The 60739-nt window shown below is 32.0% G+C and overlaps 5 protein-coding genes and 1 long non-coding RNA gene across 11 annotated transcripts; 5 read left to right on the forward strand and 1 right to left on the reverse strand.

The window, feature by feature from the left end:
* Positions 1-322: 322 nt before the first annotated feature.
* Positions 323-1847, forward strand: LOC140048074 (uncharacterized). Its single transcript, XR_011845049.1, has 3 exons — positions 323-680; positions 1451-1558; positions 1783-1847. It is a non-coding gene; the product is annotated as an uncharacterized lncRNA (long non-coding RNA).
* A 3247-nt stretch (positions 1848-5094) lies between these two features.
* Positions 5095-14333, forward strand: LOC140047663 (uncharacterized). Its single transcript, XM_072092701.1, has 10 exons — positions 5095-5214; positions 6648-6752; positions 8642-8726; positions 11106-11198; positions 11563-11722; positions 12016-12101; positions 12437-12501; positions 12782-12902; positions 13374-13531; positions 13942-14333. The coding sequence occupies exons 1-10, from the start codon at positions 5095-5097 to the stop codon at positions 14155-14157; spliced, it is 1209 nt and encodes a 402-aa protein (XP_071948802.1). The 3' UTR covers positions 14158-14333.
* A 3767-nt stretch (positions 14334-18100) lies between these two features.
* Positions 18101-21268, reverse strand: LOC140047664 (uncharacterized). Its single transcript, XM_072092702.1, has one exon. The coding sequence runs from the start codon at positions 21266-21268 to the stop codon at positions 18101-18103; it is 3168 nt and encodes a 1055-aa protein (XP_071948803.1).
* A 1338-nt stretch (positions 21269-22606) lies between these two features.
* On the forward strand, positions 22607-25740 carry LOC140047665 (uncharacterized). The gene is made up of 6 exons (XM_072092703.1): positions 22607-22627; positions 23594-23773; positions 23998-24249; positions 24788-24982; positions 25258-25452; positions 25687-25740. The coding sequence occupies exons 1-6, from the start codon at positions 22607-22609 to the stop codon at positions 25738-25740; spliced, it is 897 nt and encodes a 298-aa protein (XP_071948804.1).
* An 85-nt stretch (positions 25741-25825) lies between these two features.
* Positions 25826-39824, forward strand: LOC140047666 (uncharacterized). The gene is made up of 6 exons (XM_072092704.1): positions 25826-25981; positions 26077-26148; positions 26840-27056; positions 27854-28030; positions 35120-35182; positions 36763-39824. Exons 1-6 carry the CDS (start codon positions 25826-25828, stop codon positions 37263-37265), a joined length of 1188 nt encoding a protein of 395 aa, XP_071948805.1. The 3' UTR covers positions 37266-39824.
* A 5163-nt stretch (positions 39825-44987) lies between these two features.
* LOC140048075 (uncharacterized) lies at positions 44988-59855 on the forward strand. Of its 6 annotated transcripts, none has more exons than XM_072093076.1 (12): positions 44988-45022; positions 50150-50294; positions 50888-50945; positions 52572-52665; positions 53432-53542; positions 53712-53816; positions 53964-54071; positions 54276-54383; positions 55193-55300; positions 55853-55960; positions 57076-57160; positions 59219-59854. In XM_072093076.1, exons 3-11 carry the CDS (start codon positions 50938-50940, stop codon positions 57157-57159), a joined length of 834 nt encoding a protein of 277 aa, XP_071949177.1. In that variant the 5' UTR covers positions 44988-45022; positions 50150-50294; positions 50888-50937; the 3' UTR covers position 57160; positions 59219-59854. The 6 variants fall into 6 exon arrangements, with proteins under 6 accessions (XP_071949177.1, XP_071949183.1, XP_071949182.1 ...); XM_072093080.1 differs by having other exon boundaries at positions 44999-45022; positions 50150-50252; XM_072093079.1 differs by having other exon boundaries at positions 45004-45018.
* The last annotated feature ends 884 nt before the right edge of the window (positions 59856-60739 follow it).

The following is a 60739-nucleotide window of genomic DNA, read 5'->3' on the forward strand; positions in this document are numbered from 1 at the left end:
AAACAGACACACAACCCGAAACAGAAGACATAAGAGGGTCGATATCCATCCCATATATTCAAGGCCTGTCAGAGAAAATCAAGAGAACATTAAAAAAATATAACATACGAACATACTTTAAACCATCTAACAAAATTAAAAACTTAATCGTCCGACCGAAAGATAAAGCATGCAAAGAGGATTCCTGTGGTGTTGTCTACAAAGTGGGGTGCACCAACTGTGAGATGGTGTACATTGGGGAAACGGGTAGGGCACTCAAAACCAGAATTAAAGAGCACAAGAAAGATGTTGAGGAAAACACACAGAACATGCAGACGCGTGCATCACGGAAAGTTTCGTCCTCCATTTTACATAAATCAGCAATCACGGACCATACGACCACACACAACCACATACCTAACTGGGATAAGATAGAGGTACTACACAAAGAACAAGTTTGGCTTAAACGTAAAATTAAAGAAAGCATCAGCATAAGAAAGCAAAATAAAAATACAAAGATGAATAGAGACGAAGACGCGCACCAACTATCTCACATTTACGATCAGCTTCTGACGACGACTGGTCCCCTAGACTACACAACAAAATCATCTAGTGGCTGGAAAGGAGACCAGTCGGCGCCATAACGCATCATAGCAACTGAAGAAGTCAAGCTGACAGCTAGACGAAACTGTCTTGCTAACGTAAGTTTTATTGGTTTACTATCAAAGAACTACTTATATTGCTTCCAAACTAGTCCTGTCCCTTTTATTGTTGAACTTTTGAACAAACTGTAACTTTTTTTTTTTTTTTTGCCTGTTTTTTTTAAACTAACTGCAGTCTAACTTATTCGTTTTTATATATTTATGTTTTGTTGATAGTGACTATTGTTTTAATATTTTTTATAGTGTAATACATATGCAATTCAGCCTTGTGCTGCCATGTATGTAATTTGTATGTGAATTTTGAATAAATATACCGATATATATAAATAACAAATAATTATTAATTAATAACCTGCTCCCTCCCTTACCTTTCAAACAAATGCTTTTGTAATAGTAATAGGCTAACAATCTCTAGATCTGATCCATGGTAAGATATTCTATTTTGTTCTCATTTATCAATCATGTCAATTAGGATTATTGACCACATTATTTAGCAGTAATTCTTGCTATGGTTTGGGTTGACAAAAAAAAACCCAATTTCACATAATGTCTGTTGTCAGTATTATACACCAGTAACATTGCAAAAGAAGGTAATGTACAGGGATTTGCTAGTGTAATAGGCTAACATTCTATAGATATGCTGTGGTAAACCATTCTATTTTGTTCTACTCATTTATTAATAATGATAATTATGATTATTTATCACAATATTTAGCAGCAATTGTTGTTGTTTGTATTGACCAAAAACAAACAATTTCAAATAATGTCTGTTGTCAGTATTTATAAACTTCATTATGATTCCTTTCCAGGATGGTGACACTCCATTACATTCATATCTGAGGACAGGATATACATCTACCTTAGCAATAGTGACATGTTTCATTCAGCATGGGGCACCAGTGGCATTGCAAAATAAGGTAAATGTACAGGGATTTGCTAGTGTAATAGGCTAACATTCTCTAGATATGCTGTAGTAATAAACCATTCTATTTTGTTCTACTCATTTATTAATAATGATAATTATGATTATTTACCACAATATTTAGCAGCAATTGTTGTTGTTTGTATTGACAAAAAACAAACAATTTCACATAATGTCTGTTTTCAGTATAATATAAACTTCATTATGATTCCTTTCCAGGATGGTAACACTCCATTACATTCATATCTGGGGAGAGGATATAGATCTACCTTAGAAATAGTGACGTGTCTCATTCAGCATGGGGCACCAGTAGCATTGCAAAATAAGGTAAATGTACAGGGATTTGCTAGTGTAATAGGCTAACATTCTATAGATATGATGTGGTAAACCATTCTATTTTGTTCTACTCATTTATTAATAATGATAATTATGATTATTTATCACAATATTTAGCAGCAATTGTTGTTGTTTGTATTGACAAAAAACAAACAATTTCACGTAATGTCTGTTGTCAGTATTTATAAACTTCATTATGATTCCTTTCCAGGATGGTAACACTCCATTACATTCATATCTGGGGAGCGGATATAGATCTACCTTAGAAATAGTGACTTGTCTCATTCAGCATGGGACACCATTAGCATTGCAAAATAAGGTAAATGTACAGGGATTTGCTAGTGTAATAGGCTAACATTGTATAGATCTGCTGAAGTAAACCATTCAATGAGAGAAAAAAGTAAGCCCATTAACAAAAATCAAATTTTATTAAAAGAAATCAAATTAAAATAATAACTAAACAGTTATATATGATTTATGATAACTAAATCAAATAACATTTATCTTTTTTCTTAATGAACAAAAACAATCTACTTGTAATTTGTTATATTCAGGTGAATCAGTATAATTTTGTTTAAATACTTTTTACCATAAAATAAATATATATTGCTCAATATGTAGCTGTAAAGATAATAACAATTGAAAATGGTCTAATTAATTATAAATATGAAATAAAATGTATGTTGACAAATAATAAAATAGCAAACAAAAATGTTTGTGTTATTGTTAACAAAATTAATAGAATCTGATTGTAATAAAAAAGAATTAGTTAGTGTTAATAACCTGCTCCCTCCCTTACCTTACAAAAAAATACTTCTGTCAGTATATCCAGCTAATTACAGTTTGAATATGGCCTTAAAGAGATCCTTTTCCAGCATTTTTTTTTGCAAACATTTTGCCACAAATGGAAGAGAAATGTAAATAATGTTTAGTTTATAGTGGTTTCCAAAATCTAAAAATGTTTGAGCAATGCAATTGGAAAAAGAAATTTAACATGAAATTATTCTTTTCAAACAGTGCCGTATCTTATCTTATGGCTTTTTGGAAAAAATGATTCTATAAAGTTGCCAGTTAAAATGTGATATACTAGTAAGTGCCCACAGATGGTTCTCGAATACATGAACTTTGGTAAATAACTGAATATTGTCTAAGTCGCACTGTACACAAAGCAAATGAATACAGATATGTTGGAATTTATGTAGTCAAATATAATTGTCATCCTGAGAATTACCTTAATTTTGTTTATTACATGGTATTGTTCACCAAATTCCTGTCTTGGTACATTTTATTATGGGATGGTATCAGACTTCATGATATGATTTTCATTAAGGCAAATGGTTTAAACTAAATTTGTTATCGTTAATATCTAACTTAGCTTAATTATGATATTGGTTTCATTGTGTGTTAAAAATCAGTACTGAAAGTATTTACCAACTTTTTCAGATTTTAATGATTACTTACATTAAGTAATAGGCTAACAATCACTAGATCTGGTCCATGGTAATATATTATATTTTGTTTTCATTTATCAATAATGATAATTAGGATTTTATCACATTATTTAGCAGTAATTGTTGTTGTTTGTATTTACAAAAAAAAAACCCAATTTCACATAATGTCTGTTGTCAGTATTTATAAACATCATGATTATGATTCCTTTCCAGGATGGTAACACTCTATTACATTTCTATCTGGGGAATGAATATACACCTACCTTAGAAATACTGACGTGTCTCATTCAGCATGGGACACCAGTAGCATTGCAAAATAAGGTAATGTACAGGGATTTGCTAGTGTAATAAGCTAACATTATATAGATCTGCTGAAGTAAACCACTTAATGAGAGAAAAAAGTAAGCACATTAACAAAAATCAAATTTGATTAAAACAAACCAAATAAAAAAATAACTAAATAGTTTATGATTTATGATAACTGATTTAAAGTGTACAGCTACCTATCATATAACATAAATCTTTAATTTTCTTAATGAACAAAAAAATCTATTTTTTAAATATATTCAGTTATTAATTAACAATTATTGACAACGGTCTAATTAATTGTAAATATAAATAATATGCGACAACTACTAAACAACTAAAAATGTTTATGTTAAAAAAATTAATAGAATCTGATTTTAATAAAAAATTAATTAATAATGTGCTCCTTCCCTTATCTTACAAAAAAAAATGCTTCTGTCAGTCTATCCAGCTAATTATGAAAATGGCCTTAAAGAAATCCTTTTCCAACCTAGGATCTTTTTGTGCAAACATTTTGCCACAAAAGGAAGAGAAATGTAAACAATGTTTTGTTAGTTTTCAAAATCTAAATTGTTTGAGTAATGCAATTTAAAAAAGAAAGGTAATATGAAATTATTCTTTTCAAACTGAATGCTTTTAAGAAAAGTTCCGTCTCTTATCTTATGATTTCTCGCTAAAATATAATATACTAGTAAGTGCTCACAGATGCTTCTTGAATACAAGAACTTTGGTAAATAACTGAAAATTGCACTGTACACATAGCAATACAGATATGATGGAATTTATGTAGTCAAATATAATTGTCATCCTAAGAATTACCTTAATTTTGTTTATTGCATGGTATTGTTCACCAAATTCCTGTCTTAGTACATTTGATGATGGGATGGTACTGTATCAGGCTTCATGATATGATATGATTTTCATTGAGGCAAATGGTTTAAACTAAATTTGTTATCGTTAATATCTAACTTAACTTAATTATGATATTGGTTTCATTGGGTGTTAAAAATCAGTACTGAAAGTATGTACCAACTTTCTCTACCATTGAGTATAAATTCTAGAAGTTGCACTTAATTTACTGAAATTTCCCATTACCTAAATTTATATATAAATTCATTTAACTGCTTATTGGTCTCATATTGTTAACATCTAAACATTTGTTTGTACAATTTTATGAAATATGTATTTTATTAATGTTCAAATTTTATGATTGATATTGTACAGTAAGTAGATTTTAATGATTACTTACATTAAGTAATAGGCTAACAATCACTAGATCTGATCCATGGTAATATATTATATTTTGTTTTCATTTATCAATAATGATAATTAGGATTTTATCACATTATTTAGCAGTAATTGTTGTTTGTACAATATTAACAAAAAAAAAACAATTTCACATAATGTCTGTTGTCAGTATTTATAAACATTCATGATTATGATTCCTTTCCAGTATGGTGACACTCCATTACATTTATATCTGAGGAGTACTGCACCTACCTTAGAAATAGTGACGTGTCTTATTCAGCATGGGGCACCAGTAGCATTGCAAAATAAGGTAATGTACAGGGATTTGCTAGTGTAATAAGCTAACATTCTATAGATCTGCTGAAGTAAACCATTTAATGAGAGAAAAAAGTAAGCACATTAACAAAAATCAAATTTGATTAAAACAAACCAAATAAAAAAATAACTAAATAGTTATATATGATTTATTATAACTGATTTAAAGTGTACAGTTACCTATCATAAACATAAATCTTTAATTTTCTTAATGAACAAAAAAATCTATTTTTTTTATATATTCAGTTATTAATTAACAATTATTGACAATGGTCTAATTAATTGTAAATATGAAATAAAATGCGACAACTACTAAACAACTAAAAATGTTTATGTTAAAAAAATTAATAGAATCTGATTTTAATAAAAAACGATTATTAATTAATAATGTGCTCTTTCCCTTATCTTACAAAAAAAATGCTTCTGTCAGTCTATCCAGCTAATTATGAAAATGGCCTTAAAGAAATCCTTTTCCAACCTAGGATCTTTTTGTGCAAACATTTTGCCACAAAAGGAAGAGAAATGTAAACAATGTTTTGTTAGTTTTCAAAATCTAAATTGTTTGAGTAATGCAATTTGAAAAAGAAAGGTAATATGAAATTATTCTTTTCAAACTGAATGCTTTTAAGAAAAGTTCCGTCTCTTATCTTATGACTTTTTTGGAAAAATGATTTCTCGCTAAAATATAATATACTAGTAAGTGCTCACAGATGCTTCTTGAATACAAGAACTTTGGTAAATAACTGAAAATTGCACTGTACACATAGCACTACAGATATGATGGAATTTATGTAGTCAAATATAATTGTCATCCTGAGAATTACCTTAATTTTGTTTATTGCATGGTATTGTTCACCAAATTCCTGTCTTGGTACATTTGATGATGGGATGGTATCAGGCTTCATGATATGATATGATTTTCATCGGGGCAAATGGTTTAAACTAAATTTGTTATCGTTAATATCTAACTTAACTTAATTATGATATTGGTTTCATTGGGTGTTAAAAATCAGTACTGAAAGTATTTACCAACTTTCTCTACCATTGAGTATAAATTCTAGAAGTTGCACTTAATTTACTGAAATTTCCCATTACCTAAATTTATATGTAAATTCATTATACTGCTTATTGGCCTCATATTTTTAACATCTAAACATTTGTTTGTACAATTTTATGAAATATGTATTTTATTAATGTTTACATTTTGTGATTGATATTGTACAGTAAGTAGATTTTAATGATTACTTACATTAAGTAATAGGCTAACAATTACTAGATCTGATCCATGGTAATATATTATATTTGTTTTCATTTATCAATAGTTAACAATTAGGATTATTTACCACATTATTTACAGCAGCAAAAAACAAACAATTCACATAATGTCTGTTGTCAGTATTTATAAACTTCATTATGATTCCTTTTCAGTCTGGTGACACTCCATTACATTCATATCTGAGGAGTGGATACGCTACCTTATCAATAGTGACGTGTCTCATTCAGCATGGGGCACCAGTAGAATTGCAAAATAAGGTAAATGTACAGGGATTTGCTAGTGTAATAGGCTAACATTCTTTAGATCTGCTGAAGTAAACAATTCAATGAGAGAAAAAAGTAAGCACCTTAACAAAAATCAAATTTGATGTAAACAAACCAAATAAAAAAATAACTAAATAGTTTATATGATTTATGATAACAAACAAATTTAAAGTATACAGTTACCTATCACATAACATACATCTTTAATTTTCTTAATGAACAAAAAAATCTACTTTTTTTATATGTTCAGGTGAATCAGTATAATTTTGTTTACATATTTTTGACCGTAAAACAAATATAAATTGCTCCTATGTAGCTGTAAAGATAGCAACGATTGACAATGGTCTAATTAATTGTAAATATGAAATAAAATGGAACAACTACATTGACTAATAATAAAACAACAAATAAAAAAATGTATGTTAAAAAAATTAATAGAATCTAATTTTAATAAAAAATAATTATTAATGAATAACCTGCTCCTTCCCTTACCTTACAAAAAAAATGCTTCTGTACATCTACCCAGCTAATTATGAACATGGCCTTTAAGAGATCCTTTTTTCATAATATGAAATTATTCTTTTCAAACAGTCCCGTATCTTTTGTGGAAAAATGATTCTATAAGGTTGCTAGTTAAAATTGAATATACTAGTATTAAGTGCCCACAAATGGTTCTCGAATATATAAACTTTGAGAAATAACTAAAAATTGTCCAAGTCACACTGTACACAAAGCAAATGAATACAGATATGATGGAATGTATGTATTCAAATATAATTGTCATCCTGAGAATTACCTTAATTTTGTTTATTACATGGTATTGTTCACCAAATTCCTGTCTTGGTACATTTGATGATGGGATGGTATCAGGCTTCATGATATGATATGATTTTCATCGGGGCAAATGGTTTAAATTAAATTTGTTATCGTTAATATCTAACTTAACTTAATTATGATATTGGTTTCATTGGGTGTTAAAAATCAGTATCGAAAGTATGTACCAACTTTCTCTACCATTGAGTATAAATTCTAGAAGTTGCACTTAATTTACTGAAATTTCCCTTTACCTAAATTTATATGTAAATTCATTTAACTGCTTATTGGCCTCATACATTACGCTTAACATCTAAACATTTGTTTGTACAATTTTATAAAATATGTATTAAATTTTTAATGTTCAAATTTTGTGATTGATATTGTACAGTAAGTAGATTTTAATGACACTATACTACATTTGATCCATGGTAAGATATTATATTTTGTTTTCATTTATCAATAGTCGACATTTATGATTATTTACCACATTATTTAGCAGTAATTTTTTCTATGGTTTGGGTTGACAAAAAAAACCCAATTTCACATAATGTTTGTTGTCAGTATTATACACCAGCAACATTGCAAAGAAGGTAATGTACAGGGATTATACAGGGATATTTCATTTGTTTCTGGATAGTATCCAAATATTATTTGCTTTGAAAGTTTATAGTAAAACTATTTGTTGTTTTATATTATGGCTCAAACATTTTAACACATCTACCTACTGTTCCAAAGTAAACTTTTATTTAATTTATCTCTCTCTCTCTCAATGTTGAAGGCGGTAGACTATAAACGGCAGCGCTTAAGTTTCGGTTTGGATACAGGAGTTATAGGTGGCGCACTGTACAAGTTGATAGTAATTTCTATTCACGTCCTAATTTACAACCAATGTTAAAAAATAGTAAATCTACGTGTTATCACATGATGCTCTTTCATCCAATCTCTAGATGGTAAATGTTTGAGCCATGACATAATACTGTATGTATGTGATGCGTAATTAAAGTGTGTTATATTGTATATCAATAATTTCTCAAAACTACTAATAACTAAACCCATTTTTTTAATAGGATGGAAATACACTTGTCTCTCTTTTAGAAAGTAACAGGCGGATAGAGAGGGAAAGAAAAACTGAAATTTTAAACTTCTTAGAAGGTAAGTGAAGTTTTAATTATTGAAATTTTAGGATCAACTAGTTTCATTGCAAACGATAAAAATTTGACTTCTTGTTCCAAGTGAAGAAGAATGTCCAGATAAAGAAAATTAACATTTATGATATATCATTCACAGGTTTATTATAGATTAAATAATTCAGTGGGATAGTAGTATACATGGAAGTTGTGATATGTTGCAAGATGTAAATTATTTTGCTATTAATACGATAAAAATAACACAAAAACGCAAACTTTAAAATTCCTTTGAAATAAAAATATTAAATAAATCATTTTTCAAATCAAATCAATCTCTTTATTCAATACATCAAAACAGTACACATAACAAAAATAAAGAGATTTTAATGATGATGATGATGATTTTAAGATGAAAGGGACCTTCAATAAACCTCAAGGGGCTTTTGATAGGAGGCTTTACTTTAAACTAGTTACAATAATCGGACGGGGGATATGCATTGTTAAGGAATATTTGAACTTTATTAATTGCACATAAATGTAAAATGTAGATTTTTTTTTTTTAATGTAATCTATTTTATATATAATGCTATGTACAATTGGTATTCGCATTCAAGGCAAACAATTTACGATAGGAGGAGATAAATATTGAATATAAAAATCTAATTTTCTTGTTAAATCCCAGTTTTTGTTTCCACAATGGATGAATTTCCTTCACACATTTTAAATAATAATTCGTCTTCTTCGAGGAGCTGAATCACCGGATTTTCAGCGCGCCGTGCGTACCAGGTTACTACCGTAAATGATGGCGCTTAATTAAAAGTTCTTAGTAGATATAGCTCTATATCTATTAGCCTTAAAAGTTATCCCCTTAATAGATATAGCTCTATTACCTATTAAGCACCTACTAATAAGTAGATTTTAGGTAGAATTTAGATAGTTCCTAATAGGTTTTACCTCATTAGCATAATTCAAAACCCCCACTAATAGTGTTAGATAGATTTTTCACTATTTTCAATCTGTGAGTAACACAGTTGTATGCATCTATCTATTGTCTACTATAATAGCAATACTAAGGGCTACCAGCAACCTATTAATAGACATAAACAAACGTATAATAGCCAGTAACTGTTAATAAGCTATCTATTTTATACAATAGATAGCTACGGACTACCAGATAGCTATTAGAAATCTATGAGTATCATATCTATCTATCTACTGTCTACTTATTATAGCTATACAAGACTACCAATGACCTATCAATAGACTATAAAGAAACTGATAATAGCCAGTTAAATATTAATCAACTATCTATTTTATAGCTGGGAAGTAGTCGTTCCATCATTGATTCATTGAGTTAAAATCCTTAGTAGGCGAGATAAAAAGGTCTACTAAAAAACTACTAAAAATAGAGCTATTTCTACTTAAGTCTACTTAAATCTACAAATTTTTTTACTATGGGTAAAACCAATAGACAAATTCAAACTCCTCCTTCCCACATTCGCATTCGAGGCAAACAATTTACGATAGGAGGAGATAAATATTGAATATAAAAATAAAACATTTTCTTGTTAATCCCATTTTTTGTTTCCACAATGAATGAATTTTCTTCACACATTTTTAAGCAGCTAAAGAATACTATTTTTCTGTATGTAAAATTAAGCATCATACATGTGTTATTCTAAACACCAAGTCCCACAAAGCATAACCAAGCTCTACCAAGTGTATAAAGAACAGTGCCCTTATTATAGGCCTTTAAAAATGCAATTCCAGGTCTATATTGGCAAAATTCAGCCCAAACCATGGTGGGCTCAAGTTCAAGTTATCTTTATTGTGTTTTCACACAGGTATAAAAACAAAATTGGTTACTGGTCACAGAATATAAATAAAAACATTTAAAAAGTTCAAGGCATATTAAAAACTTACGATAGGTGGTCAATAATTCCTACTGCCAAATTCTGAATCATACCAGTTATTCATTTTAGGATTACTTTATTTTCACTTTACACAGTGAAACCATCCTAATCAACCGTATGGTGCTAGAAATGATTTAGATTCAGGATCTCTGTCAAAAAATGTTGCATAACGCCTATATGTTTGGATGAGTTTGAGTTCCACACATTTTTTAGGACATAATTAATAACTGTAGTTGTTAACTGTATACATTTTAGTTTAAAAAAATACATTATTATTATAGTATATCCAGAATGAATGAGATTTACCATTTTCATGTACAGTCGATTGCTTGTACACAGTCACCCACAAGCTTTTATATAACCTTATACCATTGAAAAAGTTTAAAGATACCATATGACAATTCAAGAGTTTTGCCAAGCTGTGACTTTTAATATAGTGTTTTTTATGAAAATATGTAATATGTAATATTTTTGTTTTGGTATTTTTTTAGATTTACCAAGTACTGTTGATGAGCAATTTCAAACACAATTTCAGAAACCGACAAATGACAAACAGATAACAAAACTTCGTAAGCCAGAGAGTGGTGAGTTTAATAAGAATCACAAGAGCTGCTGTATGTTGTATGATTGTATCTATATATAATTTAACACAATTGTGATTAAAATGGGATTTCAGTAAGGAGAGAATTAGACGCTAATGTTATTTAAAAAAAGCATTATTTCTGTGCGGTACTGTAAAAAGGCGAAAAAGTGTGCAACTAATAACAAATGGAGAGATTTTATTTATCATAAATAAAACAGTTGATTGTTTTCATCCAAAATACTGTAATAACGGAATGGAGCTAGTTTGCAGATTTATGTGGCATGCTTGATTGATGATTTTTTTTTTTTAACTTTATTTACTCCAGATGTTTTAAAAATCTATTAAAATCTTGATTCAATTTTCAGATATTCCATCTGATATTGCTGCTCGTGAATTAGAGTATCAGGAAGCTTACAAGGAAGCTTTGAAAGGAGGATCTGTCGCAGTCAATCTTGGAATGCTTAAGGTGATTGGACAGGAAGGAGTGGGTAAAACATGCCTCATAAATGCCTGTCTTGGAAAGATGTAAGTAGTTGGACAGTAAAATTGAAATTACAAAATACATGTAGGTACTGCCTAATTATATCAATAATAGATAATAGAATTAAATTTTAACATTGTTTTGTAATTTTAAATGAAAGATCATTTTAATTGTTGACTAAATAACTGATTTAAAATGTGTATTTTATAAATAAAGACTATTGAAATAGTAACTACTGGTATCTATAATTAAAAAGAGAAAATTGAATTTTACAGCACTAAAAATGAATGACATTCATTGTTGGTTTCAAATTATTATATTATTATATGTATCTCAGATTTGAGGAAGAACATAAAGTTACAGATGGCATAGCAGTGATAAGGACTGTAAGCACAACATGGACAGAGGCTAAAGCTGATAGTGGTAAACATGAATACAAATTAGCATATTACTCTTCCCATCATCATAGGCTATGTAACAATATTTATCTTTGATCTCATTATCATAGACACAAACAGGCCCACAATGAAACTGAGATGTAGAATGGAATTCAATAAATGCATACAACTGTAGTATGATGTCAACAGTCATATTTTCACATACATACACCAATTGTTACTCTATGATCCCTTAACACACAAGCTATTGTTTGTTGATGTACTGTAATTTTAATTTTACTTTAAATAATCAATCAGTTAAAGTACTGTCACCTATGTATCTGCTGTAATAATATGTGCAAATGTCTTTTTTCTCTACAGGTAATCCTTTAAAACAGTATACAAAATTCGTCACTGACAAACTGAGAGAAAAGAAAACTATAAACGTATGTCAATAATAGTGTAATGAATAAAGTAGCACCTACAGGACTATTACAAACCAGTCACTTAGGCTTTCTTTCTAAATTAATCAATGAGGCATTATGAGCAGCTATTTCATTTTTTTTTTTTGCTTCAATCCTTTAAAAATTTACTCTAACAAATTGGTTTTGTTTTTGAGAGTAAATAATATTAGTTTTCTCTTATATTAAATTGTAAACAAAACTGTATTTAACTTGAATAAACATTTATTTCTTTTTTATATCCATTTTTTGTGTTATTTATCAGATTGACATGAAACCACCTACAGATGATGTCGAGGATGATGATGGTATTGTTGTTGACTACAATAAGGATGACAACAATGATGATTACAAAAATAATGACAACAATGATTACACAAATGATAGTATGTAACTTTCCATTAAATTCTAATTATTATTATTACATATTACATACATATACATTACATTTTGTAGCTAATTTGCAATTTCTGTGATATTAAGTTTGTGCTGTAGTTATATGAAATAATTAGATTATTAATTAGATTTTCCAATTTAAAGTAACTTTTAATTTTCCTATAAAATTATTAAATGTATGTGATCAGAGGTGGAGGTAAGGCAACCTTTAACCTGTGTAACAATTATAGTGACAGTCATACTTTTCTACCTCTACTCTGACAGTGTCAACTAAAACTATAATGATGATAACAATGATGATGACTCAGTGTAACAATGATTATGATAATGAAGACTGCAATGATGATAATGATAATTAAAACAATGATGATAATCAGAACAACTATAACAATATGTTAATGACTTTTACAATGATTGTTTACATGTGTTGAGAGTGACCAAAACACTTGTTTCTACTACAGGTTCTTATACAGCTACTAAAGCTATTCCATTTGATACAGATCAGCAGTTAGATAAAGATGTAATCAAGGAACTTGAGGAAAAAAAGGAGGACCCCTTGGAAGAAACATTTAACATCTGGGATCATGGAGGTCAATTAATATACCATGGTATACATCGCGTAAGTTATAATATATGTATTTGCCTTGAAGTTAATATTATATTGAAATTGTTTAAATACTATACACAGTTAAAAGGAAATGTCTCTGTATATACTAACATAATGGTATGACCAAGGTTTAATTTGTTCATTCAGTAATCGCAAAATTCTTTCCATGGTACTGCTTTATATAAATTGTTATTACAAATTTTGCCTACGTCAACAAAAAAAGTATTTTCAGTAACTGTTTTCAATCACTGATTTTAACAGTGTTATATGAATTTGTACTAGAAAAATGCTTTAATAAAAAGAGTATCAATAGTAAATGTATAAACACAGTTTATAAAAAGACAAATAAAATGATACTTATTTATTAAACCTTAAAGCATATTAATCAAATATTTGAATAAAAACAAATTGTGTTTTTGCAGATGTTCATGACATTACAAGCACTTTATATTGTAGTGTTCGACCTAAGTGTAGACCTCAATGATCCTGCTGTTTATATTGATTCCAATGGAGTAAGTATTTTGCTATATATTTTATGCATTACAAAGAGTTTTATTTCATACCTTCTAGTCCGGTGGCAGGAGAGGGGAATCACCACCCGAAAGGGGACAAATTGCCATCCAACTTTTCTAGACTAGAATTTTCCGTAGATTACGAATATGGAAGGTAATCGATCAGGATAGGAAGCGTTTTCGAGATATAAGGGGTCAAAGTTCAAAATTGACCACAAATTTATTGAAGCACAATTTGGTCTGTTATTACATTTTTATGATTATAAGTGTCTATTCAATCACCTTATGAAAAAAAAATCCTTTGTGATTAAGGGTCAAATGTTAATAATAAATATTGACCAATCATAAAACGTACCTATAAAACCAAATAAAAACTAATATTTAATAAAAATTTGATGTTTTCTCATCCTGTTAATCAATCATACGCAATGTAAAAGAGCGAATACATAATTTCATCAGTTGACATAAGGTCAAAGGTCAACATTTTAATACGCGTATTAGTTAACAAATAAATGCAAAGTTGTCGAAACTATGATATTGATGGTTTTACAAGTAATCAAATTATTTGATTAGTAAAGTTATGTTATTTCATTATAATACTGTATTTAATCAAATCAGACTTCGATCAAGATAGGAAGCGAATTGGAAGAGATAAGGGGTCAAAGTTCAAAATTGACCAATTATAACAATGTATTATATACATATGTATTATAACCAATTTATTAAAGTTCAATTTGGTCTTTTAATACATGTGTATGGTTATAGGTATTGTATGGTGTTATTCAGTCGCCTTATAAAACAAATACTTTGCAATTAAAGGTCAAATGTCAATATTGACCAATCACACAATTTGCATTTAAAACCAAATAAAAACTAACATTTAAGACAAAATGTTATGTTTTATCATTCTGTTAAGACATCTATCAATCATACACAATCAAAAGAGCACATTTATCATTACACAAGTCGACATGGGTCAAAGGTCAACATTTGAACAAATGATCCACTAAATAATGCAAAGTTATTCAAACTATGAGATCGATGTTCATAAATGTAATCACATTATTTGATCAGTGAAGTTATGGTATTTTTATATTTTTTCTAGTGCGCATTATTTTAAATGTATTAATATAATACTGTAAAGTAAATAATAAAATTAATATTATGACGATTAAAATGTTATGATGTTAAAAAAGATGTTGCGCTGACCTTCAATGATTTGCCACTATACAGTTGCATTTATTAGGGCAACAATATTCGTTTTTGGAAAATAAACTACTATTCATCAGAACCAGAGAATACCAATTCGTACAGGATAGGGCATAGGCAGATCCAGGTGGCCAAACTCAATCCACAACTCACTACACAGACAGACCACAATTTTTATATAGTTTGGCCCATACAGGAAAGAGTTTCCTGTATACAAAGGATTCTAAAATAACCTATATGGATTTGCCCGAATGAGCCCTCTGAGGACCCTTTTGGGATCTCTATGTGGTGTGCTTCTACATAAGGCCCTGTATTAGAAATTAGTAAATAGTTCATAGATGAACTATGGAATAAAACTAAATGTGCACCCTCAATCTTTAAATAACATTTATGGATTTGCTCAAATGAACCCAAGGGCTGATCCTTCATGGACCTTTCGGGGTTCTCTATGTGGGGCTACAAGAGACCCTATATTCGAAATAATGTATGTGGGGTGAAAATGTGAGTTCATAGAGATATAATAAATATCCCTGTGCGCCCTCGATCATCCATAAGGAACATTTTATGGATTTGCCCAAATTAACCCAAGGGCCGGTCGTTCTCCATGGATGGACATTAAGCTCCATAATGGAAATATAAGGGGTGACACTGTGAGTTCATATAGACAGGCGCGGCCCATGAATTAAGCTGCCTGTGCACTCTAGATCCTTAAGACAAATTTATGGATTTGCCCAAATTAACCCAATGGCCGGTCCTCCATGGGTTCGGGAATCCTTAATATTGATTTGCTAGGTTTAGACCATTAAGGTTTGGTTTGTGAAGCCATGTATCCCATGCAACGAAACAATACGCAAAATGAGGCTGTATTTACTCTGTATCGTTTATTTTTCTAAACAGGAACAACAAACCCTGTATAAAACAACGTCATAATTATTATGCATCAGCAGTGTAATATAATTCAACAATAAAAACAATCACAAGCAAGCTTACTACAATATGGTCACTTCACTAATTATCAATTAGTATTACTGTATATAACATTTAACGAACTTATACCTGGATCCAATACATCAATTTCATACTACTAATCACGTCAACCTGGTAAGTTATCCAATTAACTTCAACATGGTATGTTATACAACCAACTTCAACATGTATGCTATCTAATAAGACAAAGCTGTATATCAAAGAGAAATTATTAAACAGTGAATTCATGGTCATTACAAATAATGAACGATAACAACTCAACTCGGTTATGCACATGGAGTAATACTGTAAAACATTATGGTTGTATAGAAAATATCTACTCACAGTATTGGCGAGAATCCACACTTTTAAAGAAATACAGTATATAACATGTCTTACTCAGACAACAACTAAAACAACTTCTGCAGAACCAACGCTCACGCAGCCTATTCAATATAATCATTCACCTGATATGCAAATACGCCCGCGAATACCAGTAGTGAACAATAGCAATGCAATGCAATATATTGCGCCACCAATAATGTAGATATAAGAAACTTCGGAAGCTTTCCGATCCATTACAATTTCCCCGCTTGGATGCCCTTTTGACCCAAAAGGAGCGAAACAAATTTATTTTTTAAGAGTGGACATGGGTAAGCGATATCGATTTTTGTGAACACCTTTTGTAAAACGAGATGATCGCCTTGGAATTACTCTCGAATCATCACGCTCAACATCTATTGATTGATCAGAATTCACATCTACAACAATCTTAAAACTTTCAACATCATCATCCGATTCAGACTCACAACTTTCATCTTTATAATGTACATCCACTTCTAGACCATCATACGGCAACCACTCATTCCAATCAAAATGTACCAGTTCTTCCACCACACTCCTAGGATCCGATCGCAATCGTCTGCGGTTAACATAATTCAAAGGACCCCCAACTGCAGAGCGGATACCAAAAACGTCTGCTTCTTTGTTAATAGTCTCAACAATATACGAGTGCTCCTCGAACTTATTGGCCAATTTATGTCTAGTATTAAAATGTCTTCGACGAAGTAAAACCCGATCACCAATTTCTAATATTTCCGTCGGAGAACAAGACTTATAACGATGCTCTTCTTTAGCTGCTGCTGATTTGACTCTACGTGAAACCACTTCATATGCCCTCTTCATGAGATCAGCTTCTTTAGTCAAATAATCCTCAGACCAATCTTGCTCCGCACATCCAATAAAGTGATCTAATGGAATTAATGGTTCACGACCAAACATAAGAAGATACGGTGTTACACCTGTAACGGTATGAGGGGTGGAATTATACATAAACACAATATGCTGCAGCAATTCGGGCCATTTGCGTCGATCTTTCGGGCTTAAAGAACGCAATAAACTGCATAAGGTCTTGTTGAAACGTTCGCACTGCCCATTACCTGCAGGCCAATACGCTGTAGTGCGAGATTTTGTCATGCCATAAAGACTACATATACCTTGAATAATTTTACCCTCAAAGGATCTACCTTGATCCGAATGTAACCGTGCTGGCACACCATAGTGGGAAAACCAATTATCTCTCAATACACGAGCCACTGTATCAGCCGTCTGATCTTTACATGGGACCGCTAGTGAAAACTTACTAAACACATCAGTCATAACAAGAATGTCTTCATAGCCTCCCTTTCCACGATCCATCTTTAAGAAATCTATAGCAAGAATCTCTTCGGGACGAAAGGCTAGAATATGACGAAGAGGGGGTTTGACCGTTGGAGTAGGGACTTTACTAGATACACAACTAAAACACTTGGAAATATGCGTACGTACATCACCATTCATACCTGGCCAGAAACATCGACGCTTTAGAAGTTGTATAGTCCGTTGAACTCATTTATCATGACATAAATTTAGTTTTTAAATTCGCTAAAGGATTATGATCAGTAAAAATGGTAACCTTTGAACCCTGAATGTAAGAAGCGAATTTATCCACCACTGCCCATTTTAGCCCCAACAACTCTAACTTAAAACTCGATAAATCAGGGTATCGGCATTCAGCACCACGAAGACTTCTACTTGCATAAGCAATTGGATGAAGAGAACCATTAGACTCCTGCAACAAGCAAGCACATAAACCTTTCAAACTGGCATCTACTTCAATAACAAATGGTTCATCAAATTTGGGATATACAAGAACTGGGGGTTTAGTTAAAGCATTTTTTAATTCAACAAATGCGGCTTCTTCAATTTCAGTCCAACGAAAACTGTGGGCCTTCCCCGCTTGTGTGTCAGACAACCGGGTTACCAAATGCAAGGGCGCAGCAATTTTGGCATAATTACAAATAAACTTTCGATAGTATGAAGAGAGTCCCAGAAATGATTTAAGTTCAGTAATACTTTTTGGCGTTGGCCAGGTCAGTATCTTTTCTATTTTCCCATAGTCTACAGCAACTCCAGCAGATGAGATAACATGACCCAAATAGGTTACCTCCGTCTTAAAGAAATCGCACTTCTTCCCCTTAACCTTTAACCCATACTTATACAATCTGGACAACACATTTTCTAATCTAGATAAATGTTGTTTAAACGAAGAAGAAAATATCAAAATGTCATCCAAGTACAACACAATCTGAGTCAAATTCATGTCGCCTAATACATATTCCATTACACGTTGAAATGTTCCCGGGCTATTAGACAGACCCTGCGGCATACGAACAAATTCATACAGTCCCCAAGGAACCCTAAGTGCAGTTTTATTAATAGATTCGTCTGCCATTATAATTTGGAAAAATCCATGAGATAAATCTAAGGTAGAAAAATAACAAGACCCAGTGAGTACTTCTAGAACCTCATCAATGCGTGGTAGGGGAAATGAATCTTTCAACGTTTGGAAATTCAACTTCCTATAATCAACGCACATGCGCAAAGACCCGTCTTTCTTTTTGACCAACACAATGGGACTTGCAAATTCGCTTTTGGACGGCCTAATTATTCCTTGGTCCAACATTTCTTGTAACATAGACTTAACACTTGATATAGAATGAGGAGGAATACGACGATATGGTAGTCTAATTGGAGTTTCATCTTTTAAATTGATAACATGAGGAATAACATCACACTTCCCAACATCAAAACCACTATGAGAAAAAACATGATTATATTTAGACAATAGGTTAGTCACTTGTTGAGTTTCCACACAATCAAGGTTACCGTTGATAATTACCCCAGGCGGTAACTGCTGGCTCTCAGAATTTAACTCAGTACCACAAAAAGAATTAGAATAAGAGTGATTAATGTCATATAACTTACGCACAGAACCGACGGATACAAGTCGACTTTGGGTGTGGTCACTAAACTTACAATCATCAATATCAGATTTTACACTACCGTCAACAATTTCTGAATGTGAATCACAAGGAATAGTAACATCAGAATGTTGCAAAGAAACTAAGATACTTGATTCATCCTCATCTACTTGCAAAAGAATTTCAGCCTTTCTATTCCATGGAGCATCAACATGAGTAGCGGTTACATGTGAAAGATCACGTAATAAATGGAACCCTTGTAATTCGCGTAAAATGTTACACCCAATCAAAACAGGATATTCATTACTATGATTAGTTACAGTGACAGCATCTGAAACTACCAAAAAACTACCAGTTAACTTTTGTTCACCTATAACAATGGGAATTTCTACATATCCTTCGATTGGAACCTCCACCCCACAAACACCGATAACATTCATGAAAAGCCCATTAACAGATCCCAGCTCTCCAACAATTGACTTTAATTGCTTATTATAGACCGATGACGGAATTATTGAAGCTTCAGCCCCTGTATCCAAGATACAACCTAACTCAGTTGAGCCTATTCTAAGGATAGTACATGGACTTCTGGCTACTAATTTATCTACTAAAACAACATCGGAACATTTCAAGGATTGGACGTTAGACATATTTCCATTATTGTCCGTGGCAACAACAGGGATATGAACTTCACGTTCAACATTACCAGTTGGAATTGGATGATTGGTTTGTGACTTAGAAACAGTATTAATTATATCCTGAGTAGGCGTATCTGAAGCACTACGTTGGATACCCGGAGTATTAGAATTACTACTACGATTCTTATGTGGACATGCATATGAATAATGACCTCTTCCTCTACAAAACCAACACAACCCAGAAGGTATTTCACAATCAGATTTGGTATGACCATTTTTACCGCAATTGTAACATTTTAAAGGACCTGTAGAATGTTGATTAAACTTAGGTGGACTAGATATAAATTGGGAACGCTGAATTTCGCTAATTTGTTTCTTTAATGCTTGCAATTCTCGCTTTACTTCTGATAGTTCTGAGGGCCGTTCATTACATTCTACGCCATGTGCACGCGGATTTGTCCTAACAATATCAACTTTATACAACTCAAGAACTTCTTCGCGCATATCAAAAAAAGATTTTCCTCTAAAAGCTAGCTCAATGCGACGTAATTCACGCTTAACTGTAGGATCACGAACACCGTCCACTAAACGCTGCTTTAAAGTAGTATCTTGAAGATGTCTCAAAGCGGATTGCTCAGAGGTATAAGACGCTTCAACAAGTTGGGAGTACAGTTTCATTAAAGAAAGGCTATATTCAGCCAAAGTTTCACCCGGTAACAATTGCCTAGAATAAAATGCTGAACTATATGATGCAACAGAATCCTCTGATTTAAAAGCGAGTTCTAAAATTCTTATAGCCGCTTTCACATTCTTCCCATTTTCACACATACTCATACTGCATTTAACCTCATCCTTCGCACAGCCACCAAGATGACTAATCAGGGTATCGTATCGATCATCATCGCCCAACGAATAATGATCACAATAAATTCGAAAATCTTCAAGCCATTCTTTTAACGTAAGGTCCCCGGGAGACCTTGGAACACCCTTAAATTTTACTAACTTAATCGGAGGAGCTTTCTGAACCGAAACGCCTTTTAAAACATTAGTTAATGCCGCAATCACATCATTAACGCCATCGCCGCTTGCAGTTGCTTCAGATTTAGATTGGCCTAGCGACATTGCAGAAGGTGAATTTGTGACAATATTATAGTAACTATAAATACTTTAAACACTACAATAAACAGAGCTTCAATACAAAAAACAAGTATCGTAAATGTAATACAAAAGTAACAATATTTCATATAAGGTAAGTATAAGCATCAATTCACAATATCATCTTAAATAAAAACACACTGCCATGTCCATCGAAACAAAGATTCTGTAATATTATTATATAAAACCATACACCTTCCGTTCTAAAATTAAATTAAGTTAATTAATCTTATCTGTCCAATACTCCTTGTCTTATGCACGATCCAGGGTTTGGTAAAACAATTGTTGAAAATACACAAGGCAATCCTCCTTCAGGAATGCTTGAAACGTTGCATCCATCCTGTCCGTGACGCCAATTTGTCGTGGTTCGGGAATCCTTAATATTGATTTGCTAGGTTTAGACCATTAAGGTTTGGTTTGTGAAGCCATGTATCCCATGCAACGAAACAATACGCAAAATGAGGCTGTATTTACTCTGTATCGTTTATTTTTCTAAACAGGAACAACAAACCCTGTATAAAACAACGTCATAATTATTATGCATCAGCAGTGTAATATAATTCAACAATAAAAACAATCACAAGCAAGCTTACTACAATATGGTCACTTCACTAATTATCAATTAGTATTACTGTATATAACATTTAACGAACTTATACCTGGATCCAATACACCAATTTCATACTACTAATCACGTCAACCTGGTAAGTTATCCAATTAACTTCAACATGGTATGTTATACAACTAACTTCAACATGTATGCTATCTAATAAGACAAAGCTGTATATCAAAGAGAAATTATTAAACAGTGAATTCATGGTCATTACAAATAATGAACGATAACAACTTAACTCGGTTATGCACATGGAGTAATACTGTAAAACATTATGGTTGTATAGAAAATATCTACTCACAGTATTGGCGAGAATCCACACTTTTAAAGAAATACAGTATATAACATGTCTTACTCAGACAACAACTAAAACAACTTCTGCAGAACCAACGCTCACGCAGCCTATTCAATATAATCATTCACCTGATATGCAAATACGCCCGCGAATACCAGTAGTGAACAATAGCAATGCAATGCAATATATTGCGCCACCAATAATGTAGATATAAGAAACTTCGGAAGCTTTCCGATCCATTACACCCCGTAATGGAAATATAATGGATGACACTGTGGGTTTATATAGACAGGCACATGGAATAAAGCTGCCTGTGCACTCTCGATCCTTAAGGAACCCATATGGATTTGCCAAAATGAACCAAGGGTAACTTCTGAATTCTGTTTATTGGAGATACATGGCTCAAAAGAAAGACATTGTACTGTATAGTAATAGTATTATTCCCCTTCCACACCTCTTTGAATTAAATCTGCCCTGATAGGCTCTTTGTAAAGGCTTTCAAGGCAATAATCACACTTGTATTTTTCAAACAGTATAATCTATTAGATTGAATAAAAATATCTATTATAAACAATTTGCCGTTAGAAATTTCTATGCCATGTCGTTATTTAGATGAGAAAAACAGGTCAAAGGTTAAAATTACAGAAAAATAGGTGTTTAAGTCACTTTTTTAAAAAAATGTTGCATTATGTAAAGTATAAACATATATATTGTGAACAATTTGACACAAAAATTGGCTCCTTACGACAAATATTTATTAATGTTTTTATAACCTTATTCAATTATGTCAAAGGTTAATAACCACACTTCCGGTCATTTCCAAGCAATATCATCTGTTATACTGAATATAAATGTATGTCTTGGGAACAATTTGCTCCTATTTTTAATTCTCTCCGACCTGCCGTTACTTAGATATAGCAAAAAGATGTCAAAGGTCAAAATTGCTAACAATGGGGTTTCCGGTCAATTTTTCAAAGAAAGTTCTGTTAGAGCTATTATAAACATATACATTGTGAACAATTTGACACTAAATTATCTCACTACGTCCAGAATTTCCAGAGATATAGCATGTTTTTATATTGGTCAATTTTGAACTTTGACCCCTTATATCTCGAAAACGCTTCCTATCCTGATCGATTACCTTCCATATTCGTAATCTACGTAAAATTCTGGTCTAGAAAAGTTGGATGGCAATTTGTCCCCTTTCGGGTGGTGATATCCCCCCTCCTGCCACCGGACTATTCCAAATGAGCTGCATGCATTTACATATTTGAAACCTAACCATTTTGATTTTAATTGTGGTTAGAAATCATTTACTTCTTCATTTCATTTTTAATTGAACAAAGATAAATGTTTTTTAAACTAATCTTTTTTTTTTTGACAGGAAATGTATCAACATCATTGGACCAATCTCCAGTTCATATTATCTTACATCCTGTCAGTTTATTCTCATAGTCGTATTGTGGAAGAAGATGAAGAGAATGAAGTTCACAAACCAACTATCCTTATTGTGGGTACACATAAGGGTAAGCTTGGTAAGACTGAAAAAGAACAAAATTATGAGGTTAATACTTACATTATTAAAATTAGCAATCATTTCTGTTCTAAAAGCTAATGTAAAGAAACTAGCTACTAGAATACTGTATCGAATACATACATATCAAAAGTTCTTATATGACTGTATTCTATACAGTACTCTAATAGGACTTGAAGTATTTAGATATTATTTATTTAAAAAAAAACAGTTTTTACCCCATGTTTTCATTTATTTAAATTGTTTACAACCAGGCAAAGAAGGCCTTTAAAATGATTCGAGATGCAATTAAACAGAAAGAGTTTCAAAAAAATGTGTACAACGTATATTTTGCTGTTGAAAACAGCCAAGAAACTACAGATAAGAGCTTTAGTGATCTTAGAAAAGTTATTGATGACCTTATGACTGCTTTAGAGAAAGAAGTTCCTTTAAAGTGGATGCGTTTTCGATGTGATCTACATGATCTAAGGAGAAAAAAACATTTTTCTTTGTGTCCAGTTGAAGAGGTAAATTTAATTGGCATCATTCCTCAGTGTTTTGTTTTCAGAATAGAAATATGTTGGAAATAGTAGTATTTAAAAAAGTATAAACAAAAGACTCTACCCACTATTATATATAACTACAGTACTATATAATAATATTGATTATATTTTTGTCATATTTCCATCTTCACTGCTCTAAATCTGAATGGTAAAATAATGTTAATGTAATATAATATAAATAATATAATCCTATCCATGCTGTTATGGTTTCCTATCTGAAAAAATCATGAGAGCAATTACATCGGCCTAGTATTTTTTATGGAATATTTGCATTGCAACACTGACAATTACATTCTGTGAGAAAAATTGCAGTTACGTTTCCCCCATCCTGAGAGAGACGTTTTCCTTCAGATCCAAAGTTATGCAGTACATGTTATCAAGTAAATTTCAAAACATTTCAGGCTGTAAAGGACAAAACTAATGATGTAAATGTATACCTACCTTTGGTTTCATATTTTTGATATTTTAGTTGTATCTGAATAGTAAACAATTTTTTCTTTAGCTCAAAATGCTGGCAAGTAAGAATGGTATTGCAGATGAAAAAAAACAATCCTTTCTTCTAAACTTTTTGTACGATCTTGGTGAAATTGTTTACAGGCCTGACAACAAATTATTGAAAGATAAAGCGGTGTTAGATCCGATGCAGCTGGTTGAAATTGTTACTGCTTTTGTAACGGTCATTCCACCAGAATTTCCAGTAAGTAGTCTCATGAAAATGTTAATGCAGTGTTTTTTTAGGAAATAATAGAGGTACATTTGAATTCCTATAGGTGCTGTAGTATCAAAAGCAATGTCTGACAGTTTCCTTAATTTAACATTGAGGGGTATATTGTATATTAGATTTAAACCATGTCATTGCATCTACAAGTCTTTATACATGTGCCTCCCTTTAGACTCTAAATTGTTTGATAATAATAATAATAATTAATAAACACAAAATACTAAGTATGGCTAATTGGTGGTGTTTTTTAGCCGGCCACGTATATCGATGCGTTTGATAAGCTTGACAAGGGCATACTGGAAGAAAAGTTGTTGCGAAAATTATGGAAAGAGCGTAAAGTTGACGATGGAAAGAATTTTGAGTTTCTTGTAGCACTGATGATTCAATTAGGTTTTATTTGTGAGAGGAAGACAACCAGCAGCCGAGATGTGGCAAGTACATCTACAGTAGGTTTTGTTCAGTTATCTTTTCTAACATGTTTTGTATGCAAGATTATGTAAACAAAAATTGTTTTGGTAATAATAATTGGTGAAATTTTACATAAAATTTCAAAATATTTGTAGGGTTCGGACATATTTTGATTAAACTATCTACTGAAAGATGTTTTTAACATATACAGGATATGATATTTAATTTTCTAAAAAAAATCTGAATGCAATTTTACAAATCAACAATTTCAGGAATCTGTTGAAAAGCGCTCATTCTTTACGCCTTGCTTTCAAGACATCAAGTGAAGTGAAACCAGTGCCTGATGATTCACAATCTATCAGTGTCTATTACGACTTTAAGGGATATCTGCCAGATGTTTTGTTTCCATATATGATTATTGATTTCCTCAACAAATTTCAAAAGAAAGGAGTTGACCCAATACTCTTGTATAACCATGCTGAACTTTACTTCAACCAAGATCATCATGTGACCTTATCTCTTGTCAAATTTGTGACTACGGAGGATGAAAGAAAGTTCTTGTTAAAGGTACTGTATCATATATTTTCTTGTGATTAAGTCATAATCTAACTTAAGGATAAACTCAAATTCAGATATTAAAACATGAAAACTTTTTTTTTCAGGTGACTATTAAAAGAACAAATGCTCCTAATGAAGCAAGTAATTTAGAACCCTCTTCTGAAGCATGTAAAGAAGTATGTTATTTCAGTTTATATCAGTTTTTAAAACTATATCATTTTTTTATAGATATTTTTGTTGATTTGGTTTTTTGTAATTATGACATAGTTTAAAATAACTTAAATATTTAAAATCATGTTTGTGTAGTTTACTTGATGTGTAATATAATTTTTAATTTTTATTGATATACATTATTAATTGAATATTAAATTGATTATTGACAATTGATTTATAAAAACAATACATCTTTAACAAATTAATGATATAATCTTAATATTATATCAATTTAAAATACAAACAACTTAAAGTACAGTTATCAAAACTAGTTATGAGTGATTTTTACTGAAATGTAGATGCAAATCAATAGCATGCCTACACACTCTGAATTTTTATTATTTTTAGTTTTTATATGGTCATGAATCTTGACCTCAATGCCTGCAATTTAATAAAACTTTATAAACAATAATGAGGTTTATTGTTAATGGTGACAGATCTTATGGTAAAGATTTTGTTACATTTGTGACAAACTATGTAAAATGTGGATAGTAGTGATAATTCACCTTAACTTTAAGATTTATTTTAATTATTATTGTTTTACTTTTTCCTTTTGTATTGTAAATGTTTAGTAAACATTTTAAAAACGTGTGCTACATTGTTTATGTGTTTATTGCATGTTTTTGAAAATTAACCTTCAATTAATATTTGTAGGTTTTGTTAACGATCCAGAAGTCATTTGAACCTTCTAAAGATGGTGGTAGAAGAGGGATTCAATATGAGAGATGCATACTTTGTGATGTATGTAGTGATGGATCAGAAAAGAAGCACATTCAAAATCTTGGTGATTTCCAGGACGAGAAGTTGCCATGCACCAAAACTAGAAAGTATTTGAGGATGGATGTTGCACGTTACAAGCGGCTATTTGGAGGTAAGAGTAATAACAGAGACAGCAAGTTTGATTTTATTTTATTAATTGTTTGACCAATAAACAAAGATAAAGTCAAAGGTACAGACTGTTAATCTGTAATTATATGAGTCAGCAGAAAAATAAGTATAAATAATTAAATGTATGTAAAGAATTAACAGATAAAATATGGAGAAAAACCTAAATATTAAATAAATAAAATTAAGTATAAAATACATTTCTGTAGAAGTCAGTAGAAAATATAAGATCTGGGAGACACCATCTAAATCAGCAACAGTAGCTTGATATATTGACCTTTTCACTGCGTGTACCAGGTAGGCCTATAAACAAATGTTGTTGAACTTAGACTGTGTATACCTGTCGTTACCATGTATATAGGAAAAACAATTATTTAATCGTATTTGCCTATAATATGTAGCACCCTCTGTAGTTTTCGATAATTTTGAAGATATTTGCAATTCATTAAAACTATTTACAAGATGCGTCCTCTATATTTGTTAATATCGTCTTGAAATTTGTTGTAACTTGCACCCTCTATCACATGTTTAGTCATTTCGACCTTGGAAAGTTGTATTTTAGCTAATAGGGCAATATCATGTTTATCGTAACATGCAAACAAAATTTTGAATAATCATTACTTACAATTTTTGTGGAAAATGTTATTTTTCTACAAAAAAACCCCAAACAAAATCGTTGATGTATACACATCTGGAAGAAATGATACAGAAATTGTTAAAAGGTTAAATTTTTGCTAAGTTGATTTTTATTAAATAAGTAAAGAGTTTTGATTTTAATTTCAGAATCAAACCACTGGCATAAATTTGCAGCTGTGGCAGCAGTTTCAGTAGCAGTTTTTGCAGTATTGATAGGTTGTGGTATACCAGCAGGAATTGCTGGTGTTGTAACTCTGCTGCTGGTAGCAGCCTGGTGTATTTACAAAATGGATGTCTTATATTATTACACAAGAATATTTGGCGGTAAGATTAATTAATGTAGACATCAAGTTTAATTTTATTAGGTTATATGCATTATCATGCATGTAACCTTATTGATTTTGTTAGAATCTTTTTTTATTTATTTATTCTTTCCTTAGCACTGTCCGTCAATTATTTTGAGATCAATTTCATCTAGCCACGTAAATTTTCCAGAGTATATTCGTTATGGCCAGGAATCGATGTGATTCTCTTTTCACGGTGCGCAATCAAATATTTAGCAAAATCACGTTTGGAATCTTTACCCGTTACCCGTTATTCCATAAATACCTCCTCATTAATCGATCATATTTTAGTAAATTTTCCTGATCGAACAATTCAATCGGGTACTTTAAATATGGGTTTGAGTGACCATGTAGTTATCTACTGTACTAGAAAGATTAAACGAACAAAGCTGGGTATACATAATACTATTAAAATAAGATCAATGAAAACATACAGTAAAGAAATGCTACTAACGAAACTAATGCTACAAATTGGAGTCCTATCATTAATTGTAATAATGTAAACAAATGTTGGAATAAATTTAAATATATTTTTCTTAATACCCTAGATAGTATCGCCCCCACTAAACAAATCCGAATTAAATCGCAAACCGAACCTTGGATGACCGAAAAGATTCTTAGTGATATACACATAAGAGACAAATTCTTGTATGCATACAAGAAAGACACAAACAACAACAAATTGTATAGGAAGTACACTGCCCTTAGAAATAAACTCATTAAAGATGTAAGAAAAGGTAAGTCCAACCATTTTAAAAATAAAGTTAATCAACATAAAAATGACCCTAAGACCTTATGGAAACATCTAGGTAAACTTGGATTTAGAGCATCTAAGTCAAATTCAAAAATTGTTCTAGAATAAAATGGTATTTTATACCATGACTCCTCAAAAGTGTCAAATATAATAAATATCTTTTTCACTAATATCTCTAAATCATTAACGAACAAACTAAAACCATCTTCAGGTAAATATAACGTATCATCCTCAAAATTAAAAGACTATTATGTAAATAAAGGTATGAATCCAGGAAATTTTGTTCTAAAAACCGTTTCTGACGACTATACTTCTAAATTACTAGAGCAGCTTAACCCTTCCAAAGGAACAGGTCTGGACTCTGTCCCAACTAAATTTCTGAAGGATGGCGCAAGTGTGCTAAAAATCCCCTTGACGCATATCATCAACACATCAATTACAACGGGTGTGTTCCCGGACGAATTAAAGCATGCCAGGGTTAAGCCCCTCTATAAAAAGAATGATAGAAAAGATGTCGGAAATTACCGGCCAATCAGTATATTACCTTTGTATCTAAGATACTAGAGTCTGTTGTTAACTCCCAATTACAAAATTATCTTAATGAAAATAACATTATAAATGTTTACCAATCCGGATTTCGGGGTAAATACTCAACGGAAACGTGTCTTATTCATTTACAAGACACAATAAAAGCTGAATCAAGTAAAGGAAACATAACAGGCATGGTCCTAATAGATGTGAAAAAAGCATTTGATTCAGTTAATCATAATATTCTATGCAAGAAATTGGAACTTATAGGTGCAAATACTAACACGATATCATGGTTCGAATCATATCTTGAAAATAGGAAGCAAACGGTAGATATAAATAAGTACTTTCTCTCAACCACTGACCATAAATTGTGGAGTCCCTCAAGGTAGCATCCTGGGACCTACACTTTTCCTTTGTTACATAAAATGACGTACCTCTGATTGCCAGTGGTACCGACGCACGGCATATTTCTAAGACTCTCTCTGACAATCTTGTGTCATGTAATGAATGGTTCAATGACAATAAACTGTCTATCCATCCAGACAAAACCGAGTCCATACTTTTCGGCACCAGAAAGAAACTTAAAAGTTCATCTGGATTGTTTAATGTCACTTTCAATGATAAAGATATCACTCAAAAGTCGTGCGTCAAATACCTTGGTTGTCTCCTTGACAATAACTTAAGTGGTACATCAATGGCGCAAAGTACAATTAAACAAATCAACTCTAGGTTAAAATTTCTTTACCGTAATGTAAAATGCTTAAATAATCAAACTAGAAAAATTCTCTGTAACGCTCTCATTCAAAGTCACCCCGATTACGGATCCACCTCATGGTTTGACGGACTTACTAAGGACCTTAAAATTAAATTACAAACAGCACAAAATAAAGCTGTAAGGTTTATTTTAGGAAGAGGCAATCGATCACACGTTGGTGAATATGAACTAAATGTTGTTGGTTATTTGAATGTAACAAACAGAGTAAAATTGTTACAACTTGTACATGTTCATAAAATATATTACGGAACATCCATCCCATATATGTATCCATATTTTGTCAAATTAAGTACCGCCCATAAACATGAAACCAGATCCAGAAAACATAACTTTCAAATCCCTCGCCTAAATGGTGTTGGACAAACCAGCTTCTATTACAACGGAATAAAAAACTGGAATTCTCTTCCAGATTGTATAAAGGCCACAACCTCTACTAAGCTGTTTAAACACAAAGTCAATGAATATTTTAAGAATGTTACATAATGTTTCTTTTTGTTTCTTTCTTATGAAATTTCGTTTAAATAACTTTTTATAAAGATGTCAATTTGTCTCAGTTAAATGTACATAAGGACTTAGATGGAAATAAGTTACACTAAAAATGTGAGACTTTATCTAATTATCCTTGGTTCATTTTGTTCTGTTTCCATTGTTTGACACCTTCTGTTTTTTTGTACTTTTCTGGTGTTGTCTTTTGAATTTGATGTACTGTCTTTTTTATAATGTATTATGTATGGACCAAATAAATTCAATCAATCAATCTTATCTTCACAAGCATGTATCATAATAAATTTGGTACTCATAAATTTCAGGTCATATTTCATCATATGGCGATACAATTACGTGCGTAGCACATATAGCTCTTAAAATTTTCAAAATTTTCAAAATTTATTTTCCATGAAATTAGAGTATGTTTTAAGCAATTTTAAGTATTTAAAAAATTGTCATGAGTGCACAGATTCTTGCACTCGCACTGCGTGTAAAACATTTTACAACCTTTCTTTAATAATTTTCACCTTTCAACCCGAAATTGCGTAATACAAGCAAGCGGGACAGGCTACGTATGTGTAAGTTAACAAAATAGTGTATGTGTGTATTATTACTGGTCCTCAAGTTTAACTGGAAATTCGGATTAGGCCTTCCACGGACCCACGGCAGCCAGCAGTGCAGTGCCTACCAGATCAGCCAACCGGGAGACGATCCCCTGGTCTTTTCGAATAGTGTACCAAGTTCTTGAACGTGCACTATTAAGTACACGGGACCAACGGCTTTACATCCCATCCGAATGACGAGGCAATGAGAGTAAAGCACCTTGCCTAAGGATGCAATTAATATCGTACAGATAACCTCAAACCCATGCCTATCACATGCTAGTCCAATATTATCATTATACCATCACTCTCTGGTGTATATACAGCACCCGCCGCTATTTCTAGACAGTCTCCTATCCAGAACGCAACCGGGCCCAATGTTGCTTAACTTTGGTGATCTGACGAGAATCGGTGTTTCAACGCAGTATGGCCATATATGGTGAAAATATACTAAATTTAAATTAATATAGATCGTCAAAATGCTCAGGATCGCCTATTTTGCGTTTCATTTTCTTAAAATGTGTGTATCATATGTATAATTTATTATAAAATTAAGTCATCATTAATTGCATATAAAATTTACAAAAAATTTATTTTGACAATCAAACCAATTATGACATTTTCTTGGTCCAAAATTTTCTAAACTAAACATTTCTTTCTTCTTTAAAATGTTCATATATTAAAGTAAAAGTATATACTTTGACTCTTATTTTTACATTTTTAAAGATGTCATATAGTAAAAAATGATAATTCATTGCGGTATGTAAAAATCTATTTGCACCAAAGTAAGTGGTTACTGCATAGTAAATACACGGAGGAATCTTTCCTCAACTTTTAGTCAGAATTGTGTATGGCTCGGTTGTCTGTGCTCATGTCCATGGTATTCAAGGTACCAAGATTGAGTCCCACCTTTGGAACGAAACGAAATTGTTTGATCAATTTTATTTCTTAGTGTATTATATAGATTATACGCATGATTTATAATAAAATCTAGATAAAAAGTAACTTATATCTTTATTATTATGTAACAAATGTGGTCTATGACATTATATGTAGATGGATATTTGATCGGATTGTGATATCAGCTATTGTATTTGCGTTAGCAAGAGCCTATCATATATTATAAATAATTAAAGATTCTGACAAAATCAATCAATTAATATATCTTTTAAAAAATCAATCACCTTTATTTAAATCAATGCATATAACCTATAATTCGTCATACTGACTAATCAAATCTAGTTTCACTTACTTATTTTACCAAAAAAAGAAAAAAAAACAACGCAAAACAAATAGAAATAAATAAAGATTTTGTCAGGAACGCAGTCAGTTAGTTGATGTTAACAAAATAATATACGGTAATTGTGTAGACAATATAATTGAATGTTATAAAAAAAATGTTTAAGATTAAGCAAAAATGTAAATAATTATATTAAAATTAAATAAATCTTCAAAATACAAAAAAACATTTTATAAATTTGAAGCTGCTATTAGCTGTGATATCTTCATTCCTCTTACCAGTAGTAGTACTATCAGAATCATTATTGATAATCTATACATTGTTACAGCTGCTATTAGCTGTGATATCTTCATTCCTCTTACCAGTAGTAGTACTATCAGAATCATTATTGATAATCTATACATTGTTACAACATGCTGCTATTAGCTGTGATATCTTCATTCCTCTTACCAGTAGTAGTACTATCAGAATCATTATTGATAATCTATACATTGTTACAACATGCTGCTATTAGCTGTGATATCTTCATTCCTCTTACCAGTAGTAGTACTATCAGAACCATTATTGATAATCTATACATTGTTACAACATGCTGTTATTAGCTGTGATTCTTTCCGCTTACCAGTAGTACTAGCAAAAATATATTCTTTATCCATTTAGTAACGAAATATTAATTGTTTTCATGTTTTACAACTAATATACCACTAAACACAGTAAAACATTGCGATATAATACTTGAAACTATCACCGTCCTAGTCGATTGAAAAGTACAGTACATGTAACGATACATCACTACGACGTGTATATGTTTATATAATGTAAAACAATTTGTGAAAACCACCTCTATTCGGGGCAAATCATAAATTCGATTTAGTCGTCAATATATAATAAATTATCTAACTCAACTTAATTAGTAGGCCTAATGGTTTTCAATTGTTTCTTAGAGCCAATTCATACTTAAGTTGGTTCCTACCCTACCCAAATATACGGCGACTGAAAACGCTAGCTCATTATCCGTTTAAAAAAAATGTATATGCAACCTCTGCAGCACAGATTGAAAAAAAAATGGATCGAATTTCTGTTATGAGTATACAGTACTTGCCTTTACGACACCTGAGGGAATAGACACTTGTGGAACAGAGATTGGAATGTTCCATTCATCGCCAATCAATACATTTGTAAAAACATATATTAAATCTATCAAAATAGCATTTTTTAAATAAAATCGGCCTGTCTTCAACATTATGATGCTGTACCCGAACTGTTCAACCGGTTTTCAGCTATTAAAAACAATTATCGTAGGAAGAGATAGGAAAATGCGAAGTGTTCTCGTATTATTGTGTGCGGGTATTTTTCAAATTGGACATCCATTAGACAGTGTATACCACGATCGGAAAACACCCCTATTTGGGGCAAATCGTTGAACCTAAATTCGTTTTAATCGTCAATAACTAATTATCGAATTCAATTTAATTAGCAAACAGGGTTACATCAGGTGGTTAAAATCAGTACCGAAAGTACGAACCAACTTTACATACCATCGAGTAAACATTCTAGAAATAACGCGCGATTTACCGAATTTTGCCCTTACGTAAATTTATATATAGATGACAAGTGAAGGATTGGATAGGTCTCATTAGCTGTGCATTGCAACCTATCTACCTATCCTTGTATTGCATCCATGTGAGATGCTCAAGTGATTATAGTTAAACAATGTATGCAGTGGAACTGTCAATATTCCATGTGAGACTATAGTTGAACAATGTATGCAGTGGAACCCCCACTGTCAATATTCCATGTGAGACTATAGTTAAACAATGTATGCAGTGGAACCCCCACTGTCAATATTCCATGTGAGACTATAGTTAAACAATGTATGCAGTGGAACCCCCACTGTCAATATTCCATGTGAGACTATAGTTAAACAATGTATGCAGTGGAACCCCCACTGTCAATATTCCATGTGAGACTATAGTTAAACAATGTATGCAGTGGAACCCCCACTGTCAATATTCCATGTGAGACTATAGTTAAACAATGTATGCAGTGGAACCCCCACTGTCAATATTCCATGTGAGACTATAGTTAAACAATGTATGCAGTGGAACCCCCACTGTCAATATTCCATGTGAGACTATAGTTAAACAATGTATGCAGTGGAACCCCCACTGTCAATATTCCATGTGAGACTATAGTTAAACAATGTATGCAGTGGAACTCCCACTGTCAATATTCCATGTGAGACTATAGTTAAACAATGTATGCAGTGGAACTGTCAATATTCCATGTGAGACTATAGTTAAACAATGTATGCAGTGGAACCCCCACTGTCAATATTCCATGTGAGACTATAGTTAAACAATGTATGCAGTGGAACTGTCAATATTCCATGTGAGACTATAGTTAAACAATGTATGCAGTGGAACTGTCAATATTCCATGTGAGACTATAGTTAAACAATGTATGCAGTGGAACCCCCACTGTCAATATTCCATGTGAGACTATAGTTAAACAATGTATGCAGTGGAACCCCCACTGTCAATATTCCATGTGAGACTATAGTTAAACAATGTATGCAGTGGAACTGTCAATATTCCACCACAGACTCTACAAAGGCATTGCATTATGTACTATAAACATTTTCCTATAGTAAATGTACATCTCATTTTAATCATTTTTAGGCTGTAGTGATGAGGACCAAAATGAAAGCACATCATCCAGTCACCAATCTCAACCAAGAGAAGGTAAGTTACTAGTAGATAAAGATTATGATACGAAAAGAGTTTCTCAACCTTACAACTTTACTTCCTTTATGGAAACACATGGTATATACACCTACCCTGACTTTACTAGTGTTTATTTGCACTCTATGAAAACCTTTAAACAATATAATCATATATTATAGTCATGATGATATGATACTGAAATTGATGTTTAAATGATGAATTTCTGGGATTTTATTTTTCATTCATTCATCTTCTTATTTCGAAATACCATGGTGACATAATATATCCATAGCAAAAGAGGAAAAAAAATCTTAATCTAAGAGCTCATAGAACAAAAACATATAAATCTAAATATAAAGTCAATGCAACAAGGCATTCCATTGTATTTGCATTCTTGACACATTAAGAATGTGGCGATTAATAAAAAGAATAATACTAATTATTAACATAAGATAAAAAAAATAATGCGAGTGAGTATTTGTTTACTGTAGTACTTTGTTTCTAAAGCTCATTTTTCTACATTATTTAAAAAAAGTACAGAAAGGTAGTTGATTTTCCACAATTTATTTGAACATTTTATCACAACAATTTTCTATGTGATCACTTGATGACACCTAAAGCCTGTTTTGCTGTCGACGTTGTTCGACGCTATCGTTAACAATAATCGCCGATCTCATACGTAAACATTGAATTTTAACGATTTACAGGAAAAGGTACTTTTTTAACTAACCACGACGATACAAATCATCTGCGATTTACAGGAAAAGGTATAATAATCGATGGTAATCAACGCTACAAGTCGCGATCGTTGACAATCGCAAGAGTTGAATCCAGTTCAACTCTAGCCGATATCGCAATGCTAAAATGTAAGAACTGACCAATCATCTTGTCGATACAGCATATGACGTCACATAATTAGTGGAAAATTCTGAGATTACATTTATTTTTGTTGCATTGCGGCTCGATCAGAGCTAGGCCTAGCCATGCCAAAGTGAATATAAAATGATGTTCCGGAAAGTAGGCGTAGGGATATTAGGTAGGTCTAAGTCATCAGCCTAGTCCAAAATGCTGATTTGACTAGGATAGGCCTACTGAGAATGAAGAACCATCAGTATAGAGATAGTAGTATGCCTAGGCCCACGTCTGCTACAGTGTGAGCCTACTAGTACTAGTAGTAGAGGCAGCGGAATCCTCTATTCATTTTTTCATGTTACGACGGCATTTCAACTCTAACGTTCAACGCTAGAAATCAAATGTTCGCGCTATCGTTATAATTTCAACTTGATAGTTTAAAAACGATCAAGTTGAACTTGTAACGATTAACGATGATAGCGTCGGCGTATAACGTCGACAGGAAAACAGGCTTATGATCAAAAACGTTTGTGATCACATTTTCAAATAAAACTACCTTGTCTGTACATCTTTTGGACATTACATATTTTCTTATGCAGCATCATCCTTTTTGTTATTTTATTACTTGAAAATTATTATGGTGTTTTAATAATTCATATTCATAATATTCAAACATTGATTATGATTTAACAGCATTGATAATTATGCTAAATATATATTGAAAACTTGCTTTTCTTTAACCATAGGTTTCTCAGAGGATGATTTTAAACAGTTGATTGCAGACTTTGCAAAATGGTTTGATGACCGTGGACTTCTTAACAGGCTACAAGTTCTATTCATAGAAATAGTAGACGACATTGAAGCAGTGAAAAGGGTTACAAGTACAACTGAACTGTTAGCTCTGTTAACTGCAAATGGGCAATTGAGTCAAACAAATCTGTCTGTACTGTATGATGCAATAAAAGTAACTGCACAATTTGGCTTCGAGTCGGTCATTAAAGAAAAGCTTCGTCCTTTCAAGAATATCAAGAAGCGTAAGGTAGCATCATTTTCATCGCAAACAAAAAAGATTTTTAATCTGGGAAAAAGTCTTAGTGATTCAGATAAAGAAACTCTTGATGTACGATACAACTTTCCTGTTGTTAAGGGGTATACTGACAGCTGGAGTCTGATATTAGATTTTGTTCCTCGAGGGTTGCTGAGTGAAGACAAAATAGATGAGGTTAATAAGTTGTTGAAAAGAAATTGAGGTGACGTTTAGTTCACCATTAGTGCAATAAACAATGGACTGCAATAACAAAAAGAAATGATAACAATAATAGTTATTTAAGGATCATTTTGACTACATTTCACACTTCACATGACCTATTGCAGCAGAAACTTTCCGAATTGAGGTGTCATTTATATAACGATATAACTGTAATATTATTATAAATTATATATAATATTATTCTAATACCGCAATTTAAGTTTCTTCGCTATTGTCTATCTTGAATGAGCAGCCGTTTCTTTAGCAATATAATGTATATGCATTGTACCTCAGTGTATGTATTGTAATGCCACAATGCAGGTAGTACACTACAGTTGAATGAGCAGCCATTTATTTGTCAATGTAATGTTAGCGTGTCATACTTCAGTGTATGTATTGTAATACCACAATGCAGGTTGTACACTAATAGTTGAATGAGCAGCCGTTTATTTGTCAATGTAATGTTAGCGTGTCATACCTCAGTGTATGTATTGTAATACCACAATGCAGATTGTACAGTAATAGTTGAATGAGCAGCCGTTTATTTGTCAATGTAATGTTAGCGTGTCATACCTCATTGTATGTATTGTGATACCACAATGCAGGTTGTACACTAATAGTTGAATGAGCAGCCGTTATTTGTCAATGTAATGTTAGCGTGTCATACCGCAGTGTATGTATTGTAATACCACAATGCAGGTTGTACACTAATAGTTGAATGAGCAGCCGTTTATTTGTTAATATAATGTTAGCGTGTCACACCTCAGTGTATGCATTATAATACCACAATGCAGGTAGTACACTATAGTTTATCTCGTATGATACAGCCATTTATTTGTCAATGTAACGTTAGCGTGTCCTACCTCAGTGTATGCATAATACCACAATGCAGGTAGTATGCTATAGTCTATCTTGTATGAGCAGCTATTTATTTGTCAATGTAGTGTTAGCGTGTCATACCTCAGTGTATGCATAATACCACAATGCAGGTAGTATGCTATAGTCTATCTTGTATGAGCAGCTATTTATTTATCAATGTAGTGTTAGCGTTTCATACCTCAGTGTATGCATAATACCACAATGCAGGTAGTATGCTATAGTCTATCTTGTATGATACAGCCGTTTATTTGTCAATGTAACGTTAGCGTGTCATACCTCAGTGTATGCATAATACCACAATGCAGGTAGTATGCTATAGTCTATCTTGTATGAGCAGCCATTTATTTGTCAATGTAGTGTTAGCGTGTCATACCTCAGTGTATGCATAATACCACAATGCAGGTAGTATGCTATAGTCTATCTTGTATGAGCAGCCATTTATTTGTCAATGTAGTGTTAGCGTGTCATACCTCAGTGTATGTATTGTAATATCACAATGCAGGTAGTGTGCTATAGTCTATCTTGTATGAGCAGCTATTTATTTGTCAATGTAGTGTTAGCGTGTCATACCTCAGTGTATGCATTATAATACCACAATGCAAGTAGTATGCTATAGTCTATCTTGTGTGAGCAGCCATTTATTTGTCAATGTAGCGTTAGCGTGTCATACCTCAGTGTATGCATAATACCACAATGCAGGTAGTGTGCTATAGTCTATCTTGTATGAGCAGCCATTTATTTGTCAATGTAGTGTTAGCGTGTCATACCTCATTGTATGTATTGTAATATCACAATGCAGGTAGTGTGCTATAGTCTATCTTGTATGAGCAGCCATTTATTTGTCAATGTAACGTTAGCGTGTCATACCTCAGTGTATGCATAATACCACAATGCAGGTAGTATGCTATAGTCTATCTTGTATGAGTAGCCATTTATTTGTCAATGTAGTGTTAGGGTGTCATACCTCAGTGTATGCATAATATCACAATGCAGGTAGTATGCTATAGTCTATCTTGTATGAGCAGCCATTTATTTGTCAATGTAGTGTTAGGGTGTCGTAGCTCATTGTTTGTACAGATACAGTATTACTACTATACATATTTCTGACATGACAAGATTAAAGCTTTGCTAAATACTGCTTTTTTTTATTGGTTTCCATTTTATATTAATTTGGTATTTGTTTGCTTAAATGAATTTGAATAATATTAGCTATGTATTTGTTTAATCACCCTTAACATTATTTGGGAAATTGTTTTTAAATGAAATCAAACTAACTGCATAAAACCATAATGTAATTAAGAATTCATTTTATGTTTACAACTTCAACATTTCAATTTAGCATAAATGACCCACCCTTTATACCTATCTAGTGAGTAGCTCAACATTTAAAAGTTTATTTAGTTTAGATGCAGTTTATTTATTTGTTGACCTTCACCTTTGAATCAGTGACACAAAAAGTGTTGCAGTCAAGTTTAAAAACAAACAGAAAATATGAAATTAAACAATGAAAAGGGAAAAGAAATTGGAAGTAAAAAATGTTAAAATTAAAGCTAATTAGAAGAAAATGACTTAAGTAACTTTATTAATATGACAAAAATGACTTTATTATAATAAAATTACTGGAATATTTAGAAGCAGCAATACAAGCAATCATTGGGATTTGTTTATTTTAATTATTTTCATTTTGTATATATATGTATATATATGTATATATATATATATATATATATATATATATATATATTTATGTATATATATATATATATATATATATATATATATATATATATATATATATATATATATATATATATATATATATATTTATGTATAGAGATATTATATAGTGAACTATATATAAATAGTTCACTATATAATATCTCTATACATAAAGTGATAAAGCTGTGAGTTTTTCTTGTCAGAGAATAATAAAGATTCTCAGCTATTTTGTTAGATTTTCCCCAAGTCTGTATTGGTTTTTTTTTCTATTTATTTGTTTGTTTATTTCGACCGCGATTTTTGTCTGAAAATACACCAAACTCAAGTAATACATGTATGAAACGCCATATGTGCAAAAATATTTATATTTTTACTAATATCAAGAAAAAACTCCGTCTGGAGCCCATATTTTGTATACATTTGTACATTACATGAGGCAAAACTCTCCCTTAGCAGAAATGGTCCACATGGGGTGTCACGAAACCTAAGACCACGAAAGCTAAGATCCCCTAAGACCTAAGATCACGAAAGCTAAGACCCAAGACCTAAGATTACAAATATTTATCTTTCGCACCTGCCTTGTATTTTAACTCCCAACATTTATTCTGAATACCACACCTTAGAATTGGCACTTTCATGAAAAAGAATCACATAAAAAGTAACAAATACATTTTTAAATTGATGATTTTACCGACGTTTTTCTCGCACACAAAATGACTAGCCTACAGTACACTAGTACCAGTATACTGTAATGTAACTCCTCGAGCTCCCCATGCTCAATGTTTTTGTTTCTATGGAACGTCAAAAGAGCAAAAATTATATAGAGGGCTGAAAACTCTGTTGGAGTCCATCTACAGTGTGGATGGAACAATGTAAAATTAAAATTGTAATGATAATAGTATAATCATGCAAGTACGAAGAAATAAATACTGGCAAATAAATTTTAACTTAAAAATCATGATAAGTTTTTTTGTTTCGTTTTCTTTCTGTTTTTATACTTGTACTATTATTGTTGCTCTTTTGGCGCTCCATAGAAACAAAAACATTGAGCATGGGGAGCGGAGTTACATTACAGTATACAAAGAAACGTCTGTAAAATCATAAATTTAAAGGATTTATTTATTTGTTATTATGTGTTTCTCCTTCTGAAAGTACTTATAAGTCCTAATTTTAAAGTGTGGTATTCAGGATAAAGTTAGTCAACAAATTTGGAGTCAAAATACAAGAAAGGCAGGTGCGTAAGAAAAACATCCTCTGAACCAACACATTGGAGTAAATATATACCAACAAACAACCCGTCAAGTTTGTTTGTTGTAAAGAAAAAATATACATTTACTCAACGGGCGAAAATAATGTGAGTTTATCTATGTTTTGCGGTAGTATTAAATTATATTTATGGTAAATAAATGAAACCTACTGTGTTTAAAATTATGTATGGATAAACAAGTATTGTTTTTAAGCTGTAGTATATCTTAGAATTTGTAATCTTAGGTCTTGGGTCTTAGCTTTCGTGATCTTAGGTCTTAGGGGGGTCTTAGCTTTCGTGGTCTTAGGTTTCGTGACACCCGGTCCACGTGCCTGTCCAGAGTGTCAACCCATAAAACACACAATTGTAATTTGATTATATTAACTGCCCATTAAATACAACCCAAGGGTACTATTAGGTCATTTACAACAAGGTCACCTGGACAGCTCATGAAAATTCCTACATGGTTTTCAGCAATTTCTGTAGTGAAGTGTCTGTCACACTCCAGCTGGCCTCTCATGTGTGTCAAGATCAGAACTCATAAATTGTTTAAAACAGACCAAGATTTATTACCCTGATTTTTTCAAAAACCCGGGTGAAATGGACTGATTCTGCTAAGGGAGAGAAATGCCTAATGACAGTGATACAATATTACATAAAATGTAAATAAGATGATTTATTTCTGTGTAAAGAAAATTGTAACAATAAATAATTTATATTTTGATTCATTGTATCAGTCATTGTGTTTTGTGTGTATAGCAATATAAAGGATTATTTGTGTGTTACATTGTCTGCTACATTGATTTTGTAACTGTAAAATACAGTCAACTCTCCAACCCAGAACATTCATTCATTTTAAAGACCAGAATTCCTTTCTTGCTTTTATAAAATGTTTTTAAGAAATCATACTTTTTAGCTTGGATGAAGTGTGTCTTGCTTCATTAAGGAGCATTGGCTCTATACTTTAATTGATATAATAGGTGTTACGTTACCAGTTTTGTCTAGAATAAAAATTTTTTTGTTTTCTTATTTTGCAATTATACATTTTCAGCCTTAAAGTTGCTTGTTCTACACATAATACAAATATAAAACAAATCAATGCAAAATTTTGAGTAATAAGACTATAAAAAATAGAGAGGTAAAATACGCTGGAAGTAATCAAATTAATGTGTGTTATGTAGGCCTATGTTATGCGCAATTTGAACGATTTGCGCAATTTGAAATTGCGCAAAAAAAATCCTTGCGCAATTTGAATTGAAACATGTGTTTCAAATTGCGCAAGCAACGTATTAAATTGCGCAAGTAATCTGCAAATTGCGCAAGGTTTTTCGACAGATTGTGAAATCATGCACACCCATATATTTTTATAGTAATTTCTAAGAATGATTCAAAATTAAAGATAAATATCGCATTTCCTTATTTTAGTAGTGCAAATATTGTTATTAACAATACAGGGGTGGCGCCAGGATCTTCCCGACGCGGGGGCTACATTCCCCGACGAGGGGGCTATGCGAGCGAAGCGAGCATCACTATGCTGGGGGCCAGGGGGCCGCCAAGGGCCTTCGGTGGGGGTCCAGGGGGCGAAGCCCCCGGAAGCAACGCGTTCTAGCGTCATTTGAGGTCATTTTAATCAGATTTAGGGTAGCCATTTTTTCCATTTTTTATAATGCATAAATAAAATACTGCGTGCAAAAAAACGATGCGCGATGACTGTTTCAATCCATATTTTTCAATTTAAAAAATAAAATTTCAGAGAAAATTTAGAAAAATAGAGTTGGAGGTCCCGGAAATTGGACTTATTATACTTCAAAACATGAAACAAAATATATAAGTCCCTATCATGGTTGTGACTGAGCTAAGAAATGTTTGAAAAATAGAGATGTTAGGTCCCGGAAAATGCACTTCTTGTACTTCGAAATATGACCAGCTTTATTGTTGGGGCTGAGCTAAGAAACTGTTTAAAACTAGAGCTGCAGGTCTTCAAAAAATTGCATTTTATACTTTGGAAACATCAGGCCTAGAGGCTTAAAAAACGCAAGCGTAGACCTTTTTCAGTCGGGGAAATAAGTTTATTCCTCCCAAGTGTATGCGTGCGTACCATCTGGACTTCCGAGTGGTGAGAAATTCATGACATACAGGACATTGAAAATGTAATAACTTAGCTATAATAAGATGTTGGCTAAGCGAAAATGGCATGTTTTTTTGTTTAGTAATGGATGAAAAATTTATTTTAGGTGCCCCACGGTACAGAGAAGGTTACTTGTAAATTAAAAAATTGGTGAACATACGGACAATTAACATAATTCGTTTTTGCTGCTGTAGTGTAGCGTACGTCGACGCAGTACACGACGTAACCGTCAGTAAACTTCGCCTGGAAAATAACTACAGTACACATTTTGGTCCCTGGATGGAACATGATATCACGCGTCTCGACCCAACGTTGAACGATTCGTACAAAGGGATACCGACAGACAAGTGCGAACCTAGCTATTGTTTAGTAGTAAGTTAGATCGCTGGCAATAATGAATGCATATAAAGTGCATAATATCACTCTGACGTACTCTCACGGTCAATGAAACGTCGCGGTTTTCTAGGCGCTGAAGCTAGCTACGAAGTGAACGCGAACGCTTTTTACTGTATATTATATTCCCCGACAAAAAGTACCCGTGTTCCCTTCGGTAACCGCCGGTAAACTTCGCCTGGAAAATAACTACATTACACATTTTGGTCCCTGGATCGAACTTGATATCACGCGTAAGCGTGTCGACCCAACGTTGAACGATTCGTACAAAGGGATACCGCCAGACAAGTGCGTACCTAGCTAATGTTTAGTAGTAAGTTAGATCGCTGGCAATAAATGAATGCATAAAAGTGCATAATAGCCCTCTGACGTACTCTCACGGTCAATGGAACGTCGTGGTTTTCTAGGCGCTGAAGCTATATGAAGTGAACGCGAACATTTTTTACTGTATATTATATTCCCCGACAAAAAGTACCCGTGTTCCCCGACGGGGGGGCTAGGCTCCACCACTGATTGTTATAAGTTAGCATACCGTCGAAGAACCGACGAAGGAAAACGAAGCGGTGGTGTTCCACCAGGCGGGCGCGGCGCGGGCGGCCGGCTATACTACTCTAGCCTAGCTAGGTTCTGGACTACTGATACTGACTAGGTTACATGGCCTAGCTTAAACTAATATTAAAAACTTAAAAAGTGAGTATTAACATTATCTTCATTGAAATGGTCTTATTTACCCTATATAATAAAATACTAAATTTTAAACTCCTCTGCCTAGGCCTAGCCTAGCCATGTATGGGAAAATTTACAGTTCGTTTTCAAATTGCGCAAAGGTGTCATATTGCGCAAGAACTATCTTGCGCAATTTACAAATTGTGCAGCGCAATTTAAAATTGCGCAAAGATTTTCTTGCGCAATTTGAAATTGCGCAAAAAAATCCTTGAGCAATTTTAAATTGCGCAAGAATTCTTTGCGTAATTTCAAATTGCTCAAGGATTTTTTTGCGCAATTTCAAATTGCGCAAATCGTTCAAATCGCGCATAACATGTATATTGGAAAACAAAACAGGACAAGATAGAAGTACAAAATCAAATGTAAAATTGGAAATTACTCTTTATAAAAGAAAGATTATTTTGGAAGAGGTGATGTATTATTATTATCATTAATGTTTGATAAGAATGTAGGCCTATTACAATTTATAGCAATATAATATTTGTATCATTTTACCATGGAGAAATAATAATAATGCTCTTCGATTTTGACATGGACCTATTCTAATTTATAAGTTCATGATTTTAGGATTTTAGAGATAAACATTGATTGCGCCCTCAATAAAGTATAATTTCAAAAAACATAACAAATAATCTTTGACAACACGTACGTACGTACGTACCGTAAGTAGGTTCATTAATGTTACCTTATTTATTAACTTAACAACGATATTATACGAAATTCTTTAGAATGGCAGATTATATTCTTTGATCAGCATGGTTACACCTATCTAGGCCTAGGCTAGTAGGTAATTCGATATATCTAGGCTAGTACTATAGCTAGCCTAGCTAGGCCTAGGCTAGGCCCTAGTACTAGGATAGGCCCTAGTACTAGGATTCAGGGACGATTCGGCCCGGGACTATTCGGCCCACTTTTGGTGGGACGATTCGGCCCACTTTTGGGCCGAAACATCCCACTTTGTGGGCCGAAACGTCTCACTTTAGACCAAATTCATATTCATTTTTTTTTGGTATTTATCAAGTTTTTAAAAAAGGTGTTTAACAATCCGTATTTTAATTTTATTGATATTCACAAAGTTGATATAATATATATAATAAATTACTAAAAAAACGTAATTTTATATTCAATTTATTACTTTGAAAACCTTGTTTATTTCGTGCATTCGCCAAGCGGCCAACAGAGGGCGTAACTTGTTTACCTCGTTTGCGTGACTAAAAAATGATCATTTTCGACAATGTTTTCAAAATGTTTGCTTTATTGCATCTTTATCCCTAGTAGTGCTACCCCATATTCTCTCTGAAAATAAAGTTCTGCTGTTAGTGTTTATATTATTAATTTGGCCAGAAGGCTCCTGTCCTGCTTCCCAAGATAACCAGATAATCCACGACCGCGATCGGTCATGTTTCGAATTGGCTGCTTTTCGAATCAGTTAGGTACCCAATGTATAATTTATTGATATTCTGGAAAAAATGATAAATAATATAAATGATATAGGGGGGGGGGAAACAGGGGTTGATCCTTCCAGACACCAAGTACTTGAGCCACAGCCCCCGCCCCCCCCCCCCCCCCCATGGTGGGGCCTGTGGCGAAGCGAATTTTGGTAAATGACACCCCTAGATCGTCGGAAATGGTACTCTCGCACATAAAATTCATGATAAATGGCGCCTCCAACTAGTAGTAGTTGGCCTGGAAATAACACTCCCATTTATTGCACAGCAATCAGCAAAATGGTCGTACATTTTCCACTGTTAAAAACACAGGTGACATAACATTTGAACACGTGAAAACCCAATCTAACATTGGATCTGCGCCTGGCAAAGGTAGTAATTTTTCCGGTTAGAAGACTGAAAGATTGAGTATTGGAGCGACAGCCAGCCACGAAAAGTACGTTCGTTTTGCTGATCGCTAGCGCGTTACATACGATTAGTAGGAGTGTATTTTTTTAAGGTGGCCTCACACGCACAGCACAGCGTCACAATTGTGTATGAAATGCCAAAAACCACAGTCAACTGACCGCATGTTAATGTACTGATAAGCAGTGCGTCTTCTTCCCACGAGCTGTCAGTCAGGATTTTGTGTATTTCATATCATCTTACTTGAATATCATACTGTACTGTGACTCATTTGAAGCCATATCATATATCGTATATTTTATTCTTATCTTATATTTTCTTTTTCTTTCTTCTATCCCTTCTTTGTATTTTATTTTTTTTACTTGTTACCCAGCCCAATCGAACGCTTCGCAACCTGGTAAAATCCGCCAGGGGGGTATTCCGCCCCCCCCCCCACCTGTTACGCCACTGACAATACGCACCTCGTGAAAAGTGCAGGTAATTGTTTATTTGTTGAGTTTGTACGTTACTGGAGACCATTACCTGATATACGTAGATTTTAAAAGTGGAATCCATGGGCTTTGATCAGTAAAAACACATACGAAGATGAACAAGCTGAAGTAGTTGAAATGTACAGCTCATAAAATCCGACATGAAAATGACATTGTTAATGATAATAATACCTTGATAACAATACATGTATTTTGGTCACTGCACCGCTTTTGCACAATTCGAAGTTACGAAAAGAATTCCTTGCTCAAATTGTAAATAATATTGCTGTGTTTTTTAATGAAGTTAAACAGCCTAAATAAATTGCACAAGAAAATCGGTTACACAACCTAATGAGGAACATACATGAAATCCCTATAATCGCACAGCCAACCACTTTACTTTCCAAACATGGTAAATGCTCCTCAATAAGAGGAGTTGTGTGTGATTTGTATGCAAGTCCTGGATAGGCTATTGTACCATTGGTGACCTCTTAAGATCTAAAACTTTTTCATTTCTACTATACTAGTGGTACAGTAACTCACTGCCAGACTTTAGTAATCTACAGTAAGTTCTGCAGACACTGGGCCACGGCAAAGTTTGTATCGTGAAACATTTGAAGTGCCACAGGGTGCCTTGAGGGACTGAAAATATTGGAATCAGTAATTTAAACCAGGCCGTTTTATTGGGTATTTATATTAGTTGTATATTACATTCCAGTTGATGAAGTAATTGGTGTTAATAAACTAAATAACTAGATCTATCAATATCAATCAATATGTTATTACAAAATAGAACAAAAAAAGTAATTACAAGCATTTTAAAATAAATCAGTCTAACTTTAGGCATAATACTGTGCATGTTCACAAGTATTCCATGCATCAAGTACTTTAGTACACTTTGGACATTAACAATTTAATAATTATCATCGTCAAATTGACTTTCCACCTGCATTGAAATTAATATTTTGTCAATTTTTAATTTTCTTTTTTTCTCTAAGTTCATGTCAAGCAATTTCTGTAATTATTTCATACACATCTGTCTAATGAGTGTTCTTTTTGAATTACATATCCTAATTTAGTAAATGTTAACTTCAGATATTTGGGTAGTCTAGGTTCTAGAATTATCTAATTACTTAATCTTAGTAAAAAGATAACTGGTATAGTAGATCGGAATGCCCGATAATTATAAAATGTATACACACTAGCTTCTATTATGTTGACTCGCGCGAAGGCAGCAATCGTCAGGTTTTTATTCAATCAATGACAATCAGTAATTTGCATACATATTTACATGTGTGACTAATCACTACAATTGCCACAATGGCATTTCATACATATAAAAGCACAAAATCAAAACGCTGACTGGTGGACTAACATAAAAAAAAAAGAGAATAACTACAGACGTGGGGAAAGTTTAATATTTGGGCAACTAATCTTTGTTATATGGATATGTTGTAATAAAATGGTATTAGTATAAAGATATTCAAAGTTCATCCTATTTATTATTACTTTGGTACAATATTGACTGATTGACTATTGACAAAGTTTATTATCACTGTGCGTAAATATAACCAAAAAAATGTAATTGTACCGAACAGTAATAAACTGCTGTGTTCTAGGAATACTATCTTTGTTGAACATTAGAATATCTCATATTTGACAGAGCAATGTAGGCCTAAAGACAGAAATAAATAAATGAGTATTAAGGTCTATTAGTTAAAAAAACAAAATATCTCTTTATTACCGTATATGTTGAAGATTCATACTGAAGACATTAGTAATACACTTTTTTTTTATAAGAAAGCACATTTATCAAATAAATAAATAAACTGCTGCTGTGTATTGACAAGTTTACTGTATTCATTTTCACCATTCAAATATAATATCTCCATCAGTGAGTGAGTGGCCGAGCGGTTAAGACAGTGGAACCGCAATTAGGCTTACTCACTCCATGGTTCTGGTGGTAGAACGAGTCTTCTCGGATAAGGACTATAAACCGTAGGTCCAGTGTACACATCTAGCTCGTGTGCACTTTAAAGAACCTAGTACATCTTTCGAGACGAGTAGGGGGTTACCCCGGTGTATTAGTACATCACAGCCACTGATCACCAACTGGGCCCTCTGGGAGACCAGTCTTTGACTGAAGAGGTTACCCAGTATAAATATATATTTCAATTCAATTCATAATTAATGCATCATATCATTAGCATCACTTCCTAATATCATAATCACTATTATAATTATATATACTAAAATAGAGATTGTAGTGTTGTACAATGAAATCTGTGGTGTTTAATTGGAATAATTAGTCATTGCATTATCTTTATTATCATTGTTGAACATTGAAATACAATGCTTAAATTTTAAATCTCTAAGATTATCTGATAACAAATTGTGTAGCAGGAACTCAATAGATAATAATTATATAAATTTAAAAGTTAGTTTTCTGTATAAATGCACTTATATTGAACTTGTTATAATTATCAACATAATCAGTTACTTTTAACTAATTGGATTCATTAATCATTGCATTATCTGTGTTGAACATTTAAATACAATAGTTATATTAAATCTCTAGATTTTTGATAACAAATTGTGTAGTAGCAGAAACTCAATAAATAGATTACTGGGGCGTTTATTCAGGGGAGGCATTTTTTTTTTTTTTATGTAATTTGGTAATGTGTATAATCAAATAAATACCCCAGATATGAAAAAATACACTATGATTTATATAAAAAACTGATAAACTACACTAAAAATTGTATCAATTCAAAATACTTGGTAAATTGTAGATCATGTCAATCAATGAATTCTACTGGAAATATAAATGTGTTGTAGAACAATATTGTATATATTATAATGCATGCGGCGGGGCGTTTATTCAAGAAAATAAATACCACAGGGCATTTATTCAAGAAAATAAATACCACAGGGCATTTATTCAAGAAAATAAATACCACAGGGCATTTATTCAAAATGATGTTCTATTAATGTTTATTTAAAGCATGGCATATATTGGAATAAATATATTAGTTAGTTTTCTGTATAAATATGCACTTATATTGAACTTGTTGTAAATGGTCACATCAGTGTCACATTATCAATTTCATATCTCATAAATTTTTACTAATTGGATTCATTAGTCATTGCATTATCTTTATTATCTTTGTTGAACATTGAAATACAATGCTTAAATTAAATCTCTAAGATTATCTGATAACAAATTGTGTAACAGGAACTAAATTTCCTGATACACAAATAATTGTTTTATTAGTTCATGTTGATAATGTGACACTAATGTGACCATTTATAATGATAACAAGTTCATATAAGTGCATTTATGCAGAAAACTATCTGATACATTTGAATAATGAGGGTTTGTTGAAGTAAACTGACAGATACGGCGATATAATATAATTTTGTATTTAAACAGAAGATAAAGTAAATATCACCTGATTGTTTTACAACAGGAATAAGACTATAAATGTTTGGTGTGGTGTTTTGATGTAGTACTGCAATATCAGACTGCTAGACCAGTGGATGGAAGAATCTTGAAATTCATAGCCGACAATTGTAATTTTTTGGTTACCAACAACTTTTTATAAATTCATTTGTGTGAATTATATATTTTTTTTAATTTCAGTAGATCCACCTGATTCCCAGTGCTGTATCTCCACATACTATCTATTTCCGAAGTATCATAGGAATATTTGGTAATACAGCATCACATGTGGTGCCTGTATCGTGTAAGGACGTTAAGGGTTAGGTTACTCTAGATACATGTGAAACACATGTGATGTTGTATTACAAAATATTCCTGATACTTCGGAAATCGATACAGATACAGTACCGAGAATCGGCTTGTAGATTAGTGAGGTTAATTCTTGTTACAACTATACATTATTTGGGCTGCTTTGTGAAATGCGTATTAGACTCAATACTCCAATATGCCTCTTCAAAGTTAGCTTGGATATCACTCCTACTAGATGTATGTTGATATAATGTATTAATCCTCAACAAGTAAACAAAAGCTGTTGGGTGATAATGTGTTTGTGTATGTCATGATCTACTGTATCAACACTTTTACAACAGGCCTACGCAGTTTGTTAAAATATACTGTTTAAATCTAAATGCCCTGAAATAATTATTTCAGACAGATATTTTAACAATAACAGGAGAGATTTAATGTTTACCATTTTTATTTTAAGAGAGGCATTAAATTGACTTGATTAGTAAATGAAGACGGTGTATTTTTAAAATGGAGAGGTATGGTTTTTCAAATTTATTTAAATTACGAATAAATTTACTTTCAATTATTTGTTGATATTTATTTTGCTTTTTTAAATTTCATTTTTATGGCGCTTTTAACAAAGTGTCAAAAAAAATATGTATATTATATCAAAAGACCATAGAGATGTATTGTCCCCCAAAAACATGACAAAATGAAGATTATATATGACTGTCATGAACACTGACATTATCTGGCATTGATTTGGTCATCTCACTTTCTAGATCTTAAGAGATCTTAAGTTGACTTTTTGAAAGTATAAAGTTAAGTTGACTTAGGCTGTATTTATACAACACCCTAAATTTGAACACGTCTTTAATTTTTAGCGTGTTGCACGGGCCGAGGTCAACCCCACAAAAACCTTGCAGTTATACATTAAATAGTAATACTGTGTTATACCGTAGTTCATAATCCTAAGTTGGATGTATACTCGCATGCATTATGAATTAATATGAGTTTTTTAAAGGATTTTTATAAAGAATGATTTCGTTTAAAATTTAGTTTATTCAGTTATTGAGTTTTTAAATCTGCTTTTGAAATTATGGACCAAAATGTTTTAGAATTAGGATAAAACTATGCTACATTTTGCCAAATTATGCCAACATTTGATTAGCGTTAATGTTAAGTGCAAAGGCAAAATTATCTACTAGATTTGGTCAACATTTTCAAAACATATACTTTTTCTTAACGAGAGGTCAAAACAATACCCTGAGGACACTTCCAACACGCCAACAGCAACCGGGAATCCACAACATTTTAGGATTCAGCCAGGTAACCTTTTTAGTCGCGTGGAAGCGACTCTATAGTTCACTATGTCGGTCTGTCGGTCTGCCTGTCGGTCCGGTATCACTATGCATTTTATCGCTTTCTGACCTTATCTTGATATCAGTTTAATCTAGCTAAGTCAATTTTTCACAGTATATTCCTTATGGCCAGGAATCGATGTGGTTATGTTTTCACGGTGCGCAATAAAAATTTACGCGGTCTACGCACGATTTAACGAAATCACGTTTGTAATCATATCTTCACAACCATGAATCACAATTAAATAAAATTTGGTACTCATAAATTTCAGGGCATAAATCATCATATGGCAATACAATTACGTGCGTAGCGCATGTAACGCATGCGTACGCACGCTTAAAATTTTCAAAATTTTTTTTTGCGCGCGCACTGCACGTTAAATGTTATTGCGCACACTTTTTGTCCGATTTCTGTTTTCTTGACTTATTTTTCAACTCGAAATTACGTTATACGAGCACGTCAAAAGTGACAGGCTACGCACGTGTAAATTAAAAAAATATAACTGTTTTTAAACATTTCAACATTTTTAAACATGTTCAGTCAGTCGGTCGGTCGGTAAACACTAGGCACGCGACTGCAGCCATCCATATGGCCTTGTTTGCAATTAAAATCTCATTACCCGGAATCTCTTCGATGTTATACAACACACTTCTCGTAGGCGTGTTGAATATGCGTGTAATAGCGTGTTGTATAAACGCGCCCTTACAGTAAAGGGCAATTTGTATATTATTTCAATATAGAAATAGGTAATTCCAAACCTTTTAGGATAATATTGAAGTTTATAATTTTCATTTTGACAGGAACAATTTAGAACAAGCTTTGGTCAGGAATGATTTGGAAACAGTTGAACGACTTTGTAGGACGCAACCAGATCTTGTGAAAACTATCGATGAGGTATAACTAAATATAATCAGACTTTGAATAGGCCTTGGCAGTTTTAATAAGTTATTCACTTCCATAGAAAAAAAAAATATTTTTCTTTTACTAAAAACCATTGTCTGATGGACAACTTGACGATTTGTTGCTTAAATTACAGTTTTAATTTTTGTTATGATCCAATTTTGGTCAAAGTGATTTGAACATTGTTTTAAATACAATTTTATGAAATTCACATTTTTGCTATTACTACTTGCCTTAATAATAGGCTTTTTCATTTTCCCTCTTGCCTTTTCTATATCAAAAAATTTGTATTTAAAGATGTATTGTCCCCCTGAAAAAAATTATTATTAAAACTTTTTTGTTGAATATGTCATTTTAATGTCACATAATAGTTATCCACTTTGACCAAAAATTAGATTAAAAAAATATATATTTACCTGAAATAACTGTAATTTAAAGAAAAAAATAGTCAAATTGGTGGCCAGCCAATTGATTTTTGGTTGAATTTAACCATTTATTTTGTCATTTTATTTAATTTATTTTCTACGGAAGTACAAAATAACCTATTCAAGTCTCATCTAATTAATCTTCATTTTTCATGTTTTCATGTTTCTAAACTTTACTTAAAATGACCTCAGTTATAATAACAGTTTTTCCCCATTTATCAATAAAGATGACAATTAAGATCATTTACTCAGTACAGTACGTTATTTAGTAATTGTTGTATTGACAGAAATCCAATTTCACACAATGTCTGTTTATGATTATGATTCCTTTACAGAATGGAAACACTCCACTGTATGTAAATTTTTGTGATGATCTAATTAACCCTACTTTAGCAATCGTAAATTGTCTCTTAAATCATGGTGCATCAGCAACATTGCAAAATAAGGTAATTTACAGAGATTTTCGTGAACCATTCTATTTTTTATTTCAATAATGACGATTAGAATTAGAATTATTTACTAAATTACTGTATTTAGCAGTAATTGTTACTATATTGACAGAATAATCTGTTGTCAGTATTATTTATAAACTTCATGATTATGATTCCTTTACAGGATGGAAACACTCCACTGCATGTATATCTGAGTGATGATAGACAAATACAACCTACTTTAGAAATAGTGACATCCCTTGTTGCATCAGCAACATTACAAAATAAGGCAATTTATTTTCTTTGAATAATGACAAGATTATTTGTTACATTGTTTAGCTGTAATGGTTGCAATAATTTCCATTGACAGAAAACCAATTTCACATTATAGCTATTATAGTATTTATAAACCTCATATATTATGATTTCTTTACAGGATGAGGACACTCCATTACATGTATATCTGAGTGATGGATTCAATCATACCTTAGAAATAGTGACTTGTCTTGTACAGCACAGTACATCAACCACATTGCAAAATAAGGTATTTTAAAATTGCTAATGTAGGCTAACATTCTCTATCTACTGCAGTAAACCCTTATATTTTACTTTTATATCAATAATGACAATTTACGATTACTACATAATTTAGCAGTAATTGTTTCTATAGTTTGTATTGATTTTTTATTTTTTGATTTTTTGTCTGTTTTCAGTATTTATAAACTTTATAATTATGATTTCTTTACAGGATGGGGACACTCCATTACATGTATATCTGAGTGATGGATTCAATCATACCTTAGAAATAGTGACTTGTCTTGTACAGCAATGTACATCAGCAACCATGCAAAATAAGGTAATGTACAGAGATTTAGATCTGTTGTGGTAAACCAGTCTATTGTTTAAATAATGACAATATTATTTACTAAATTACTTATCCAATAATTGTTGTATTTAAAGAGAAACAATTTCGTTCGCTTACCCTCTAGGAGTTCACAAAAACATGACCACGACCCAGGAAATCAGAAACCCGGGTCAGACCTATGCATATTACATATGATTACTGAATTTGACATTTCATGAGGGGTACCCAACTTATGTACAAAAACCAAAATATAGCGACCTGGGTAGTAAAGCTCGTTTTATTTTTTGGAAGTAACAGAGTTGAGATGGGTTACAGAAATGCTGTTTAGGACTGTTGTTATGACATCTTGATGACGTCGTAAGAATGTTAAAATGCAGGTTTTTCTTGAGCATAGTAAAATTAGAGATATTACAGAAAGTATGATTAGGGAAACAGAAACTATAATATTTGGCAGTGTATGAGATTTGAGCCTGCTACTGAGAATAAGTACGATGAGACGCGAAATATCATTTATTATTAATTATATCTACTGACCACACACATCATAAGAATATAATTTTAGAAGTTTTGCAAATTGATAATGTGTTACCTGAAACATAAAATAATAGACTTTATGGTACACAGGAAGGAAAGTCAATGCATCAATCACTGAGTGGTTATGTTATGTGCAATTTGAATGACTTGCGCAATTTGAAATTGCTCAATGATTTCCTTAAGTATTTGATTATCAAAACGCATTTTACATATTACAGATGTCTGTTATCAATATTTTAAAAGTCATGACTATGATTCATTTACAGGATGGAAACACTCCATTACATGTATATCTGAGTGGTAATTATGACCCTACCTTAGAAATGGTGACATGTCTCCTAAATCAGGATGCATCAACAACATTGCAAAATAAGGTAATTTATAGGAAATTGTCAGTGTAATAGGCTAACAATCTATATCTTCTACGGTAAACATTCTCTCCCTCCCCCCCCCCCCCTCCCCACTCATTTTATCATAGGCCACAAGAAATTCTATTGTTTCTGATGTTATTCTATAATTTCTTAATGTTATACAATGTTAATTTTATGGTTCACATCTCATCAAAAGTTCTCTAAAATGTGTGGCAATTTTGATACCTTTTATACCCCCTTTGCTCATAGGGTGTACAATTTGTATATGTAATTCTCTGACACATATCTCTATGATTCATTGTACAAAATTAGATAAATTATTGAGGTGCCCATACACCATATTTGTAGTGGGCCCTTTTAAGCCTCAGTTGAATTAGACAATCAAAAATGGCAACTCCTGTGGCAGGCCATTGCTCAAATAAACTGGATATTTTGTGGAGAACATTTGATATAGTCCACAATATCAACTTTCAAAATGTTTACAGCTATTGCAAACAATTCACATAATGTCTGTTGTCATTATTTATAAACTTTATGATTATAATTCCTTTCCAGGATGGAAACACTCCATTACATGTATATCTGAGTGATAGATATCACCCTACCTTAGAAATGGTGGCTTATCTGAAACAGCATGGTGCACCAGTAACATTGCAAAATAAGGTAATGTAAAAAGAATTGTCAGGACAATCAGCTGCGGAAACATTTTTTTTGTTTCGTTGTTTATCAATAATGGCAATTATTATTAGATTATTTAGATTTACATATGTGAACTTTATTCAATCAATCGTACATTTTTTTGGGTGTCTAGAAAACTCAGATCTCAGATACCTGAGTTTTCTAGATCTAGAAAACTCGGATATCTGACTTTTCTAGTTCCAAAATGGAGTTTTCTAGACACCCCATTTTTTTGGTATTATAATGGTAAACATAATAAAGTGTATTTACAGTGATTTTTACAAAAAAAAATATTAATTATAAAATATATATAGTGATTATTTACAGTAATGATAATAATAAGAATGAATTTAATTATATTGACTATTATTTTTTTCGGTATTTATTTATAATGGTAACCATAATAACGTGTATTTACAGTGATTTTTACTTTTAATAGAAATAGTAAATACTATTCTCGTCTAAATTTAATATTTTGTCCAACGCAGCCAATGATGCTCTATCAACCAATCACTAGACAGTAAATTTATTTATTTATTTGTTCTTTCTTTAAACTGAAATACACTTTCAATACAAATGTACTGATTTCCAAAGTGGTTCAGTAAACATATTTACAACAAAAATAAAATATAAAAGAAAAACAAAAAGAAAGAAAACAGATATAAAACTATTTACAATTGTGAAGGCAAAAAGGTTAATACATATATGATTTCTATAGTGAAGATTTAAAAGTTGCCAAAGACATATTATGGAGTTCTGATTTAATGTTATTTGGTAGAGAATTCCATAATTTAGTTGATCTATAAACAAAAGTTCTTTTACCCTGAGAGTTATTCCATAACGGAATAGATAAATCATTATTACTTTGGGAGCGAGTGCATTTATTATGGTTATCTACAGTAAATTGAAATAATATTGTTAAGTATCTTGGAGCTATTTCTTTTAAACATTTAAATAGCATTATAAGAATATTTTCATTCCATTTTTCTGTAAGTCTACTCCATCCAAGAGTATTTAAGATATCATAAATGTTTGAGCCATGATATGATACTGTATCAATTAAATAATATTCTGATACTTCTCTAAACTCATTTTTATAGGAAGGAAATACACCCATCTCTGTTTTGAAAAATAACAAGCAGATACAGGACCCAGAAAAAAATGAAATTTTAAATTTTTTTTAAAGTAAGTGAAGTTTTAATTATCAAGATTTTGGGGTAAACCAATTTTCATTGCAAAGGACAGATGTTCAATTTCTTTTTCCAATGCTTTGATAAACTGATTTTGAAAATGTTCTCATACTGATCATATGATGAGCTCTGTAAATTGTGTGCATGTACGGTATCCATGCATTGTGCTATTGAAAAACTCTTTAAACTTATAGAGAATCATTGTGAGGATGTATGTAATTTATTTATAATTTCTGAACCATGCCTTATGTAGATGTGAATGAATTATGCACATTTACAGGTTTATTAGTTTTCTTCTTTCATTAGCATTGACTATAATCACAAATGATGCAGTCATTAAAAATACAATTCACGGGGTAGGGGTACAAAAACGGTTTTTAGAGTCAAAGTAATATTGATGGATAATATGGTGCATAATTAGCAAGCAAGGTGATTGTTTACAACTGGAAATGTTTTGTGATCGATTAGGAGCTACCTGTTTCAGAGCATAGATTTCATTTTTATGAGTTATTATAGGGGTCAAAAGGCTAATGATGACCTCTCAATAATTTATTTTGGGATCAATTGCTTTCCCTGACAAACCTGTTTCTGTGTATAAGTAGTGCGTCATCAATGCACTACAAAACCAACATATGATATATTAGGGACTTTTAGATTTGAGTGAACGTGAACTAAATCCACGTCCACATGGGTCGTAGTCGACTGTTACTCGTCGACAGATATATGAACGCAACCTTTTTTGACTCCGACCCCATGATCCTATTTTGGTAATTCTCGCGACCCAACATTGCGTATTTGAGCCACAGACCTGCCATGTTAAGTGACACCCATAGATGGCCGGAAATGGTACTGTCGCACGTAAAAATCCATATAAAAGGCACCTCTAGTCCGCTATAATAATAGCGCGCTCGCAATTGGCAAAAGGATCGTAGCCTACTTTTTCCGCCGGTACACACATTTGTGTTCAATGCTAACATCCCGAACCATAAAAAGTTCCCCTGGCTAGGAACAACATCGCTATGAATGTAATTTGGTAGGGACCTGTTTCTATTGAATGTTCATTGTAAATGTTCCCACCGCCGGTGCATCAAAGGATGCACTTTTTCAGTCAAGTTACACACTCATTGCAAACTACAGAAAAATAGCGTCATAGAACCAGTTGGTAGATTATTAAATTCACGCCCTAAAAGGGGATTCCCCACTTGTATATTAGCAACGAACTATGTGTCAAAAGCGTCCATTGGCCCGTCGTCAATTCCCAATTGTGTGTACGCTACTCGCCTAAAAAAAAAACTGTAGATGTAAAATATAATTAGCCTTTGTAGATTACCTTTCACATCTAGATCAGTTTATACTTTCTAAAAGGTTTCAGTATCTGAAACATTCTCGATCCATCAATTTGTTTTCGCGACCCAAACATTGGGTCTTGACCCATAGGTTGCGGAACGGCGGTTTAGATTAAATGGATATTTTTTTTATTTTTTTTTTTTTAGAATTTAGGATTTATAATACAAAGAATATAATGTAACTTATTATTATAGGAATAAAATAATTAGAGTGAGTAGTAAATGTAACTTATAATTAGAGTGAGCTGTGTTTTTGTAGTTGTTCCTAATAGCTGATTATAGATATAGAAAATTGTTGAATTTAATTAATATTATATATCATATTCGAATAATGATGATTATTAAACAATACTTATAACAATGCTGAATTTATTACTTAAAATTGAAAATGATTTTGTGGACTTTCTTGAATTTTTATTCATAAATCTTAAAACAGTAATTATGATAAGAATGCTATCTACTGAATTTATTTTCTGAAATTAGAAATGATTTTGTGGCATTTCATTAATTATACTGTAATAATATTCAAATAATGATTATGATTTCAACAATAATTATGATGCTAATCTACAGAATTTATTACATTGGAAAATATTGTGGTGTTTTATGAATTTATATTTATTATTTATATTATAATCTTAAAAAAACAATTACAATTTCTGTAACTGTTATACTAAATGTATTGATACTGTTTTTCATTCGTATAGATCTCTCAGAAGATTTAGCCCAATGATGCAATAAACATGGACATTCTATTCATACAAATGTTAGATGACGTTAAAGTGTTGAAAACTGGTACCAGTACAATCTATCCGCGAATTTATTAGGGATTTGGTTGCGATTTAATGTTAGCGTGTCATACCTCAATGTACAATACTGTAGATACCCTGGTAACCCAGAATTAAAACACACTAGTTATTGTCTGTGGTGTTCTCTTTCCACAAAAAAAATTGGTGTCCCCCTATAATAGGATTAAATCAACCATTTTTAAATTACTTTCATATACTAATGGCTTATTTCATGAACGAATTATTTTTTAAATTAAGGTGATGCAAAATATTACTATAAAATAATAATGTAAACAAGATGATTTATTTGTGTATAAAAAGACAATTTACAATAAAATCCTTTCTAATTTTAATCAGTTGTATTTGTCATTGTGTGCATATGTTTTGATGTTGTGGAGCTTTCTGGAAAAAAAAAATGAGCATGAAACAAATTCCCAAATGATGCTAAGATAACTTTTGATTATGATAAGTTCTATAATATCTGAATGTGTATTCGGTTTACAAAGCAACCAATAATATCATAATTAGATGCAACTGATTTTCAGCGAGGCCGATTTCATATGTCACCGTGTATTCTGCACATGAGTAGTTAATTAAAGAATTATTATACAAAAAAATGTATTTTTGATATAATTACATTATATAGGCCTTATAGTCACTGTAGTATTTATTTGTTAGCATACACTAGTAGCCCTTTAAAGTACTATGTTGTTTGAATGATGCGCCCTCTATAAAAAAGTATACCAATGCATGAAGATCGTATGTCAACAAAAACACATGTTAAACTGAACTTTTTTTTGTTGCATAATATAATAGGCCTATCCCCCTAGCCTAGGCCTATTTTTTTTTAACGTAGGAAAATATCTTTAACAAAATGTTTAGCATTAGCATCACATTCTTACATTCATAACTGCAAACATGCCACCAAAAACTTCAGAAAAATTGATAGTATGTATACTTTAAATTTGTTCGTAAATTTATGTTATGTAGACTAGAATTTATGTTATGTAGACTAGAATTTGTGTTATGTAGACTAGAATTTATGTTATGTAGACTAGAATTTATGTTATGTAGACTAGAATTTATGTTATGTAGACTAGAATTTATGTTATGTAGACTAGAATTTATGTTATGTAGACTAGAATTTATGTTATGTAGACTAGAATTTATGTTATGTAGACTAGAATTTATGTTATGTAGACTAGAATTTATGTTATGTAGACTAGAATTTATGTTATGTAGACTAGAATTTATGTTATGTAGACTAGAATTTATGTTATGTAGACTAGAATTTATGTTATGTAGCATTATACTGAACTCATCTATATATAAATTTACGTAAATCGTGCGTTATTTCTAGAATGTTTACTCGATGGTATATAAAGTTGGTTAGAATCTCGGTACTGATTTTAACCACCTGATGTAACCCTGTTTACTAAT

This window comes from Antedon mediterranea, chromosome 4 (genome assembly GCF_964355755.1).
Source record: "Antedon mediterranea chromosome 4, ecAntMedi1.1, whole genome shotgun sequence".
NCBI classification, from domain to species: Eukaryota; Metazoa; Echinodermata; class Crinoidea; order Comatulida; family Antedonidae; genus Antedon; species Antedon mediterranea.

Excerpts from the sequence above, each read along its gene's own strand:
- LOC140048075 (XM_072093076.1), top strand. Across the intron at positions 52,666-53,431 it reads TTGTGAAAACTATCGATGAG|AATGGAAACACTCCACTGTA; the intron begins GTATAACTAAAT and ends ATTCCTTTACAG. Across the intron at positions 53,543-53,711 it reads CAGCAACATTGCAAAATAAG|GATGGAAACACTCCACTGCA; the intron begins GTAATTTACAGA and ends ATTCCTTTACAG.
- LOC140047665 (XM_072092703.1), top strand. The coding sequence starts at position 22,607 with ATGGCTCAAAAGAAAGACATT. Across the intron at positions 22,628-23,593 it reads TGGCTCAAAAGAAAGACATT|GAAATGTATCAACATCATTG; the intron begins GTACTGTATAGT and ends TTTTTTTGACAG. Across the intron at positions 23,774-23,997 it reads AAAAAGAACAAAATTATGAG|GCAAAGAAGGCCTTTAAAAT; the intron begins GTTAATACTTAC and ends GTTTACAACCAG.
- LOC140047664 (XM_072092702.1), bottom strand. The coding sequence starts at position 21,268 with ATGTCGCTAGGCCAATCTAAATCTGAAGCAACTGCAAGCGGCGATGGC.
- LOC140047663 (XM_072092701.1), top strand. The coding sequence starts at position 5,095 with ATGATTCCTTTCCAGTATGGTGACACTCCATTACATTTATATCTGAGG. Across the intron at positions 8,727-11,105 it reads AATTTTAAACTTCTTAGAAG|ATTTACCAAGTACTGTTGAT; the intron begins GTAAGTGAAGTT and ends GTATTTTTTTAG. Across the intron at positions 12,102-12,436 it reads AGAGGCTAAAGCTGATAGTG|GTAATCCTTTAAAACAGTAT; the intron begins GTAAACATGAAT and ends TTTTCTCTACAG.
- LOC140047666 (XM_072092704.1), top strand. The coding sequence starts at position 25,826 with ATGATTATTGATTTCCTCAACAAATTTCAAAAGAAAGGAGTTGACCCA. Across the intron at positions 27,057-27,853 it reads TTACAAGCGGCTATTTGGAG|AATCAAACCACTGGCATAAA; the intron begins GTAAGAGTAATA and ends TTTTAATTTCAG. Across the intron at positions 28,031-35,119 it reads TTACACAAGAATATTTGGCG|GCTGTAGTGATGAGGACCAA; the intron begins GTAAGATTAATT and ends AATCATTTTTAG.